The sequence below is a fragment of the Periplaneta americana genome, chromosome 3, assembly GCF_040183065.1.
Source record: "Periplaneta americana isolate PAMFEO1 chromosome 3, P.americana_PAMFEO1_priV1, whole genome shotgun sequence".
Taxonomy (NCBI): Eukaryota; Metazoa; Arthropoda; class Insecta; order Blattodea; family Blattidae; genus Periplaneta; species Periplaneta americana.
The window spans coordinates 60,996,522-61,068,610 of record NC_091119.1 but is presented as its reverse complement, the minus strand read 5'-3'; the positions used below and the strand labels follow the sequence as shown (position 1 = coordinate 61,068,610).

Below are 72,089 nucleotides of genomic sequence, written 5' to 3'. Positions count from 1 at the left end.
GGATTAATAAATAATAATAAAAATATATTAACATTTGCATTGCAAGAATTATTGGTAATAGACTATAACTGTTTTATAAATTCTAACTTTCAGATTTTTTGAGAGCAGACTAGAAGACAAAAGCTTCTCAACCGAATAATAACAGTCATTTCACATATTTATTCTACGTTTAATTTCTCCCCCCCCCCCCAAGTATCATTTAAGTATATTTGTCACTGTTGCTCCAAGATATTTGAATTTTTCCACCTTATCAAAGGATAAAATTCCAATTTTCATAATTCCATTTCGTACAATATTCTGGTCACGAGACATAATCATATACTTTGTCTTTACGGGATTTACTTCCAAACCTATCTCTTTACTTGCTTCAAGTAAAATTCCCGTGTTTTCCCTAATAGTTTGTGGATTTTTCCCAACGTAGTCAAGTCATACGCATAAACAAGGAACTATATATGAATGAGTTGGAGCTAAAAGGAACTAAGTCACTTTTCACAACTTTTCAGGAGAAGCAAAAAACATTCCACTAATAACACAAATGTATATATTTTTATGTTATAGAAGACCAAAGAACATCTGACTTAGTTCCTTCTTCCACCGTTCGATGTGCATCACATCCGTTGTTCAAATGGTTGCATAACCCAAAAACTGCATATTTTGATTTAGTTCCTTTTAGCTCCGACCGATTCATATATAACTTATGAACTTTTGTAAGATCTTTAAAAGAATTGTAAAAAAATAATAATTCGGTACCGTAGTTTCCTAATACCCGGTACTCGCAACATAAGTCGTTTTTCTGTTTGCACAGTGGTTCCTTTCTGAAAAGAATTTTAAGTTTGTTACTAGATGTGATTTTAGTCAGTTTGTAATATATTTTTGGTCTAGGGAAAATATACATCTCTTATGAATATACAACAATGGCTGACTTAACGGCTTATGTAACGAGTACCAGGTACTAGGAAACTTCCGTTCTTCTGTATGGTTGTGAAATCTGAACAGTCACTTTGATAGAGAAACAAGGATTAAGGGTGTTTGAGAATAAAGTGCTTAGGAAAATATTTGGGGCTAAGAGGGGTGAAGTTACAGGAGAATGGAGGAAGTTGCACAACACAGAACTGCATGCATTTTATTCTGTACCGGACACAATTAGGAACATTAAATCCAGACATTTGAGATGGCCAGGCATGTAGCACGTATGGGAGAATCCAGAAATGCATATGGAGTGTTAGGTGGGAGGCCGGAGGGAATAAGACCTTTGGGGAGGCCGAGACGTAGATGGGAGGAAAATATTAAAATGGATTTGAGGAAGTTGGGATATGATTGTGGAGACTGGATTAATCTTGCTCAGGATAGGGACTGATGGCGGGCTTATGTGAGGGCAGCAATGAACCTCCGGATTCCTTAAAAGCCATAAGTAAGTAAGTATAGTACAGAATTGAACTGTGTTGTGGTTGTGATAAAAGTGTTGAAAATTGGTTTATAGCGCCACATTGGCAGCGATAAAAGTGTGCAATATTCCTTCAGTTGCCGGTCAATACTCTACCTTGTCCAATAATAATAATAATAATAATAATAATAATAATAATAATAATAATAATAATAATAATAATAATAATAATAATAAGAAGCAAAATAAAAATGGTCTACAAGAATTCCAAGTTTGTACAATACGTTAAAAGTGATCTGCAGTGGAAAAATGTTCCTTAAAAGCCATTTGTAAGTAAGTTATTGTTACATTTTATTCAAATTCAAGTAACTGTTACTAATATCTTCATCTATCTCTAATTTAACAGAAATATAGGTATTGTAGAATGAACAACTGCTTCGGAATGTTTGTAATTTTTCATCCATGTTACGAACTCACAATATCAGAGATCTTACAGCGTTCCCGGGCATATTTCCGAATTCTATTTTCCAAATGGTATTATTTCCGAAATCAGACTATTCCGAATGATCTTGCTAGAAGTGTTGATTTGTGGTTTTTTTTTTTTACTCTCGATTAAAATTGCAAGTTTCTTGTTTACGTTAACTTAATTAGTTAGGATATAATTAATTATTATGATACTTAATCACTCATTTAAAGTCTGTGTGACTGCAACCTATGTATATTTTTGTGTGGCTTTACTTTATTTTTTTTTTTTATTCAATGCAGTGGCACTTGACTAGAGTCATTGGCCGTACAATGGCGATAAAAACTAAAAGGAAAGAAAACGAAATAAAGTGAACAATGTCCAAGGAAACTATGAAGGAGTGGATGTCAGCACTGCTGCATTCTGTCTCTGGCCTCCCAGTACCTATCCACAAAGCTGACAGATGAAAGTGCTGGACAAGTCTTAATGTGGTTTGAGTCCATGGTGTCAGAACATCCACAGAGCATGCAGTGGGGGCTGGATAATACACCCAGGCGGTGGAGGTGATTAGCCAGACAGTCATGACCGACTGCGGCGTGGAACGTCGCAACAGCTTTGCTTGTGGGCCATTCGGGGAGAGTGGAGTTTACTGCGTCCTTCCAGTGTTTAGCTTTAATTTGGTCCTCCAAACTCTTATGGAAACATTGTCTCACTCGACTGCTTATATTTGTAGATGCTCTATGGAATGGCAGCATGTTAGAATATGAAAGGGGGATAGTTGTTCCTTTCTTTGCTAGAAAGTCTGCTGCTTCATTCCCGGCAATACCGCAGTGAGAAGGTATCCATTGCAGATGTACAATTTTATTTAGTTTCTTGATGTCTTCTCTGCATTGTTGAATGTCATCATTAGCTGGTTGTAGTAAGTAGTTTCCAATTGCAGATATCGCTGCTTTTGAGTCACTGAGGAGGACAATGTTTGGAAATGGGAAGGACCTGCACAACAGTTATTTCACAGCAGTACATATGGCTCTTACTTCTTCATCAAAAGATGTATGGTTGTTGCCTAGAGTGAGATAGGTAGAGAACAGTCGGCAATGAATTCCTGCTCCAGTGGGCCCGTGTTTTTCTATTTGGGAGCCGTCAGTGTACACATGCAGCCATTTGTCTTGTGGGTAGCGGATATGTAATGTTTCTAAGGCAGAAAGACGGAGTACTTCACTACATTCGTCCTGTTTATTTTCTATTAGATCTAGTGCATAGTTAATATGATATAACGCAAGTGGGCTGGTTAGTAGTATCAATTGCTGGGGTTTCCAGGATAGATCCAGATTATGTCTTTCAGTGATTACTTTTTGCAGGAAACCCTCTTGGGTTTTTAATCTGCGGTTGGTGTGTGAGGAGCAAGGGGAGTATTCAATATCAGACAAACCAGTGAGTTTTTCATGAAGTTTTAACGCTGATTGTCTTATTTCTGATTTGATGTCCATGTTATTGGTATGAAGCAATAGTGAGTTTATTGGTGTTGATTTTATAGCACCAGTAATCAGTCTCATGGCTTGATTTTGGACACATTCTAGCTTACTGATTGTCTGATCAGATGCAGTTATAAGGGCACCACAACAATATAGCATGATTGGTTCCACATATGTCTTATAAGTACAGTTTAGCGTAGATGTAGCTTAGTAAGGATAATCTACCATGGGTTCTTGAAGCTATCTCGGAGCAATGATCTTTCCATGTGAGCTTATTATGAAGAGTGACACCCAGATACTTGAATGTATGGACATTGTCCAGTTGTATATTGTTGTAGATTATGGCCGGTGTTAACTGATTGTGACATAGGGAAAAAGTTTGACATTTTGTTTTCTCAGTGTTCACAGTCATAGCGTTATCTAGGCACCATTTGTGTAAGTCTTCAAGAACGTGATTAAGAGTATTCGCAATAGCACTCTTGGCTCGTGATTTCGGGGCAGCAGTCCACAGGACAAGATCTTCGGTATAAAGTAAGGCGTGAACATTTGTGTTCTTAGTCAGTAGTGAAATCAAGTCATTAATATATAAGTTGAAAAAGGAACAGCTTGTAACTGCGCCTTGTGGAAGTCCTGTTTGGAGTTGTTTAAATCTTGATGTAGTGTCACCGAAACGGACTTGGCAGTATCTTTGATCCAGGAAGTTTCTAATCCATTGTAACATTTTCCCTCTCACTCCACTTTTGGAAAGTTTTAGAAGTAAATTTGTTTTCCAGATTGAATCGTAAGCTTTCTTGAAGTCAACACACACCGCAGTTGTGATGAAACCTTTGTCCATATTATCTTTAATGTGTTGAGTGAAGATTACTACTTGTTGATCAGTTGAACGATGACAGCAGAAACCTGCTTGGGCAGGGTGTATGATGTGGTTGCTTTCAAGGAACCAGTTTAACCTATGGATGATCATTCTCTCCATAACTCGTAAACTTGCTTTACTTTGTTTATAGTGTAATTTTTGTTTTTATTTCTATTATTGTATTTGTTGTATTTCTGGTAATGTGGAAGAGAAGGCCTGTGTAACTCATATTTGCATAAAATTTCAGCTCCCTAGGTTTAGAACTTTATGAGATACAGGGCATCAAATTGATGAAAAAAAAAAAAAAAAAAAAAAAAGCATTTTTCCATACAAATCCTTTTCAATTAATTAGTATAACATTTTTGCTTACCATTTCATTGAATTGAGAGAAGTATCAATCAAAAGCTAATGAAAAACTTTACACATGATATATAACACAACTATGTTTGCAAGGTCATGTAATTTCATCTTTGACCTCGAATAACTCAAAATATGTCATTTCAAAAAATTCTAAAAAAAAAAAAATCTTAACCTAATCTATTAATTCCCCTAATATTAAATTGGGACAACAGACATGTTATGAAACATTGTAAGTTGTTTCACATAAATATCTTTATTTTTTTCATAATAAGCATATTATAATCACATTTCTTACACATGGCCTGTACATGTTTTTGCACAGATGCACAGTGGGCCAGAATTGACTCAAAATGGGACAAAATTATTTGATGTCTCTATTGTTTCTTTGAATGCATAAAATCAATAGTTATTCAATAGTTTTCACTTTTTCTTTAAGTTAAAAGTACTTTCACATCACACAGTTCTTTTTATTCAGTATCTGACTCCTCATCAATACATTTTTATCAGTGACATTTTCTTCATGAATTACACTTTCTTCTCCTTCTCCTTCTTCTTCTTCTTCTTCTTCTTCTTCTTCATCATCATCATCATCATCATCATCATCATCATCATCATCATCATCATCATCATCATCATCTTCTTCTTCTTCTTCTTCTTCTTCTTCTTCTTCTTCTTCTTCTTCACTAGAGTCTTTCAGTAGCTGTAATGCTTCCTTTCACAAGGGAGTTTTGTGCTTTCTGTATGACTTTCTGATGAGAGGATCGAAAGATATGAGAAGGTTGTTGACTAAATCTGTCATTGCGTTTTCCTTGGGGCTCTCTATATATCTTAATATCTTTATTATAGCCTCCTTAGATAACTGTCCAATTGGAAGCAGAGCTGAGTTAATAATCTGAGACCTTAATAATCTGAGACCCATGTACATTAGCTGGGAGGTAAAACCAGGGATACTTCTGAAAGAACAATTATGCATTTTTTAGCACATATTGATTGAAAGAATCAATTTTAATATCTCTTCCACTAGAAATTATTCGAAGGACAACTGCAAAACATATAATTAAGTTTTTATGTTTCCCAGTTATCGATGAGTTAATTTGGGATTTCAGAAGAATTTTCTAGCAGTATTCCCGTTGTTTGAGGTTCCAGTCAGGGGTTTAGGTTTGCCCACAAGAGGTCCCATCTCATTTCGAAACCGACTCTGAATTTCTTCCTTTCTCCTTTTCATAAGTTCCTGGTCTTTGCCACGGGCTTGCCATTTCTTAAAATCAATTCTGTATGCTACGTGCAAAAAACATTCAAAAAAGCAGATCCAGGCGTGGAGAGTACACAAGCCGAAGGCAAATGTACTGTAGTCAACAGGGCTCTGTTGAATGACATCAATACGATTCATTTCTTTCGGTGATCCTCCACAGTCCACAGACATAACACGCCTGAGCTGATTTAATCCCAACAATAGCATTACAAACTTTTTCGTCTATCATTGTCAGCATCAAGTCATGTTTCATTTGTAATGATTTAATATCTATCGTGACTGTCATGGGCACAAGAATTTCTATCTGCTCTCTTACATGAGCAACCTCTTCATTTATTAGTAGGGCTAGGATTTTGATGAAATTGCATCTTTTTTCTAGTAAGTCAGAAAGACAGCTGCTTTAGTATTTATATGTGATGTAATAAACTGAGTGTTTTAAGACATATTTGTTAGGGCTTTCTTTTTGCATTTTTTGCCTGTTTCAACTCATAAGAGCATTTTTTTGTTTCATTCGGTCATTTTTTAGGCATTTTCATTTCATTTTGGCCATAAATCCCCATTATTAATGTAAAATAATGTTTATTTCCTTTGATATTTTCTTTACATACTTTGTCCATTAAGTTAATGCCCATTTTTTGCATAATATTTTAATAGTTTTTCTACACAAATATTGCCATTTTAACATAGTATACCCCATGTAATGGATCAGTCCAACCACCCCTTCAATATAGACTCCTCTGTAATCTTCATCTTACATACACGTCCGTTGGTGTGACATTGAAATTTTTCTTTCATACCATGACATGATTGTGACTATAATAGTATTTAAATTCATAGACTCCTCTATACCTCCGGATGAGAGTGGCCTTGTGGTAGACTACAAGGAAACTAAAGTAAAGTAAATCCATGATGCTACAGCCCATGAAGGGCCAAGACTGATCAGCCGACTGCTGACCACACATCCACATGCTGAAGCAAAGGTGAATGATCATACATGGAAACTACATCAGGTAAAATAATTAATTAAAGTGTACTACTTAGAAAAAATTATGTAAAATTTAATTTAATTACTAGTCTAAGTATTAAGTAGTACAAAACCTCTTTCCCTACTAAGCCAATTATGTAAGATCAATTTTTAGGGCACTTTTAAGGGCATTTTTGAAAGATTTTTAGGTCATAAATGCATTGTTTTTAGGACATTTTCCTAGTCCTATTTATTAGTTCTGTTGATTCCTGCTGCAGTTTACCTAATGTGTATAGGCCTGCAGTATTTGGTTGAAGAGTGTCGAGGATTTTCCCAGTACACTCTTCTCACATTAGAGTCCCTTTCTTACTCTGCATACAGAAGTAGAGGCGCACAGGATGTTAAAAAGATGTCACTGTCACTATACTGTTCTCCTTCTCTAAATAACTGTTCGTATTGATGTCTTGTACTGCCATCACAACTCCACTTATTAAACAATACGAAATTTTATCTTTCAGAAGAAAGTGATGGAATTATTGTTGTAAGGCTCGGAATAATTCGTATGACTGTATCATCTAATAGACTCTGTAACTTCATTTCTGCACTTATTTCTGTCACAGTAATATCACATGGATAGCAATGCAGCTTTGCTTCTCGAACTTCATTGTACGTTGGATATAAATCTACATTTCTATGTTTTGCTTGTAGTCTCAATAAAGTGTACTAGTATGCCTACTTATATAATTTCGCATCCATTATCAGGGCTAAAACGTCATCACCACTATATTTTGCAACATTTTTGCAGGAATCACTATGTTCGTTAGAATTTTTACTGCCTGGGTTAGTGTACTTCGAGCATTTTCCATTGGTTTAGCTGCTTCTCTTTACCAGAAGCCTTCAGACTTAACTGTAGCAAGAGCAAGAGCAGCAGGATCAGTAGCTTTTCTGAGATGTTCAGTTTTCCTCCTCTTTGAGCATATTCCGAATCTCAGTGCTGAGCAATCTGATGGCATCACGGTGTTCCGAATTTCAATGATGACGTCACTGATGCTCCACCGGTGTGGCACCGGTCCCATCAGCTTGCAGAGGTGGCAGCAATATCCATTCAGTGAATCTGATTGGTTCTTATATAGGGCGGGAATCAGCAGAAAAATTACATCGTGCACTGTTATGTTATAGGCGGTGTGTTCTGCTTTGGTTCTGCTGTAATGTTTGTAATAAGCATTACGTAAAAAAATATGTTAACAGCTTATGAGCGAACATGTCAACGGACTAGTTATTACTACCGGTTCAATAAATAAATTGTTTATCCTCTCTTTTCTTTGAACGAGCTGATAGTACGGAAATTTCGCAAAATCTTGCTAGCGTAGCACAGACAACAACTTGCACAGCTGCCATGTTAGCCATTGAACCTTCAAGCAGTTTTGTCCTTATTTTACTGCAGCATGATGTCATAGATGTCCACCAGTCTGGTGAGATTTGGAATACGCTGTTAGTCTTCTTAGATGATTCAGAAAACAATTTTCTTGGATGACCAGAATGACTATACAACTAAGAACATCCAGCAACATGTTCAACATGAAATTAATTAAATGGAGGCAGCTTAAATTCTTGATCCAACGAATTGCCATATTTTTCTTCCTATTTATTTTTCATTCTGTAGCAATTTTTCTATCTTTTATTAAAATTACTGCAGAATAAACTAATTTTCTTCTTTAGATCTGAAGAAAAATCTTGTGGACAATTTTCACGTAATCGTAATTATGAAATAACAAACTCATGTACTGCTGTCTTATCATTATTATTTTGTAGCAGGGCTTCCATGATTTCACGGTGTAAAAACAGCGGTCATCTGGAATAGTAATGAATAATACTGTATGTATCTGAATTTTCGCACATTAAACAGAAAAGTGCAAGTAGTTGCAGCTGAATACGACTTTTCTGCAATGTATAGGGTCTATTTAAACCATCGACACAAAAGTTTTCGTAACATCGATTAACACGCACTTTGTAACCCTTTTTAAATATTGAAAACTAAAATATATTAGCTTAAATTGCATCTCTCCGAGTTATCACAAATATTTACACTCTATTTAAACCAATTCAAAATTACATATATTCCTAATAAAACTACTCTTGTTCCAACATTCTCAGCCATTGTTATTTCTTTATTCATGAATATGACCAGTAACACACACCACTGTCTCAAGTGCACGGCCTAGGACTGGCTGGTGCGCTATCGCCTGGTTACAATAGCTCTCTTTCAAGGATATAGCCACAGCTGTTAAAACATGTTATCAATGATGCATCATGAGTTTAATGCTCACCAACATCCTTACTATGAGTATACATTGTCAAAAGCATTGTAAAAAAAAAAGTTATTATTTTTTTTTTTTAAATTTTGTCACATTTTTGACTCAGTCTGGCCCACTGTGAGATGGTGAAATCACTAGGAAATCATATCTCCCAGTAACATATGTTCTTATTACCAACAACTACAGTAAACTGTAAACTTCAACTAGCCAGTAACATGCATTCTTATTATGACCACAAATTATAAAGGCCAGTCAAATTACTTTATTAATCACTTACAATCAATTAGACTAGACGTCATTTTGGAAGGTGGTCAGCTGCTACATGCACCGTAGCATTTCTGGTATGTGACGTCACAAACTTGTACAGTAGAACCAATCAGAATCAGTCTATAATAAGTACTTCCCGAGTTCGTTTGTTCACGCGTGAGTGTTCTAATACAATGAATAAGTAAAACTAACACTTACTGTGTATGTGTGTGTATAAGATAAGTAAATGGAAAAATCTACCTATCTTCGCGTGTATCCAGCTATTTGCTGACAACACGTGTTCCACTATGTTTCACTATGAATTTCTTCTTACAAATGATGGGTAAAATGTACGATGCTGGTTGTATATTGTAAATGGAAGAATTGACTGTAAAAAGACAAGTATTGCACAGGCAGGTGCGGGAAATAGTGTTTAAGGTGTATAAATAAATAAAAACGTTGACGAGCAGAATGCTGCCGGCCAACTTGATGCTGGCTCCAATGTTGCCAATGCGCAAGAAACGACTGCAGAAGCATGTGGTGTGGGATTGAGAACCGTGCAAAGAATATTGTTAGTGAAGGAAAGAGGGTTTGTTTGGTGTCATGGTTACTGTAGTCAACAACTAAGGTCATTATTGTCTTTTGAAAATTTAAATTCTCTCTTGTGCTATTTGTATTGCATGTGCGCGTGAAGTACAATGTGGCAATGTTGTATGCTGCCTTGCTCTCTATCTGTCTCTCTCGACGCAAACGCTAGCAGACTACCGCCTTCCGAATTGCCGTCGGCTCCTAGTGACTAATTTACCACCATTTGTTAAGTGTAGAGTACAAGTTGTGAAAGTTTGGAAGTACAGACAGTCTGTCTGATACACATACACGAAATTAATTTGTGAAAAAAATCCAGAATCTGATATTATAAGCCAGCTATAAGATAAATTTCAAAGTAGTGTCACAAATAGTGAAAAGAAAATATTCAAATACGGTACTGACGTTCTTTCAAAAAGTTTGAGTATTCGACAGATTGAAAAATAAATTGAAGTTTCTAATTATTTTGCAAGAAAAGCAAAACAATTACAAAATTAATGTGGTATATCAGCAACCTCTAATGCTAGACCTGAACGAAGTTTGAGCGGGAGCCTTTTGACCCATGTAATAGCATTCTAGAACAGTGATGACGTAAGCTGCTGTTTGCCTGGAAAGAGGGATTTTGTTTCTATGAAAGAAAATGGAACCAGGAATCATAAACAGAAGTTCTGATTTTAGAAAACCTCAAAGAAATTTATAGGCAATTTAAAGATAAATATCCCGAGGAAGTTTTCTGAATTGCGACCCAAGAACTGTGTTCTGGCTGGAGCAAGTGGTACCCATAGTGTGTGTATTTGCAGCATTCATCAGAATGTTAGATTAATGTTGGATGGTTGTAGGTTGAAAGAGAGAAATCATGAAGACTTTCCACTTAACACTTACAAGGACTGTTTTTGTAAAATAATTTGTAATCCTCCACAGCCAATGTGTTATCTATCATCTTGTGAAAACTGTCCTGGTACTTCAAATTTAATAGAATATATGACTAATCTGTTTGATGTAAATGGAATTGATGAAATAACGTACAAAATATGGATATCTGCAGACAGAACAAAATTCCAGACAGTTCCCTCTTCTACACAAGATATTTTGGAAATCTTTGAGGAAAAATTACAACAGCTCCTTCCCCATTCTGTCATAGTAATCCAGCAGTCTCTTAACAGAATTGAAAGAACATTTTTATGACAATGAATATAATTATCATTTGTGATTTTGCCAAGAATTATGCATTTGTTCTCTAGGATAAAGCAACTTACAAGGATTTCATTAGAACAGCCATTCCCAAACTTTTTCACCCATGGAGCCCTTTTTGAAGTAAAAGTTTCTCGTGGAGCCCCAAAAAATATTTAGTGTTTAGTCCTATTTGTATATGTTCTATGAAGTATATTACAAACAATACCTAGACGGAAGTATAAATAATAAGGTGTGTGTGTCTATATATATATATATATATATATATATATATAAAGGAAACAATAGTAAAAAAGAACTGGAGACAATATTATTTAAATTTACGAAATGATATAACTGGTTAAAACATTTTTAAAAATGTTATAATGTTACATCTATACTCGAAGTTAATGTGAAGAATGTTTCTTGCGGCAGAGTTTGTCATTGTCCAGTGCCACAGAAGTCAGTTTAAGACTCATATCGCCTTCTGCATCCAAACGAGCTTCATTTTGTTTTTGTAGTCATGTATCTCGAAAAGACCATTTCACAGAGGTACGTAGTACCAAAAGGCAGTAAGAGCAACTTAGCTTTTGAACTTAATATCGAAAGATCTTTCCCTGAGCCCAAAATTGGGAAATTGGTTTGCTTTTAAATGATGCCTGGGAATGTCTATCCCAAACCATATCTATAAGGACCTCATATTCTGTCGCAGTGAGGGCTGCTGGTTTTAACTTCACTGAGAATGGATCTACAATCCACTCATATTTCTTTCGAATTGATTCCTGAGTGTCCCTTGGAAAGTATAAATTCATATTTTGAAGCAAATTTTCAAGGTGTTCTTTTATTATTGCTAAGAATAAGTCATTCATTGTTATGTTATTTTCCTCTATAAGGAAACTTTGAAGTCAATAAGAAAACATGTGAAATCCTTATTCTCGAAGTTTTCCATGTAAACACTATCTTTTTCTTCAGTGCGGCAATTTTGTCATTAGCACCGAATATAGTCTTCTGTTTCCTTTGTATGGACGTGATGAATTCGTTCATTTTTGTAGAAATATCTGCCAAATAACATAATTTGCACAACCATTCCTGATCATTCAAATAATATGCTAGCAAACTGTTTTGGTCATCCAAAAGTGAACAAACTTCCGTTCGAAGTTCAAGTAAACGGGACAATGCTCTACCACACAACCATCACACTTCTGTGTGGAATAACAATGACTTGTGTATAGTTCCTATATCTTCACACAGGATTTTCAGTAGCCTACACTGCAAGATGGAAGAAGCTATTTTTGTCATTTTCATAACTGCTGCAGATGGAGCCCCTGAAGGAGCCCCAATGCACAACCCACAATCCACTTCTTTGTAGCTTATTACAGAAATCCTGAAATCCTTGCATTAGATCTTCTTTTGTTATAATTCAGAATGTCTTCGGCGTGATACAGTGACATCAAAAACTTCTTCCTTGTATTTTTAACTATGTCCTTATTGTACCTATGCCGCGTCACTCCTTAGCACAGCAAATACTGTCCACCTGCATGTTGGTAGAGTATGCAACAGTGCATCTGATGAAAGTATAGGATGAGCAAAGGTATGTCGCTGATATTGGAATAAAAATGCTGTCATTAAGAAATGAACAAAACACATTTTATTTTATGTTAGCAAAATCCACAAATACTTGAGTTTGGAGAAATAGAAAAAGCTATGTGCCTAAAACTGACATATGGATATGAAATAAAACTTTAACATAATTACATAAACAAACAAAATGATCCATGTTGAATCTTTCTTACACTACTTTTAATACTTCAATATAAATAATTGATTAAATGGCGATCTTAGTCTTCATCACACGAACACACACACACAACAGGCAGCAAAGTTGAGATAGCGCCGAGATCTAGTAGGCTCTGAGGATGGTGTCAAGTAGCACCGACACAGCTGTAAGCCGCACATGCTTACATAATTAACACGAGTAAGATTGCCATTTAATCAATTATTTATAAACAAAATGAATCTCTTGAGATAAATTTAAAAATTAAGAATTCCGCAAGAAATACCCATTTCTGCAGCCAATCTCTTTAAGGACTTACGAGCACTATTCTGCATTTTTTCTTTTACATTTGCAACTATATCTTGTGTTTGTTTTGTAGCCTTTCCAACGTACCTTTTGGATCATTCCATGCCAAATCATCCAGGTCATGACACTCACCTATCGAGTTTTTAGTGAGACTTTGTGCACTTGTTCCTTAGTTCATTTCATGATTTCTGGCCAACTTTTATTACTTTCTGTTTATTCTGTTAGCAGTAATTTTAGAAAGTATGATCGAATGCGTTTTTTGGATGCTGGTTGTCAAATTTAAAAAAATAACTGCTGCTTCTAGAGAAATAATAGTAGGCTTATGATTTTTTTGTGATTATTCTTTCATATCAATTGTTTAAGAAGGCACAAATCAAGTAATAAAAAAAATTGTAGGTGTTTTTTTAATTTATTGTGCAATTTTTTACTAAAATTCAATCTCAATTTTGAACACACGCCTCCCTGTGAAAATGCATGAAAAAATTACTGCATAATCTACAAACAGTATTATTTCAGCTGGGAAGAAACCCAAATTGGAGAAATGAATGGCACACCCCTTTCCTTTCATCCCTCCCCCCTCTCCTTCTGAATTGTGATTTCCTCTTATGTTGATATACAGAAGAGGAATAAACTTTTAGAGCAAATATTTAATTTTTATACATCCTTTATTTATTTATTTAGAAATAAAACATAAGAAAATTATCTCAGACTACTGGAATATCAAGTAATAATTAATTAAACATATACTTACAAAATACTCTTGCAGATAGGAGAAATTAACATATAAATAGCTGATTATGCCACGTATGTAAGTTGAATTAATAAAATTATGAGTTACAGTTGAATGTTTTTCATAATAATTTTTTTAAATTCGTTGTAATATTAAAATATCCATAATTGTGCTGTTGGGAACTGTTCTATACAGCGAAATACATCAACCTTACATTTTTAATGATTCATTCTTTTCTTATACAAGCAACATTTTTCTTCCACCAATTTACAAGACTCTTCACTTAAAGAATAAGTACGTCCTGTCACTGTAGTAACATCCACTTCACACAAAATGTGAGAAAACGAAACATCACAAATTCATTATCAGGACAATAGAAGGATGGAGATGGGCCATGGCGATGCATGAACCTAACTGTAGCATCTTTCTCTTCACTGTTGACTTTATTAACAATACCCACATACCAATGGGAATCATACATGCATGCAACATAGCAGTTGGGATGCACATAGCATTCTGGCATCACTGGTACAAGCAGAGAGAAATCATAGATTATACTGAATCAATATCAATCTGAATTGGTGACAAAATAGGACAAACTGATGCATGGATCATGCATTTTCAAAGCGTCCACAGAGAAATTTTCGAATCTGTACCATATGTTCTTTGGAATCGTAGAAACCTGTCATTCCTTTTAGGTTCTCCTGGCAAAATTCATACACTTGTAATGCTGTGGTTATCTGATCCTTATTAAGTCTTTGCAAACTTGTTTTTGTAACAAGTCTCTTTAAAGAGCCGCCAATTCCATGACAGGGAGATTTACCATGGCTGGTTGCAAAGAAAGACCAATTCCACTTCATGTTGAAGTCTTGATCATGGTAGCAGATATTTCTAAAATTCTTACAATTCTTGTATTGTACAGCACGTCCATCTGTGAAATATTACATATGATTTAGAGGAGCTTCAGGAAATTCTGACTTCAAAAAGTCTAGTACAATTTTCTGAGTCTGATATACTAGAGCCTCATCATGATCTAGATCGTCAGAAATAATGCACACACTTCTTGATTAATTTTGCAGTAGACAACTACAGTGTGAAGGGTGCAGCTATCATTGTTCCAATGAATCCCTGTGCTTCATCCTCAACAACAAAACTGTACTTTTCACTGAAGTCCATTAATATTAATACTGATCCTTCATCAAGTGTTTCTTTTCTCATTTTTAATTAATCAGACTGGGATTGAAAAATAAATGAATGAGGTATAAGCTTCTCAATTTTCTGAATTAGGAATTCACAAAGTTCTGATAGGGTACTTACTTGAACAATGAGATTTGTTCTATCAGTTGACACCCATTGACTATATTGAACTGTCTCATCAGGATTAAAATCTTCAATTTCCCTTTCCAGATGATTTTGAAGCAAAGAACTTGTGGGACATTTGTCATAAAGTCGGAGCATACAGGTTCTATTATTTGTGTTGCAGGTAATAACTTTGTACACCTTGATTACAGAACTTTTAAACTATATCACTTCGGAATATGTATTATATGTCTTTCTCGTGTTAAATTTTATCGTACCTGGTTAACATGTTTCGGACAATAACAGGCCGAAACATGTTAACCAGGTACGGTAAAATTTAACACGAGAAAGACATAAATAATACATATTCCGAAGTAATAACTTTGATTAAATCGTGATAAGTTTCTTTAATAGAATGGCATTTAGGAGCAATTTCATATTTTGATGAATAGTGCACACACACAGAATGTGTCCCTGATGTTCCTGCAAGTACACATTGTTTTGGCCGGAGAGTAGCAAATTTAGAAAAGCCTATCTTGTTTTGACGAAATTTAATGTTATAAAGAGAGTGAAGTTCTGGTAAGTTGCTTAAAACCAGACGTTTCTGTCCATACAAATTTTTGCTGATGTTAATTTTGTCTATTTGCCCAGGCATTATTCTTGAATTTTCATCATCTAAATAAAAACTGTGTACTTTGTCAATAGTTTCCTGCGGTAGAGTCTTTCCTTTTTTTGTTCGGGTATTGATAAAATGCCTTTTTCCATTACAAGGGCTTGTCTGACCATAGTGTCTCAAATAAAATATACCTCATATAGTCATTAAGCTTGGTATACTGGTAAGTGATTATGTTTATGTTTCCTTTAAAACTAAGATTTTTCACACTCGCCATGATTTCTCCAACCTATTTTTTCCATGTGACATAAACACAGGTTTATAATGATACTGTTAAAGTTTCAAGGTAATCCATGGGGAGGCAATATTAAAAAAAAATCATATACACATTCATCTAATTTGTTTGGAGGTATTAAAGTTAACGATTTCCTGAGCAGGGAATTAAAGGTATTTAATATGTAGCACATAGATTTAAAAATGTATACTTTCCTGCTTCATATACAAAAAAAAATATCAAAGTTTTATTGCAAAAACTATGGGAGATATGGCATTTTATGTCTGGTAGAAGGTCACTTAATACTGTAAAACTGAGCATGTGCATCTATGACTTCTTTGAATTCCAGCTCTGGAATTATTCAACCAAATTCATTTTAATTTTGGAAATGTTCATATATATATTTTTTTATTTTATTGGGTTATTTTACGATGCTGTATCAACATCTAGGTTATTTAGCGCCTGAATGAAGTGAAGGTGATAATGCCAGTGAAATGAGTCCGCGGTCCAGCACCGAAAGTTACCCAGCATTTACTCCTATTGGATTGAAGGAAAACCCCGGAAAAAACCTCAACCAGGTAACTTGCCTCGACCGGGATTCGAACCCGGGCCACCTGGTTTCGCGGCCAGATGCGCTGACCGTTACTCCACAGGTGTGGACATGTTCATATATATAGGTAATACTTCAATTTACAAATTTCAAGAAAATCGATGAGGATGGAGGTCATTTTTAAATTTGTGGATGATTTGACATGGAATGGCTCTTTTCCGTTCTGTGCATCCAGTTTCTCTAAATTTACTAACCAAAGATATCTGCGGAAGTTTTCAGTGATTAGCCTACATAATCAGGAAAACGAGAAACAAAGTGTTCTTCACAGTCTTCAATATTATACTTCCAGTTTCCATCTCCATCCTTGCTGCCTGTTCTGAAATATGCTTCAATAAGAAACGGTCTCTGTTGCACAAAAAAATCAACCATGTCTTCAAAACACACTATATCACTCTATGTTACATCGATAATAGACACGCAGCAACTTTTCCAACGTCATTTAATGAAGTTTCTGGAATCCAATTTCAACAGAATGCCTAAACATATTTATTACTTTTCTGATGGTTCTGCAGCACAGTATAAAAACCGGAAGAATTTTGTAGACCTATGTTATCACCACACAAATTTGAATGTATCAGCAGAGTGGCATGGTGAAGGTCCATGTGATGGTATAGCAGGCACTGTGAAAAGACTGGCTCCCCATGCAAGTTTGCAGTGTTCATACAACTCACAGATCATGGCACCAAGACAATTATTTGAGTGGTGTTAAAAAACATTAGATTGTGTCACTTCCATTATACCAGTAATATGGAATATGAGGAAGAGGATTCTCTGCTTCAGAAGTGCTTTCAAAATATTCGCACAATTGCTGGTACATTGAAAATCTTTTCCCATTATTGTGAAGTGAAAGAGGAATCATGGACTACAAAGCAATATGTAGGTAGCAGTTCTCAGTGATATAACAGGAATTTTTGCTTGCATACCGTATATGATGGTCACTGGTGGTTAGGATGTGTTACAAATGTGAATGAAGAACGTTAAAAGAAGCTTTCTATATCAATATGGACTTTCACATTCATTTACATATCCTGAGAAACCTGACATTTTCTATCTGGAAAAGACAGCTATCCTTACAGAAGTTGAAATTAGAACCCCAACAGGACGAACAAATCTTGCAAGCCAATATTGAGGTAAATTGAGGAGCGTTTTTGCTAAACTCGATAGATGCACAAAACTACTTTTCTCAGAAAACGAGTTTCATTGTATACACAGTTTATGTTGTGGGAAGGAGATATTTCTAATCATCCTCTACGCACGGTATGAACCAAGTTATGCAAAATCTTGACTGCATAGGGTGATAGGGTACAGAAGCTAAACATCATATGATTGTGTTATATAACTCATTTTCGCAAAATTTTGCACCTATCGAGTTTAGCAAAAATGCTCCTCAATTAACATCTATGGTTATTTACTTTATCATTATTGCTCGATTAAACTTGTTAATTTGAAACCTATACTTGTAAATTGTATGTTGTATATATATATATTTAATCTTCCTTAACTTGGTGAGGTTGCCAAAGAGAAAGAATGTTAAACAGTAACATTAAGATGACATTAAAAATGTCTTACAAGAAATTTACAGTAGATATTTCACATAATGAAAATTTGCAGTAAAATAAAAAATACAGATAAAAAATAGAATGAGAAAATTCAATTTGAATTGAAATACAAGTGTCGCCATATAATCTGTAGAGAACCCTTCAAGACTATCATAGAAATTTCCTTAATACTGTTGATGTTGGGACTCCAAATTTCTGACAGAATGACACGAATTATTTTGTTATGGTCCCTCTAGCGCCCACAATTAATCCGATGAATTCTATATCCCTGAGTTTATATGATGTTTTATAATAAGGGATAGTTGGTTCATAAATTGTTCTTTCTCTAGATTAACCTCCTTGGGTTGATTCTGATGCATGTCGAATCTGATGGTAGGATCTAGAATATAACCTTTTGTCTCTCCAGGTTTAAATGTTATAATATCAATACGCTGATGACTTCCGGTATCTGCTATTCCATGGACTTCTTCATAGGTAGTGTAGCCATTGGACTTATTACAAAAAAGAGTAATTAGAATAATAGTAGGTGCCAAATCTAGGGAATCGTGTAGGACTATTTTAAAAAAAACTACAAATAATGCCCATGGCTTGTCAGTATATCTTTTCATTAATAATCTTCCTCGTACGTAATCGTGAAAACTTTGTAACTAATTCAACAGTTCATAGCATAAATACACGTCAAAAAATGACTTTCATACTCCATTGGCAAGTCTATCATGCTATCAAAAAGTAGCGCGTTATATGACAGTAAAAATTTTTAATAGCCTCCCTATCGATATAAAAAATGAAACTCAAAACATAAAATTATTTAGGGCCAAATTAAAGAAGTACCTAATTTCTCACGCCTTTTATTCTGTAGGTGAATTCATGACATTCAATAACACTTCATGAAATTGATACTAAAACTTTGTGTTGTACTAGTAGACTATATTGTAAATCTCGTCTGTATATATTTCATCTAGACTGTGACTATAAATTAAGATTTTATAATAGTATTAAGTTTTTTGACTTGTTCCATAGCTGTAAGCATGTATGAATACCATGGAATGTTAATAAATACACTACAATACAATACAATACAAAGGCATGTTGCGATTATAGATCTGATCTTGTGACGTCTGCTGTTACGAAGAGTTTCGCCAAATGGGCATGAACCCAAGACATGGTACACTGCTTTATGATGTATATTTCACTATATAGAATATTATTTCAAGATCGCATGTTAGTGGCCCAGTTTGATATTCTGGGTAATTATGAAGTTACTATTGCTCATTTCTGTGTAATTTTTCAGAATTTTTTTGAGATTACATATTTCGACTTATTCAAGGTCAAAGATCAAATTGCATGACCTCTAAAACTAAATAATTACAAACATAGATGTGTTATATATCATTTGAAAGGTTTTTTTCATTAGCTTTTGATTGAGACTTCTCTCAAATCCATACTGTAAGTTAATTACTATTTGAGTTATACCAATAAATAGAAAGTCATATCATGCATTCCACAAGTGACGGACGTGACATCTGGTAGAATATAAGTTTAAATAAATAGTGTTTTATTTATTATAATCTTTTATTTCTATTCGGCGTTCACTTTTCAAGCATGAGGAAAATAAAACGTGACGGCAGTTGTAAACATTTACTTTCATTTTTATCTGTAATTTACAAATGTAATGATGTGACAGATGTGACAATGGCTGACCTCAGGTATGAGCAGTACCGGTAAAAGAGTAGCTAATTATTTCTGCGAATTTTGGATACTTATCAAAATATCTATAATTTATACATAGAGTTCAAGCACAGAAGATTATACTCACCTTGGTTTCATGCTGAATTATTTATAAATGTAAGTTTAAAAAATTTTAAGAGCTGTGTGATGGATGTGACAGTCCAAAGAGTAGGCCTTGTTAACATCATAATTGAGTTTAACACACTTGAGAAAAATGTCACTAAGTAAAAACAGTATTCTAACATAATATTCAAACTTCACTGAATTAAAAATGTTGTTAAAGTAGTCAATATACAGATAAATTAGAAATACATAAAAAAAATAATTAAAAATACGAAGTCTTATTTAAAAGTCATTACACTTGAAAACTCTTCCCTCTGTTCACTACAACAAGATGAGAAGTGATTTTGAGCACTTCAGATTTGTTGCATATGCTGTCCACGGACTGAGGCCATTTGGACATCAGTATCAACCATCACTGAAACTTTAAATTCATTTGGAGAATGACCCTTACCACTTCACCAGGATACTTTCTTCCTTCAAGTCGCAACAATCCACTAGCTGTGTCTAACATTATCAACAGTTCCACACAGCTTTCCATCCAACTATATCCGGGTTCGTTTGATATGGCACTTCCCAAATCATGAGACTCATTTGAAGAATGAACATCTTGGTATCTTAAATGTTTTGGCTTGATATCTTTTTTATATCATCATTTCTGATGCATCAAAATACAAACAAGAGGTACCATCTTTTATAAGTCTGTCCAAATATTAGCCTTTGCGGATGATATTGACATAATAGCGAGGTCAGAAAGAGATCTAATAAAAACCTTCAGAAATCTAAGAGATGCAGCTGGAAATATGGGATTAAAAATTAATGGAAACAAAACAAAATACATGGTAGTCGATAACAAAAATAATAAAACTTCTAAGTACATTGAGATTGATGATGCCAAATTTGAGACAGTCCAGAGCTTTGTATATATTGGATCACTAGTTAATAGTAACAATGATGTCTCAGAGGAAATAAGTAGAAGAATACAAAGCGCCAATAGGTGTTATTATGGGCTGCAAAAACAAGTTAAATCAAGATTGCTATCTCGTGGCACAAAATGTAGACTATATAAGACCATAATAAAACCAGTGTTGACCTATGCATCAGAGACATGGCCTCTTAGTGAAAGGGATAAATTTAGATTGGCCGCATTCGAAAGGAAGATATTGCGAAGGATTTTTGGACCTGTAAGGGATGGTGAAACTTGGAGAATAAGATATAACAACGAATTATACCAGCTTTATGAGTCTCCCAATATAATAACATCCATTAAGATTGCTCGTCTGAGATGGGCAGGGCATGTTAAGAGAATGGATGAATGTGAAATACCTAGGAAGGTGATGGAATATGGGATTGCTGGAGGAAGAAGAGTTGGAAGGCCAAAGCTACGATGGATGGACTGTGTTATGGATGACATTAAGAGGCTTGGAGTGAAGAACTGGTGGACGGTGGCTAAAGATCGAGACCGATGGAGAAGAATTCTTAGGGAAGCTGAGGCCCGATCCAGGCTGTAGCGCTATGGTTGATGATGATTTCTGATGCATCTGTTTTTCCTTTCAACAAATTATGTGTGTTGTATGGTCACAAATAGTGGCTAGATTGTATCTTTGGTACATTTGAAATGGTGGACCACCGCTCAGAGAATATTGTTGATTTTCCAATATTGATTCTTTATTGATAAAATAACTGAGATTCGTTTAATTTCTTTCTTTGCACGGTCAAATTAGAATGATACTGACACAAACATACATTGTGAAACATGCAGCACATATTTTGGACGAAGTTGATTAAAATAAGACTTTTCTTAGTTACGTTTCCCTGTTACATGATTCTTTATGGACTTAATGACTTAAAACTTCTTGTTTGCTTGCTTGCTGATTGAACACTGATGTTTCTCAGATAAAAGTCATAGATTATTAATTGTTTTATTTCTTCAGTGATCTGGGCTTGCTGTATGTAGTGTCACGTCCATCACAAATAAGCATGTCACATCTGTCACATTGTTTTTCGTAAAATACGAAAAGCACCATTACATAGCCTTTGTCAGTGATGCAATGAATCTGAAGTATTATTTTACTATGTTCAAAATAATGCATATAAACAAAATTTTTAGATTTTTAGTGATGGACGTGACAGCTGAGACAGCCAAACAAGAATCTAATTTAAAGTATCTAAGAAATACATACGTGTTTTCAGATTTTTAGAAATCTTATGAAGACACTGTCTTTCAATAATTAAGGGCTCCAGTAAGGTGATTCCTTAGTAATCATGAAATAATCATGGGTAACCCAGCAATCAAAAATTTACTTGGTGCATACAAAGAGATGATGACGAAAAATAGCAAAAATACAAATCTGAAAAATATATTTTTTGCTCTTTATGAAATGTTAATACTGTATTAAGGCACTGAAGTTGTTTATAGCAGTAATTTTCCAGTTTCAAAATTTTACCCACAGACTCATTTACTCATGGAATGCATGATATGTTAGAAAATCTATTACTTTTAAAATTATTTGAAGTCATGCATTCCTTAAAGTATATAACATATAGAACTAACAAGATCTGCAAAATTGCCAAATTTCATGAAGATCAGAGGATGTAAGGTTGTGGGCTGAGTGATTTGGCATGGAATGACTCTTGTGGAATACCCTACCCAGTGACATCAAAGACCGTCGGAATTTGTGTTCAAAAACAAACTCATTAAGCATTTTCTTACTGCTTAGAGTGCAATGCAGTAAACTGAGTATACTAACTCGTTGCAAATGTTTAGAAATTGTTACTGTTTGTTCCACTTTACATTTGCACAGTTCCTACTTACTTCTAGATATTTAATCATTTTTCTTAATCTATACTAATAATAAATCTGTAGCCGAAATTTTTCTGGTAATTTTTGATTTTCCAAAAATAATTGGCCCTAACATGTATAATTAACCACCCTGAAACCGAAAATCGCTTTTTTGACATTTTTGTTTGTATGTCTGTCTGTCTGGATGTTTGTTACCTTTTCACGCGATAATGGCTGAAACGATTTATATGAAAATTGGAATATAAATTAAGTTCGCTCTAACTTAGATTTTAGGCTAAATGACATTCAAAATACGTTAGTTAAAAGGGGGGGTTATAAGGGGGCCTGAATTAAATAAATCGAAATATCTCGCTTAGTATTGATTTTTGTGAAATATGTTGCATAACAAAAGTTTCTTTAAAAATTATTTCCGATAAGTTTTAGTCTTTGAAAAATTTTAATAGGACTGATATTTAATGAGATAAATGAGTTTTAAAATTAAAATGCAATGTCATCTAAGACGGTGTAATGAAATGAAAACAAATGACTACGTCTATAAGGGGCCTTGGACAACAACAATCGAAAGCTATGAAACATAGTCTACAGAGAATGTTTCTGTGTTTGTATGAAGTAATATCGAAAGCTTAATTAACCGATTTGTATAATTAATTATTATTTCACCATTGGAAAGTGTAGTTTCTCTAGATGGACATAATGCTATAATGTTATTACAGTAACTTCTGAGTGCTCTCTGGACCAAAATGACCGCATTTTAATTATTTAAATACAATTTAAATTAAGTAACATATTAAACGATTTATCCTTCTATCAAACACAATGTTCCCTGGATCAAACGTTCTATTTTAATTATGTAATTACTTTATATTTATTTCTAACAGGTGCAGCGGAGCGCACGGGTACGGCTAGTCACTAATATATTAGGTAAACAATATAGTGTATTAGTACTTCCTGCTAGTATATATATTTCTCTCATTCTTGCATTTGTGCTTTCTGTATTTGTATCAGTAATTTTACCTCTATTTCTTATTTCCTTCTTCTCTCTGCATTTGTTTCTTGTATATGTCTATTTGTATTCTGGTAGTATGGTAGAGAAGGCCTGTTGCCTTAACTCCGACAGAGTAAGTAAGTAAGTAAGTAAGTAAACTATAAATGTTTAATAGAATCCACTTATTAGGAATAAGAGTAATTTAACTGCAGCAACCTACATCATGGGACATCCTACATTAATATATTTGTTCTGAAGTGACCCAAATTACGGCATTTACAGGTCTTAAAACGTCACCCTCGTCGATTAAAATTTTACCATTTATTATTGCATATTTCCGAAATTTTGTAGGAACAACAGAAGCCCATGCAGTGGGAAGACATCGACATGCAGCCCATGGAGTGGAACCCTGCAACTAACCCAGCCGAACATCTGGCTACATCAGTATACCAGCCAATGGATTGAGATACCTAACGGAATTAATGATGGTGGACTAAACGTTTCGCCAACAAGGTAAGACCTAGCGGCTCTCATCTTCTTTATTAGGTCAATTAATTCAATTAGCATAAACTATTAGTACTCCAGCAGTATTCCTGGTCCGCACTGCAGTAGCATGAAACTGAGGATTTAAGATTATTTACCTCTAGAAATACAGGGCTTTTGCTTTGAGAAATATTCATGTTAAATTATTGCATTTTTATAATGTCTTGAACGGGAAATTCTCCTTAACACTTGAAATTAGTTTGTACAGAGATTTTGATAGCTTGAATGTTCGAATGTGTGGAAATAATGTACACTTGGTCAAAATGAAAGTGGCCGGCGTCTGAGAGACAAAGTTCGAATCGGGTATTCCTGTGAGTCCTCAGAACAGCCAGGCTTTGTTCAAAAGATTGCGTATATTCTTCTAGTAGTTATAATGGGGAACAGAACTATTAATTACTAAAATCTTCCGAGAAAATAATTCATATACGAGATTTAAAACAGGCAGATCGTTCAGAGTGTTTAAACATATAGGGCCCTATGCATAGACATTCTTTGCGCGGGCTTTCAGTGGATGATCAGCGAACTAACGTTTTTCGTATTCATAAACCAGTGTTAGCGATATGATATGATATGAATCCTGTTTAGCAAACTCGTAGTGCGGGCTAGCGAAATGTCTATGAATAGCACCCATAAGGTCTTTGGTTTAAACAGTGAATTTTGTAACACGAACACTATATACTATATAACAGGTTCGCAAGTGGAGTATGACCATTGCCACTCTTACTGCAATAAAACTCTTAGCATAGTGGTAGAGCGTAAGGTGTCTTTGCGCTACGAGTTGGCGCAGGGAGTAGATAGGTGGGACGGGAGAACTTTACGCTACACTCTGACCTGAAAACTTCAGTTCACTTACTTGGCTACAAGGGAACGAAAATAAATAAATATTATGTTTTATTTAACGATGCTCGCAACTGCCGAGGTTATATCAGCGTCGCTGGTGTGCCGGAATTTTGTCCCACAGGAGTTCTTTTACACGCCAATAAATCTACTGACATAAGCGTGTCACATTTAAGCATACTTAAATACCATCGATCTGGCCCTGGATGGAATCCGCAACTTCGGGGACAGAAGGCCAGTGCTATACCAACTGTGCCAACCAGGCTGACCAAGGGAACGAAGTCAGACATAAAAGATTCTGCATCTTCAGTATTGCCGCTATGACAATCATTATCACATTTTTCAAAATTGTTGGAATATCATCTGTCCATGACAATCGTCTATTTATGTTCCAGCCGTGTATATTAACTCGAATCTCTCAACAAAGCCATTAGCCCCACTCCCCTACCCTGATGGACAACAATGAGTCTTCTGGATACATTTATGGTAATCAAAACTCCCGTAACATTTTTACCCTGCCAGCACTTGGGAAAAGTTAAATTGGTAGGCCTATTTATCTGCATCTCGTCCAAGTACAAAATCGGTTTTTCCACTTCCCTAAGCTTTCTTATTTTCTGTAGATATCTTTACATATTCTAATTTGCAGTGTTTTCCTCTTCAATTATTTTTTTTCTCGATGCACACTTCTTCCACCTGAAATCCTTTTCTTTAAGTATTCGTCTTAATGTTGTCTTTCATTTCAAATCAATTCTCTCTTGTAGCAGGGGTAATAGTTTGTTGCAGTTTGGTACTACTTTTTTTTTTTTTACTTGTTATTTAACGACACTGTAATAACTACTAGCTTCTTCAGTGTATGAAATGAAACCAAGGATTCGATTCGCCATAGATTACCTGACATTCGCCTTCCGCTTGAGAAAACCTCGGAAAAACCCAACCAGGTAGTCAGCTCAAGCGGGAATCGAACTCACGCCCGAGCGCAACTGCAGATCAGCAGGCAAACGCGCTACCTCATGAGCTACGCCGGTGGCTCTCTTTCTTTTTCAAATAAAAACTCTCAATTATATCTTTTTTGTCAATCTCTGGTCGAAGTCATCTACATTTGCGTTTCGGAAGTCTGGACGTTTCCGTTTTTTTCTCCCTCAAGTGTCGAGAACGCACTTTCTTCTGTGCAGTCTTTCATTTCATTCCTTATACGCTGTATCGTTCTTGTGGATAGATTACAGCACTTTTCTGCCTTTGCTGTAGATTTCGTAAGAGGAATCCAAAGACTCTGTTGTTCTTTTTCTTCATCACAGAATTATTTTACACTTGAAATAATATTTCTTTGTTCGCTACAGATTGTCGTCCACACCTGTGGAGTAACGGTCAACGCGTATGGCCACGAAATCAGGTGGCCCGGGTTCGAATCCCGGTCGGGACAAGTTACCTGGTTGAGGTTTTTCCGGGGGTTTTCCCTCAACCCAATACGAGCAAATTCTGGGTGACTTTCGGTGCTGGACCCCGGACTCATTTCACCGGCATTATCACCTTCATTTCATTCAGACGCTAAATAACCTAGATGTTGATACAGCGTCGTAAAATAACCCTATCAAATAAAAAAAAATAAAAATACAGATTGTCAATCCTTGCTTCCTCTTTGTCGACATAATTAAAATAAACGAAAAACTGCTATAAACCTAACCTAAAGTATACAATAACAAATTCTATTAACTATATTATTATCAATACTATTAACACTAAAAGCAAACGATAACTAAAGCAATACAAAGACTTGGGGTAATATTGAAAACAATCGTCCTGTTGAAACTAATAAAACACTACAATAAAAAGCCACTGTTATTTCACAAAGTCGCAAAGACTCTTGTAGTGTAGTAGATGTTTGTGAAACAGGAATATTGCAATGAACAGCGCAGTACGCATGCGCGACTGTTTTCCCTCCGCCCCAAAGTACTTTTGTCGACTGCTCCTGGCGTGACAGTTTCGAGTTCAGATCTTCGTGGAGCTACTAAACTTTTTTTATTTTGCTTCTTAAATTCATCAGTGAAAATATAACAGGTTTTCGTCATTTTTTATACTCGTCGGTTTCTTGGTAAAAGTGACCAAGTCACATTCCAAGGGTTCCAAGCATCATGAAAATTTAAGACATAATTTTATATTAAAAACTAATAATATAGCACACTTACCTTCAAAATAACTTATTACTAACATCTAAAGAAGTACAGTTATCTTTGGATGGATCATTAAACCTTTAAATGGCCCTTTTCCAACAATTTTGCATTTTGGACTTGGTCACTTTTACCAAGAAACCGACGTACTTTGAATACTTTTCACTTTATTAGTTTTTTCGTGTAAATAGAAATTTCTTATGCTAGATTAAAGTAACACTAAAGACGACAGTTAGGGGCTTTCATATTAAAATGCTGTGTTAATTATTTTATTAATCCCTGCTGCTTTGTACTCTATTACCTAAGGAACATTCAGTAAATATGTTGAGGGTTAAATAATTGGCAATAACTAATTTGCAAGTTACAGGGAATATTATTATTATTATTATTATTATTATTATTATTATTATTATTATTATTATTATTATTATTATTATTATTATTATTATACTAATCTAAATCCGTGATCAACAGGGCCTAAATGTAGTAATTGTGAACAAGAAGAAAAACCATAATTCTGATGACAAAATATATCCTGATTTCCTAGAATTATAACGAGAAATATTCACCAATTTTGTAATTATCTGTAAGTGAAATGAAGTAACATAAGACAAATCATTTGATTATATTACACTAAAACGAGTTTTAAGAAATAAAAGAAAGAACAAAACAAAAAATTCTCTACAAAGATTCGAAGCATGCTGTGGAGGTAGCCCAATTCAGCGCCTTGTATTATGGAGTTAACTAAAGCGTCGCATGAAGGTTTACGGTAGTGAACTGCGCGCTCACCAGAAAGGACTTAGAAAATTTTCACTGCTCAAGAGGCCGGCCACTTTCATTTTAACGACGATAAAACACTATGTTCTTCCGTATAAGCTTTTGTGTCTTTGGGTTTAGGCAACACCAACTGTTACAAACCGCGTACAAAAGTATCAACTACAAATCTACGAGTATGTATAGAAACGGAAAAAAAAAATTTGGAGCTCCATTATTGTATAAGATTCGCTTACAACACACTGCGCATGTGAAGTAAGCATGAGCCCCTATATATATGCTACTTGTGTAAAATCGTGCGAAACTGTTACTTACATACAGGTGGACTCCCATCAAGACTCGCTCCATGAAAGAATTTCAAGAGGAATAAGTACTGAGTAAGTATGAGAATGCGTAGGGTTTCTTTTTTTTATTATGAGTTTGTTGGGACAGGCTGTTCGCTCTTTGTAGCGTCTGTTCAGTCTGCTTAGCATTTTCATGCAACTTCAATGGATATCTTGGAAATGAAAAGTGCTGTAATTTTAAATAGTTTTTTCTGTTTTGCGCAACAAATATAGGAAGTCGAGAGTAAGATCATTCCAGTATTCATGTTACACAGGATAATGTACACAAATTTACAATATGAATAATTAATACTAATACCGGACAACAGGTTAAGAGAGAAGTTTTATATGATATTCTTATTGAATTTGGTATTCCCAAGAACTAGTTCGATTAATTAAAATGTGTATCAGTGAAATGTACAGCAGAGTCCGTATAGGTCAATTTCTGTCAGATGCGTTTCCAATTTACTGTGGGCTAAAGCAAGGAGATGGACTCTCACCTTTATTTTTTAACTTTACTCTAGAGAGTCTAGAACTCTAGAGTATGCCATTGGGAAAGTCCAGGATAACAGAGAGGGTTTAGAATTGAACGGGTTACATCAGCTGCTTGTCTATGAAGATGACGTGAATATATTAGGAGAAAATCCACAAACGATTAGGGAAAACACGGGAATTTTACCTGAAGCAAGTAAAGAGATAGGTTTGGAAGTAAATTCCGAAAAGACAAAGTATATGATTATGACTCGTGACCAGAAAATTGTACGAAATGGAAATATAAAAATTGGAGATCTATCCTTCGAAGAGGTGGAAAAATTCAAATATCTTGGAGCAGCAGTAACAAATATAAATGACACTCGGGAGGAAATTAAACGCAGTATAAATATGGAAAATGCCTGTTATTATTCGGTTGGGAAGCTTTCGTCATCTAGTCTGCTGTCAAAAAATCTTAAAGTTAGGATTTATAAAACAGTTATATTACCAGTTGTGCTATATGATTGTGAAACTTGGACTCTCACTTTGAGAGAGGAACAGAGATTAAGGGTGTTTGAGAATAAGTTTCTTAGGAAAATATTTGGGACTAAGAGGGATGAAGTTACAGGAGAATGAAAAAAGTTACACAACGCAGAACTGCACGCTTTGTATTCTTCACCTGACATAATTAGGAACATTAAATGCAGACGTTTGAGATGGGTAGTGCATGTAGCACGTATGGGCGAAGCCAGAAATGCATATAGAGTGTTAGGTGGGAGGTCGGAGGGAAAAAGACGTTTGGGGAGGCTGTGACGTAGATGGGAGGATAATATTAAAATGGATTTGAGGGAGATGGGTTATGATGAGACTGGATTAATCTTGCACAGGATAGGGACCGATGACGGGCTTACATGAGGGCGGCAATGAACCTGCGGGTTCCTTAAAAGCCAGTAAATAAGTAAGTAATACTGGACAACTCTGCAAAGCATAGCACATAGAAAGTGTCTGAGCGGCAGTTGTGTGTTGTCCTGACTATCATGAGACTTGCAATGTGTAGGCTTACCTGTCTTTAGTGTCAGTCCAAAGATAAGTGCACAACACATAAAAGAATCTTCAGACGCAATCTCTCGTTTACGTCAAATATGAGCTCTGCTAGACATAGTTTCATTCAGGGACACCAAGACTCAAGGGGCTTTCATAGAAAAATCGTAATTACTCCATGCCTACCTGTGTGCCCTCTACTCCGCATAAATGTAAAAAAATTGAAGTTAAAAACTTTTTTTTTTTTCAGAATTCTATCAACCCTATAATTATTACTTTAACAAATTATATTCATTTCACGAATTTTTCTTTATATTGTTTCACGGCTTCTATCACTGCATAAATTACTAATATAGAAGTATTAATGTGGTTAATCTTGATAGAAGTTTAAATTCATCTTGTTCCTGTTTCGCATATAGGTATTATGCAAACTGAAAATTACTTAATAGTATATGTGAATTTGCAAATGGTTTCGCTCTAATAAATCTTATTACTAATGTAGACAGAACATCATGTTTATTTTCCAGTAATAATGTTAATTTTACATATTCATTGACATAACTAACTTACTTACTTACTTTCTTACTTACAAATGGCTTTAAAGGAACCCGGAGGTTCATTGCTGCCCTCACATAAGCCCATCATTGGTTCCTAACCTGTGCAAGATTAATCCAGTCTCATCATATCCCATCTCCCTCAAATCCATTTTAATATTATCCTCCCATCTACGTCTCAGCCTCCCCAAAGGTCTTTTTCCCTCCGACCTCCCACCTAACACTCTATATGCATTTCTGGATTCGTCCATATGTGCTACATGCACTACCCATCTCAAACGTCTACATTTAATGTTCCTAATTATGTCAGGTGAAGAATACAAAGCGTGCAGTTCTGCGTTGTGTAACTTCATCCCTCTTAGTCCCAAATATTTTTCTAAGAAACTTATTCTCAAACACCCTTAATCTCTGTTCCTCTCTCAAAGTGAGAGTCCAAGTTTCACAATCATATAGCACAACCAGTAATATAACTGTTTTATAAATCCTAACTTTAAGATTTTTTGACAGCAGACTAGATGACAAAAGCTTCTCAACAGAATAATAACAGGCATTTCCCATATTTATTCAGCGTTTAATTTCCTCCCGAGTGTCATTTATATTTGTTACTGTTGCTCCAAGATATTTGAATTTTTCCACCTCTTCGAAGGATAGATCTCCAATTTTTACATTTTCATTTCGTACAATATTCTGGTCACGAGACATAATCATATACTTTGTCTTTTCGGGATTTATTTCCTAACATCTCTTTACTTGCATCAAGTAAAATTCCCGTGTTTTCCCTAATCGTTTGTGGATTTTCTCCTAACATATTCACGTCATCTGCATAGATAAGCAGCTGATGTAAACCGTTCAATTCCAAATCTTGTCTGTTATTCTGAACTTTCCTAATGGTATATTCTAGAGCGAAGTTGAAAAGTAAAGGTGATAGTGCATTTCCTTGCTTCAGCCTGCAGTGAATTGGAAAATCATAAGACAGAAAGTGGCCTATACAGACTCTGCTGTAAGTTTCACTGAGACACATTTTAATTAATGGAACTAGTTTCTTGGGAATACCAAATCCAATAAGAATGTTATATAAATTCCTCTCTTAACTGAGCCATATGCCTTTTTGAAATCTAGGTAATCCTATCATTTGTAATGTAAATTATATCGATATGGCAGTGCAGTTATTCACTGATACCATCAGTACAACCATTGACGATACCACACACTTTATTTCAAAGTCACTGGACTTTGAAGATGATACTGATTTCAAATTATTTTTACTAGTTAAATCCAGAGCACGAAAGAGGTGGCAGCACTTTGGGGACACTCAAGCAAAGAGTGCCTTTTATAGATATCAAAGAGCTATTCAAAGAAGACGTCAAATATATATTACCAATCATTTGAAGATAAAATTCATAATGCGAGTTCAAATAGTAAAGATTTCTGGTCTCTTACAAAACGTTTATTACACAAAAATTCCACCAACAAAAACATTCATATCCAAGACTTCAATGGAGAGATGATATAAAATTGACAGAAGAAAGTTGAAATTTTAGCTGAATCAATACAGGCGAGATTCCAGCCACATCTTGAACCATTGGATCCAGTTTTTACAAGAGAAACCATCTTAAAAGTTTAATAACATTCTTGCATTGCCTTCTTTTGAATCAATAACCTTTGTCCCTCCGAAAGAGGTACTTCTTACAATTAAAAATCGTCCAGCCAACAAAGCACCAGGACCTGATAAAATTACTCCATTAGCACTGAAAAAGTTGCCTAGAATAGCCGTCACACACCTAACAAAAATTTATAATGCATGTCTTGCACACTCCTACTGCCCCACCGCTTGGAAAGTTGCAAATATGGTCTTAATCCTAAAACCACGAAAACATTCAATTTTTGCAAATAGTTATCGACCAATAAGCTTATTGAACTTCTTAGGAAAAATCTTAGAAAGGCTCTTTCTCACTCGAATTCAACCAATAATAAATTCACCTGATCAGATCCATCATGAACAATTCGGGTTCAAATCTCATCACATTACCAAGGAGGCTCTCTTTCGGCTCACTTCCTTTATCCAGTCCAGCTTCATTCACAAAAAAAACACACTGTTGCTTCTTTTTTGGACATTGAATAAGCATTTGATACCGTTTGGCATGAAGATGTAATTTTGAAACTCTACACTTTCAAGACCTCTACAGCAGCGGTGACCAAAACTCGAACGGCAGTGATTACACGCACTAACATTGAGTTCTTCATCAACCCGCTATAAAAATCGCAAGCTTTGCTGTATCAGTAATGTCACTACTATCATGAAGAGCCAATAAAAATATATACAAATTTTCTTGCTGTTTTTCCTCAATGAACACAATCAGAAATTTCCTGAATTCTCTTCTGGATATTTAGTCGAGAAAGCGCAGTTTCTTCAAAATTAATTAACAACTTTCATTGGACAAATTATTTCAGCCACCTTGATTATTAATTTACTTAGTCTACTTACTTAAAAATGATTTTTGAGGAACCCAGAAGTTCATTGCTGCCCGTACATAAACCCACCATCGGTCCCTATCCTGCGCAAGATTAATCCAGCCTCTATCATCATATCCCACCTCCCTTAAATCCATTTTAATATTATCCTCCCAACTACGTCTCGGCCTCCACAAAGGTTTTTTTCCTTCTGGTCTCCCAACTAACACTCTATATGCATTTCTGGATTTGCCATACGTGCCATATGCCCTGCCCATCTCAAATGTCTAGATTTAATGTTCTTAATTATGTCAGGTGAAGAATACAATGCATGCAGTTCTGCGTTGTGTAACTTTCGCCATTCTCCTGTAACTTCATCCCTCTTAGCTCCAAATACCTTGATCATTACACTTTTAAAAAACTCTCCTCCGTTGGAAGGCTTAAGAGAACGAGCTATTTCGTTCGCCACTAGATAGCTGGCTTCCTTACATTTTATTTATGTCATCTTTCTGCTCATGACGATGATTTATGGCTGATTTCAGTTCTTGGAGTTTAATAGCTCGTTTCATTACTACACTAGCATGTAATATTCAATCAGTTTCTCTATATTATTATTATTATTATTATTATTATTATTATTATTATTAAATCAATAACTAGTTAATAACTGATAACAGTCATCAAAAGATTTAAAAAATTGAAATGGAGATATAGCGTAGTGTAGTAATTATTTTATCCTTCAAGGGAAGATGTAGGCCGATATAATATTCAGGCACGTATTTAAGAATTATGGTAAAATTTGCTGATAAATAATAATAATAATAATAATAATAATAATAATAATAACAACAACAACAATGCCTGTTATGCCTGTGTATTCGGCATAATGCCCTGTAATGTCCTTTCTATATACTACTACTAATAATTGAACCGTTGAGCAAAGCAACATATTACATTTTCTCCGACAGAACAGCGAATAAATTCCTCTTCCCATTCTGTATGAAGCCTTCTGCTCCTGCTAGAGACAGAGGGTTTGTAGAGCGACATGGTACCGATACTGCTTACCTTTAGTACGTGAATGAGACAGAGAGCAATGTACAGGAAATTCCCCTTACCAGTATGAATGTCTTTGATTACACGGTGTAATCACGATACCCGGTTTGGTCACGGCTGCTCTACAGTTTCTACACTTCATAATATTATCTACAAGATCGTACTTCCTGTGTTAAAGCACCAACACAACTTCGCTCTTTCATCCCATAACAGGAGTGTCTCAAGGTTCCTTCACAGCTCCGATTCTATATTCGTTATACATTCAAGATATTCCAAAGACCTCAAGAACATCAATTGGTTTATATGCTGATCGCACTGTCATTTATACAGGACACAAAGATATTAATACTGTCTATCAACGAATCCAGAGAAATTTACATGATCTCACTCAGTGGTCCTCTAAGTGGAAAATAAAAATAAACGGTGAAAAATCAGATTTTGTTGTCTTCACTAAACGCTTCCCCTGTGTTTTAACAAACCTCAGTATTCAGAACCAGACTATTCCATTCAATACGTCAACTAAACATCTTGGGGTCATATTAGACTATCGTCTCACCTTCAGACATCATATTCAAGCTGTGAGGGATAAGTATTTTCAACGGTTTATGGCGCTATATCCATTTTTCAAAACTGTTCGCCAATGAACATAAAATTACTGTGAAATTTGGGCACAAAGTCACATACGTTACCTGAAGAAACTAGATGGCATTCAACGATCAGTTTGTTGAACCATCACAGGAGCGGACTACCTTATCAGAAACACAACTTTATGAAGATTTGACCATCAGCTTAAACTTAAAGAGATCAGTCTTTCTCCATTCCTCAAGATCTCATATCAATCCATTGATAAAAGAACTCTTTCCTAGTACTTGATTTTTATTTTATTTATTTTGTCTAATGCCTGATTTATTTTGTTCAAGTTGGTAATCTCTGTCTCTGATGGAGTTCTTGTCTTAATTTCTCGCTTTTGTTATATATTTGTACCATTTGTTTTCTTCTTCTGTTATTCTCATTGTAAAGAGGCAAGAGCCTTTGTGACCTGGTACTTAAAATAAATGTTATGCTATCTCCTTAATAGAATCCACTCATTCAGAAATAATACTAATTTAATTGTATGTATTTATTTACACTGCAAGTGGGCAAGCACCCGGTGGGAGTGGTATACACAATATAAACAATACACATTAAAATTGCAATACACTGTACAATTATACAATACACAATACAATTATACGATACACAATACAATTATATACACAATACAATTTAACACAATAATTACAATTAACAATAAAATATAAAATACCTAATTTTACAATACAACCTACATATGTATAGGCCCTACATAAGTTTCAATAGTCTTTCACTTTACTCTCATCTCACTCACTGTAGTGGCACTATGACGCATTTCACTGACACTTTAGGACACATTTCACTGCCACTCTATAACACATTTCACTGACACTATAGAATACATTTCATTGATGCTATACATTATCACTGATTGGAACTATTCACTGCACTGTAAAACCATAACTTCACTGACTCACCTCGCTTCACTGATACAACAGTTCAAATAAGTCAAATAATTACACCCTTAATTATGCATACTTATAAACAGTAACTACAGTTAAGCTAAACATTTCTAGTCTGAGGCCCTCTTACAAGCTATTTTTAAATAATTTACAATTCAAACCATGGAAGTAACTCGTCAGGGTAAATAAATAGATGTCACCTTAAAAAATTAAATGTTAAATGTCACCTTAATTTTAATTTGTTAGCTTAATTTAATTGCGTCAATCTACATCTACATAGGGTAGCCCACTTTATTTTTGTTCTAAAGTGAACCAAATTACTGAATTTATTGCTCTTGAAACTTCTCCACTGTCGATTAAAATTTTACCATTTATTATTCCACATTTCCGAAATTTTGTAGGAACAACAGGAGCCCATGCATTTGGAAGGCATCACTGCCGAGAATGACATGCAGCCCATGGAGTGGGATGCTGTAACTAACCCAGTCGAACATCAGGTTACATCAGGATACCAGACTAAGAAATGGAATACTCAACGGAATTAATGGTGATGAAATAAACATTTCGCCAACAAGTTAAGACCTTGCGGCTTTCATCTTCTGTACTATACTCCGTTTCTGGAATCTGTGGAGTATAGGAACCGAGTGGAGGGAGCCAGTCCAATGACCGCTTTGAGGGAAAGCATTGATTGAAGACGAGCGCCTAAAATGCCACCCCTACCTATCACCTTCTGTCACGTGCATCTTATCCCCTAGCGGCTGTGAGCCAACACAGCCCGCAATACACTCCCGCATTGATAGGCTCCGCCCACTTGGTTGTCATAGGCTCCATCCAAATGCGTCGACTTACTCCACAGATACCAGAAACGGAGTGTAGTCTAGGAAAAATAATTGAAATAGCACGATCTATTACTCCAGCAGTATTCCTGGTCCACATTGCAGTAGCTGGAAACTGAGGGTTTAAGATTATTTATCTCTAGAAATATAAGGCTTTTGTTCTGAGAAATATTCATGTTAAATTATTGCATTTTCATAACATCTTGAACGGGCAATTCTCCTTAATTCTTGAAAGTAGTTTGTAGAGATTTTTTGATAACTTGCATTATCCAATATGTGGAAATATGTAAATTTTAATGACAATAAAACAGTACGTTCTTCCATACAGAGTTTTACATCTTTTGGGACTTAGGCAATACCAGCAGTTACAAACTGCGTACAAAGTATCAACCATAGATCTATGAGTATGTACAGATACGAAAAAAAAAATTGGAGATCCCTTATTGCAGGCCTATAAGTTTCGCAATGTGTAGGCCTACCTGTCTTTAGTGTCAATCCAAAGATAAGTGCACAGCACATAAAATAATCTTCACACACAATTTCTCGTCCACGTCAAATGTGAGCTCTGCTAGACAGATTTTTACTCAGGGAACCAAGATTCATGGGGCTTAAATAAATTATATTCAGTTCACGACTTTTACTTAACATTTGTTTCACAACTTCTCTTATCACTACATGAATTAATAATATTGAAGTGTTAGTTTGCTTAATCTTCATAGAAACTGAATTCATCTTGTCCTTGTTTCGCATCTAGGTATTGCGCAAACTGAAAATTAATTAATGGCATTTGTGAATTTAAAAATGATGTCGTTCTAGCAATCTTATTATTAATGCAGATAGAACATCATGTTATTTTTTAGTAATAATGTTAATTTTACATCACTAGTATTTCAGTCACATTACTTCAATCTTAAATCATCCTTGAAGACTAATTTCTTGGTGTTATGTTCGACAAGGATCTTAGTTGAAAAATTTAAAATTATGATTTATTTAACGACGTTCGCAACTGCCAAAGTTATATCAGCGTCGCCAGTGTGCCTGAATTTTTTCCCGCAGGAGTTCTTTTGCATGCCAATAAATCTACTAACATGAGCCTGCCGCATTTAAACACACTTAAATGCCATCGACCTGGACCGGGATCGAACCCAGAACCTCGAGCACAGAAGGCTTGCCCTAATATCGACTACGCTACTCAGGCCGACGGATCTTAGTTGATTTTTCACACTGATGATCTTTATAATGCTTTAGACTCAATAAGGCGGGGGGCAAAGGCTAATTGGGATTTCGCGGTCTCTGATCAAGTCAAAAACCCTGATGGAACTGATATTTAACCCTTGCGGTGAATTTCGGTGAAGTCCGGAGGGCCTAATTAGTCAAATCCACTCTCCTCACCTCCACGCTGGGGCCCCCTGGGATCTTTTAAGATGCGAAAGAGAGAGTGGTGTGCGGAAAGCAGTGGGAAGCTTCCGCATTTTCCTACATCCCACAAAAATATGATAAAAAATGGCATGATGAGTCTTTCCCTGGTAAAAAACTCCGGACGTAAACTATCCCCCCAATCGGATGTCCGGGTGGGGGATACTGGGGAAGGACATGTCATGACGAAATCCAACGGAGAGAAGAAAAGAAGATGGACAACAAGATCGACAAGAAGATCAACTGCAACGTGTTATGTCAAGACTCCAGTTCTACCAAGTAAGTTGGAAAACTTGAAGGAAGCAATGAAAAGAAACAGAGTGGATGTGATAGGAATATCAGAAGTGAGATGGGAAAATAGTGGTGAGTTGATGAGTGATGATAGGGCTCGGAAGTTGATGAAATATCATATTTTTTCATTGATATCACAGACAATGCAGGATACAATATAAACTGGTTTCATTTCAACACGAACCAATACAGCTTACTTTTATTTTGCGTTTATTTACATTTTTTGGTCTTCTATTGTTTACTGGTCTTTTTTTTTAGGAAATGTTCTACTTTTTGTTGCATTATTCCTCTTCTCTTCTTTTAAAGAAACATTTTTTTACTATGTAATCGCAGTCTACATTACAGAATCTACTGCAGATTGCGTCATGCAGGAATTTGCCTTATGGTTGCTTAATTCATAATGACAAGCTTGCCCCCATTCAACGCAACAGTACAGATACTGCAGCCGCAGTATTTCATGTTTGCACTTACCGTCTCTGTGATGCAGTGAATATCATTTTGATTACTTACACACAATTACACAGATAAATTGTCGTATATTTTAATGCCTTCAAAATTAATCAACAAGAAGTACACAAACATTGCATGACATTAATGATCGACCTGCTATCTTCTTTAAAGTATCTATGTCACACAGTTCACCAAACGAATTAATTTTGTCTATTTGCAACTACTTAATTTGTTGTTGCTCAAATCAGTGAACGTATTTCTGCTACCTATTAGCAGGGTTCATTCTTGTTGAATAATAAGATTATCTAATCATTCCGTCAAACCTGGAAATATCCTTGTTTCTTTAAATATCCATGTATTTCGAAGGTATTCTTGCACATTTCCTTCTGTCTCTAGAAACATGTAGGCCTACTAGGTAAAAATCGTTTACTTCAAAGTGTTTAATACAGACAACTGAATGCTTCTTGGCGTGAAGACATTTTGGGGTAGACGAATAGATTCTAGCCACATAACTTATCCTTTTCAATTGGAAATTTGGAAACAGTAACATAACACTCACTTATAGCACTTTGGTACACACGGGCACACAACATTTAGGAGCCATTTGTAAATAAAAGAATATCAATAAATTAATTTCATGTTTAATAAAAGTCCTTTATTTCAGTTCCCTGAATTAATTTTTGTTTGAGGTTATACCTATATTAGAAGTAGGCCTAACCGTTACTTAGTGTTTCATCTTTTCTGATTCCTTTACAGACTTTACTTTTATGATTCACTTAATGTTAATACTGTGGTGACGTACATGCTGTCTTGCTACTGTCCGTCCGAGTGGTTATGTGACGCGGCCTTCAAAATGGGGGAAATCACATGACCCTTACTTAACAGGGCCCTTTTCTTTAAATTATTTTAAACAAATGTATAATACTACATAAATTTACAATTCCGTAATGCAAATATTTGCAGAGAAGAGCCTCACAGCTTAGCAATTAGCTCTTGCAGAGGGGTCAGGAGAAACGAGGGGGGCAAACCGGGATGCACATAACCATTCGGCTGGACAGTAGCCTACCTATTTATGCTCTTCATAGTCATCAATCAGTGTATTATGAAGATTTCAAATCAGAATTACAATGCCTTTTAGGTCAACATAAATCAACTCCACGGGAGTGGCCAAAACCCATGATGGTACACGCTGCCACACCAACCTCGAGCAGCGACCACTTGTTTGAACCCAGCAGCCAGTACGCCGAGTGGGAGGAGAACATCATGGAGGAGTGCCGGAGGAACCTGGTGAAGCTAGAGTGCAATCTTTTTCACTTCATAAAGCCATACGAAGGTACAGTAATTGTTCAAATTCTAAGTTAGTGGCGCTTTCAGCCATGCACAAGCAGAATCCGTTGATACCCAGAGTAGCACTACCAGCTAGTCGGTCGCCATTGTTATTCTATATCAAAACGCTTGGGATAGTACCATTTAAAGTAAAACTCAATTTAGATCAGTGTCAGTTGCCCTTAAAATTTAAAATATTTGATTCTGATTTAGGCTACATTCATTCCCCATGCAAATGCATATGGGAAATAGCGTGAGCTGTAATAAAAATGGCTGAATTGTCGGCATTTCCAGCGCTAAGGATTGCGGTACTTTGGATATCGACGCACTCTGTGCACAAGTTCAGGAGACTTGAATTCTTATTGGTAGCGAATAGGGCAGTTATCCAGTGGTGTCATTCAGCCAGTTCACACCAGTCGCCAGATTCACTTGTTGAATTTGTCGCAATTCCTAGAACCTATTCTGAAATGTTTGAAGTTAAAACAAATTAAGTTCTTGGCAGAAAGGAAGAACATTAATTCAACATTTTACATGAAATTCTCTAGATTTTCAATACGACAGCAAACATAATCATATCATATTATTAAATCGTTGTTTCTTATCCAAGTGTGCAGCCAGTCAGAACAGGAATACAATATGGCCGGCCCAGCTTGAAAGGGAAACAACTCAAAATTAAAGTTTGGGAAATCTGCATTTTGAAGCGTTATGTTGCTGTGAAAAATCAAAGAATCGTTTAACATAATCCAAATTCAAATCATGTTTATAATATGCTCTAAGTTTCAAATTAGAGTTTGTATGTTTCACAGCAACATGAAGCTTTAAACTTCACTTTTCTCAAAAGTTTAAATGTTGAGTTGTTTCCCTTTTGAACTGGCCCGTCTATATCACGTTTGCGATCTGGAATTACTTTGGGAGTCGCCTACCGATCCCCTTTCCTTTCGAGAGCTAATACTACATACACAACATGAACCATAGTTTATTATTCAAAACATAAATAGACTTTCAACTACAAAATATACCGAACTATTAAGCACACTAATAAGATACTTTATTTTCCTCTTTTAATACTCCTACAATTTTTACTCCATTTTTAATGGAATAGATTTTTTTCATTAAAAGTATTGACAATTCAGAATGCTTCATGGTCGCTGAGTCGGCAGTAGTCGGTATCATTTAAGTTGCGCTTATGTTTGAATCTAAATCCCACACAGTAATCAGGGTAGTGCAATGAAACTGAAAGCGTTCCATCAAGTCTTCTAAAGGCTGGCTGTTCAAGAACCGACTCATGCGAGGTGTGAGGCCAGTTTCGTACAAATCCACACTACACGAGCAATAGTGAGTGGTTTGTAAAGCTAAGAGGTGCGCGGTCTGAAGTGAATTGGGACCCTGTAGTTGACGTTTTCACCTTGACTGTCTCAAATTAGGCAATGCTCTGGTGGATCCTCCATCTTGCTATGCAAGAAATGTTTATCATCAGGAAGACTGTTGATGGTCATGTTTCAACCGAGCTATCCCTGGTGAGAGAACAACAGGATCCAGTCTGCAGCAGATCGCCTACCAAGGAACTTCTATCTCCTGAGAGAATACGAAATCTGCCAGAGACACATGATAACGAATCTCTCGCAGTCCAACTAGAAACTGTAAGATTAAACACGCAAAATACTTTCGATACTCTCAATAAAGTACTTAGTTATATCAAGATTCTAGATCTAGAATCTCACACAAAAGATCTAAAATAGAGAATTCTTTAATTAAATATAAAATGTGTTTGCTAGTAGGTAACAAGGTTCTTCCAATGCCTTGACATGGCAGTGAGGGCCAAAAAACTCAAATTTCAAAAAGTAAAATTCCCACAAGTCTAATATCATGCATAAATGTATAAAATAAGCACAAAAATTTCACTAAAAATACCAGGGCTGAGAGGTTTATAATCTGTAACACAGTAAAAGAAAAAAAGTCGGTGCAGCTTTTGAAGGAGTTGGGAACTCTTGTTGGTGTTTGTGTAAAAGTTGAAGAAGAAACTGTTTCTATTCTTCATCTTCGTCAATGCCTCATTGTACTTAAGTTAACGTGATGTAACAATATGTTGTATAAGTATGTGTGCAGATACATCTTCAGATAGAATAGTATTTCCTTTAGCTGCTTATGTGGAGCATAGGGCAGCAACAAACAAGCGCCACTTTATCCTATTCCTGGCTGGGGGCATCTTGAAATATTTCAAATAATATATATCGGTGTGGACAGATATTCAAAGCTAGTTAGCTGGTGCTGTTCTGTGGACTTCTCACACTTTATAATATCTGCCGTTATTGTATTGAAGATAGTAATGTTGGGAGAAAGGAAAAAAGACTCTGCGCATGTCAGAATAGCACTCCACCCACGCTGCCGCACTTCCAGGAAACATAATTTGTTTTTGAGTAAGAAACGCGTGTGTCTACCTTGTACTTATAAACGCGTGTATTTCTTGCTTTTGTTGTTTTTATTAATTAATTTCTGTATATAGTATAATGCTATTTGTGCATATAATAGTGTAGTAGGTATGATAATTTATATGATATGACGTTTCTGTAGTGAGGCGATCCTCTGCCGCTGAGCGCATACATGAAGTGTCAGAAGTTTACTCACCTTCTTTGTGACGCGAGTCAAAATTTTAAATTATGAAAATAATTTTGTTATGCAAGAACATGTTGGATTGCAGTTTTTCATTATGTGTATTATTACGTCATTTAACATTTTCAAATTTTCGGTCATTAGGGGAGAGAATCGGTTGTTAAAAAATTAGAATGACACCACTGGATATATCTAGAGTTATGATGTGTTAACCTTACGACCAGAGATTTCAACGCTGACTATGAAGCTGCTGAACAAGCATGTCCATAAGCGAAAGTTTTAATATTGTAGTTTCAAATGATCATAATACACACTATTACAGTGCATCTTCACCGTGACGCCCGCGACTACCGACCGAGTGCCCGGTGAGGGCCGCGCTGCTGCCGCTTGCCAGTCGGTCGTCGCGACGTGATGGCGAACACGCACTGTATTAGGAATTCTGTACAATATAGGCCACTAGCCTATACAACCCACAAAGAGAGAAGAGGTGACTTTATTTAGAAATAGGACTATGTAGATAATTTAACGTGGAACAACCTCAAGTGGAGTATCCATATCATGAAATAATGTTATTTAATTATTCTGTTTGTTTACAATCCCCTAGTTAGTTTCTTCTCACTAGGGGGATTAATGGTTAGTGAGGTTTAAACAGGGCGCGTCAGCTACTATGGCTTTTTACGCCCTTATCTAAAATCATTCACTAAACACGAACACAATACAATAACCAGAATGCTTAAAAGAACTAAAAAGCGTTGTCACGGTTAAAACGAGGCAAACAAATGCAGTTTCAACAAGGTGAAGCATAAAAACCATAAAAGTGGGAAGTTCTCAGACCCTAAGTAGTATTTAAAAAGAAGCAACAAAACAATAAAACAAATTCCACCAGAAATAAATTGTCTGGAGCATTTATAAAATGCAAGGATGTAAAAGGTGCGAATGTCAAATTTGTTAAAATCGTATACTAAAAAATGCATCTCCGGATGTAAAGAGTCCGGAGGATAAGTAAAATGGGTCATTAAAAAACTACATCACCTTGTCAAGTCCTGTATTCGATAAACATCTCAGAACTGCACTTGTACAATTAAAATCATTTCCAAGAGTGCCACGTAGAGTCGGCCGAATTCCATACTGCCGACAGGCACGGTCGTATTTTCTACACTGTAATAAAAAATGTTCCACAGACAGTGGAACATGGCATAGATCACACTTCGGCTGAGGCTCGCCACGTAGGAGATAGCCATGCGTCAGATGACAGTGGCCAATCCTCATCCGGGTGAGTAAAACTTCTTCTTGTCGTGACGCTCGTGTGGACGAATCCCATACGCGAACAGTATTCTTTATTCTTCGTAATTTATTTCCCTCTTGTGTAGACCATTCGCCTTCCCATTGCCACCATAACGTATGTTTCAAATAATTTTTAATATCTTGCCACCTCTCACGCCAATACACCTCAGACCAGTAGCGGCCGGTGATCAAAATCCTCGGTGAGGCCAGATACAACTAGTTTAAGTGTCTCCGATAGGAAATGTTTGTTTATGATATTAATTATTATTGTTATTGCATTATTAATATCATTATTACTGTATTATTATTATTAGTCTATTCTTATTACTATCAATGAAAAATAATAATTTCACTCACCAAATAAGCTGTCATGCTCTGAGTTTCAGTAATTATTTCAGTGTGATGAAGCATCCCATATTATGTGTTGAAATTCCCCTTTCTTTCTTTTCTTTTTATTTTTTTCCTTTGACAGCAACAAACAAGGCCAAGAGAAGTTTATTTTGCATCACATTACCACATAACCATTTATGTTGCCCATACTAGGATGCAATAGAAACTCGCGTTTTAAGATTATGTGTCAGAAAAATTATCAGCAATGTCGTAGGTATCTCGGTAGTCTCTCTCTTTATTTGAAACTTCCTTTCTTTTAGTATTATTTCTTCTCGAAAAAGGACACTCTAACAATGAATTAACTGCACCAGCATTATTTCTCTCATTTGTTTCTGTTTATATTTTCCCAAAATACATAACAACATTGACCCAGATTCACTACTGTACTACGAAGTACAATAGTAGAACACCCTCGCTTATGTCATAAACTGAGACATAAGGGGAGAGAATTAAGTGGGTTTCTGCCTGCCAAAGAGCTGGAATTTTGTTATTTATGGCCTAGTTAGGAAGACAAGTCACCACTGCTATTCCCACAGCACTCTACCCTTGAGGCCGGCCCATGGATGGGACGAGTGAAACCTGACCAGGCCAGCCGAATTGTGCCTCAGCTACAACGTTTTAAGCGTAAACTCAAAGCCCGCGAAAGGACATGAAATGCATTAAGCCAGACCCGGCACGAACGATTCTGGCCTCAGGAACAAATTTTACTGCAAAACAGGTCTATATACATCACAAGCCAGACCCGGCACGAGCAATTCTGGCCTCAGGAACAAATTTTACTGCAAAACAGGTCTATATACATCACAAGCCAGACCCGGCACGAGCGATCCCGGCCTCAGGAACAAATTTTACTGCAAAACAGGTCTATATACATCACAAGCCAGACCCGGCACGAGCGATCCCGGCCTCAGGAACAAATTTTACTGCAAAACAGGTCTATATACATCAAAGTTTTCAAATACTTCTACAGCGATATATGCTTCATTCAAATAACTAATACATTATATAAAAACACAAAATTTGATTTCAGTTAAGCCAAGTGACTGAGACCCGGCCTCACTTGCCTCAGTCAATCAGCCGCCACTGCCTCAGACCCATTTATAGCACCGTCCCTTGCTGCAGCATCCGCTGCCTCGTTTCCAGGAATGCCAACATGACCCGGAGTCCACACTACTCCAATCTCATAGTCAGAGGTTAGAAGAGTGTGGAAAAGTTCCTGGGTTCTCAACACAAGCGGAACATCAGAATTCAGACGCTGCAGGGAGTCAATGGCGCTTAGAGAGACGGAGCAGATAAGGAATCTACCCCGGGGTTGCCTAATTAAAAACAATAAAACTCTATAAAAAGCATATAATTCTGCGGCAAAAACATTGGTGTACTGGCTCAATTTATATTTAAATATCTGTCCATTCGCAATGAAGGAACAACCAACACAATAATTTATTCGGGATCTGTCAGTAAAAACTAATGAATAATTTGGATACTGTGATAAAAGTTCACTAAACGGAGTCTGTAAAGAAAAGCTGGTGTAAATTTTTTAAAACATCGGCTCAGACTTAGGCCTACGTCAAACATGGGACGTCGCATAGTCCACGGTGGAGTGGTGGTGTACTCCAGTGTACGAACTGTAGGCAAGCGGATGTCGAGCTCGGACAGCAGTTCTCGAAACCGCACAGACGACGGGATTTACCACTTGTTGCAGTTCATAGCAGAATGCAGCAGTTAGGTTAATTTCAGCAACAGGATGTCGAAACTCGAAAGGACTGAAGAAGCTGTCATCAAACTTATTGATGTATATATGAACCAGGAAATGTTATGGCCATACTTTGCACAGTAATATTTCGAAGTCTATTTCTGAAATGTGACAAGTTGTGAAACTGTCCCGATTCAATTCGACGTAAATCATGAAGCAAGTCAGTCTCCATATCGATTGCGACTTTCGTAGATGGCGTTTGTCACCATTGTCTTTTGTTTTTTAACTTTCTTTTTGTTAAACTGCCTATAATAATAACAACGGCTACACTTGCTATAATTATATCTTCGTCTGCTATTACTGCGGATAATCGGCCTTCTCTCACACTCTTCATCACTTAAGTGAAGGAACGAGCAAGGGATAAATACTTAGCTCAGTTGCCAATTCTTGATGTCATTGCCATATTATTTCATTGAGGAGAAGATGGGAGTTTATGAGGATTTACCAATTCCAGGAAGAAAGTCCGTCATGTTTTGGAGCAAGGCACACCCTCACCATTATTACAATATAAAAAGCGTCACGTTCCACTACAGTGCCCCGAAATTTTCGCATGATTTACTTTTCGTGAATACTGAATGAAAAGAGTGACAAAATTTTCTCTGAAGAACTAGTAATTGCACAACTGAACAACACTGCACAACACAGCATGTCTTAGTAGTCTACTGTAGTGTAAGGTTTATTGTTACAATTGTAACTAACAAACAATACAATTACAAGAAATGGATAAGCAATAAAGAAAACCGAGTGACTTGGCTCGGACGGTAGTGTTTGAGACTCGTATTGGGAAGGTCCCGGGTTCAAACCCCGTGGTCAACCAATCTGATTGAGGTTTCTCATTGTTTCCTCAGTCACGAAGGCACATGCACGATTGGAAATTTACATACTATTATTAATGGCCTCCTTAATCACCAATATATAAACATTAAAACAAAATCTAAATCAGTTACATGAACATAAGCCATAAGGCAAAAAAAAAAAGAGACAGAACAAAAGTCCACGACTTAGTGACATACCCAAAGATCCTGTACACGTGATATGACCACAGATGTTAAAGTGTGTATAGATAAACTTCACAAAAAATGCCAACTGAGAATAAGTGAAACAGAGAAAAAGAGGTTATGGGATTTTTAAGTCAGGGAGGACAACATTTAATTTCAGTTAAAATTAATAATAGGACCTCAGAATGACACGAAATTAACAGAGAAGTAAAACAGGATTGCGGTCTCTCCCTCCGGTTTATAATGCAAGTGAATAAAATTCTTCAGAAATGGAGATTCATTCATTCATTCATTCATTTATTTTATTCCATAGATCTTACATGAGCAATGAAGCTTTAAGATGTGGAACAAGTCAACATTTTACAATATTACAATTACAATTTTTACAAATTTTTATAGTTTTACAATTTAGTAATTATCTACAATTTTTACAATTTTGTGCAATTTTTTACATTTTTTTTTTTTTTTTTTTTTACATTTTGGCGAGATGTAGTGAGATGAGATGAGGTCCGAGGATTCGCCAAAATATTACCCGGCATTTGCCTTTTGGTGGGGGAAACCTCGGAAAAACCCAACCAGGTAATCAGATCAAAGGGGGGTAATCAAATCAAAGGGGTTGATGCCAAGGACTCGCCATAGACCATCCTGCTTCAGTCCCACGGCTGGGGAAAACCTCGGAAGAAACCAAAGACCAAAGGGGGATCCAACCAAAGCCCGAACGCAGCTCCGGATCAGCAGCCCAGCGAGTCTGCCGACTGAGCTACATCGATGGCTCTACTAAAAATATACAATACATAGCCAATCAGATTATAAATTTACAAACGCAAACGATCATTAATAAGTTGAGCTATATGTATAATACAAAACAAGTTAATTAAATTTAAGGCATAAACAATTCAACCAGTTGTGATATACAGAAATTGATAATACATATCATGCAAACTACTTAAAATTACAAACACAAACAATTTATCAGTAGAGCTATATAGATTACTATTCAATTTAAAGCATATACAATTCATCGGCCAAAACTATACAAATATATACAATACAAAGTAGCATACTTTCATTAAGCTATACAAATTTGTGCAATTAATATCAAGTAAATTAATTCAATTTATAATCATAAACAATTCATCAGTTGAGCTATACATATTACCATTCAATTTACAGTAGGTCTATATACAATTCATCAGTAGAGCTACACAGACTAGTAATCATTTTAAGAACATATACAATTCATCAGCCAAACTATACAAACATATACAATCAAATTAGTTCAATTTACAAACTTATTTTCGTTAAGCTATACAATTCATATGAAATAGATTAATTCAATTTATAAGCTTAAACAATTCATCAGTTGACCTATACAGTATACTATTCAATTTACAGTACATACAATTCATCAGTTATGCTAAACAAAAAAATACAATACATAGTAAACAGATTAAGTCAATATAAAAACATATTTTAGTTGAGCTATATAAAATTGTACACGTCATTTAAGTAGAATAATTCAATTCACAAGCATAAACAATTCATCAATTGTGTAGAAGGTATGAGTATGTAGAAATTTGGTTAATTCTTTTCTGAACCTTTTCTCGTGGTTCTTCAAATCTTTAAGATAATTAGGCAGTGCGTTGAAGACTGTTATACATGAATAGCGAACTCCTTTTTTAAAACAGCTTAGACTAACAGAGGGTAGATGAAGATCTGATTTATGTCTTGTATTAAAATGATGAATGTCTTGATTAGTACTGAATTTATCTTGGTTCTTAATATACAGCATCATTAGGGAAAGAATGTATTCACAAGGTAAAGTCAAGATTTCTAAGCTTTGGAAAATATTTTTACATGAGGTCCTTTTATGCACACCGGCCATTATTCTTATAGCTTTCTTTTGTAAAACAAAAACGTGTTTAGCTTCAGACGAATTACCCCAGAATATTAATCCATATTTCATTACAGAGTGAAAATATGCAAAGTATGACATTTTAAGTAAGTTTATATCACCAATAGTAGATAAGGATCTTAATGCATAACAGGAAGAGCTCAATTTACGAGTACTACATTCTTTATGCGTTTTCCAATTCAAGTGATTATCCAATTCTAAACCAAGAAACTTTGTGCTTATAGATTCTTTGAGATGAGTTCCATTTAATCGAATACTGTAGGAAACCCGAGCACTATTGTGTGTACTAAATTTGACTGCACTGGTTTTATCAACATTAACAAATGCGACATGGTCAGTTGCAGAAAAACGAAATTAAAATATGTTCATTGATATTTGCAGATGACCTAGTTTTAATAGCATCTACAGAAAATTATTTACAATTCTCAGTACGTCATTTAAATATAATTGCAAAAAAAAAAATGAAATGGAAATAAATACAGAAAAAGGACAAAGCAATGGCCTTCTGGGAGAATACATTGTTCCTAGTAAAATATGTCTAGAAGGTAAAATTTTAGGAAGAGTTAATGTTTTTACATAATTATCTTGACTATATTTTGGGAATAAATACTGAGCAAACTTGTAAAGTAGGCCTACTCCAAAAGTATGAAAAAAATAAACAGGGTAATGAAACCTTGCCTCCTACAGAAAAGCACTAGAATACGCCTTTAACAAATTTTGTACTCTGTTATGGTATTGAAGCATGGACATAAGGCGGATGGATGAAAGTAGAATGACAGCTAACGAAATGAGATTTATGCGGGTACCACTGCCACCGGGTACTTACCCATTTGCAGTGTGCATACATACATACATACATACTACATATACATACATACATATACGTACATACATCATACATACATATACATACATACACATACATACAAATATATACATACATACATACATACATACATACATACACACACACATACACATACATATACATACATACATACATACATATACATACATACATATATACGTACATACATACATACAGATACATACATACATACATACAGATACATACATACATACATACATACATACATACATACATACATACATACATACATACATACATACAGCTTGAAGACAATAGATGGATGATTCACATAAAATGGGTGAAGGCTCACATAGGGATCTACGGAAATGAACTGGCAGACGAACTCGCTAAGGAGGCAGCAAAACAAGACAATCTACAAATTATATACACAAAGATACCGAGAAAGGAAATAATACACCGCATAAAAGTAGAGAGCACAGAAAAGTGGCAACTCCAATGGAACCAGACAACAAAAGGAGCAGAAACCAAGCAGTTCTTCCCAATCATCAATGACAGATTAAAAACAAACATCAGGCCCACACCCAACTTCACTGCAATAGTCACAGGACACGGCAAAACAAGATCGTATCTCCACCGCTTCAAGATAGTAGATTCTCCAATGTGCCCCTGCAATGGAGGGAACCAGACTGTGGACCACATCTTCTACGAATGCCAAGTGATAGTGAGTGAAAGAGAGAAACTAGTGAATAGTGTTCTAAAACGGGAAAACTGGCCAGTTTCGAAAAATAGATTAATAAATAACTATAGAAACAGTTTCATACAATTTGTAAATTCAATAGACTTTGAGAAACTAAATCATGTCTAGATAACGAAAGGACATGTTAGGCTAGACTAAGTATTTTATAATGATTTTTAGTTAAATGTTTAGATAGGCATGTAGTGTTACCCACGAGTAACGGAGCATGCCATTTATGTGTACTAAATTAAAAAAAATACATACATACATACATACATGCATACATACATACAAGAACAGCATGGTATACAAAATGGAACCATAAACACAACGACAAAGTAATGGAAGAACTCGTTCTGGAATCAGTACTCCATTTCATATAGAACTCTCAGAACTGGATGAGCCATTTGCGACGTATGAGATCCTACAGAATCCCAAAAGCTATACTTCACTACAACTCCAAGGGAAGAGATCTCTGGGGCGTCTCAAAAAGAGATGGGGAGATATTCCTCTTTATTTTGAGATCGTAATAGTTCACATGGCGTAATACTTGTATGGGTGATGATGATTAACTCAGGTAGGTAGAGGTGTTTGGGAATGATTCTTGTTGTTACCGTAGCACAATGGAACATAAGCATAGTGTATTTGTTTTGGTTTCTCCACACTCACACTGCATATGCAAGGAATTTTACGTCATCAAGTACGTACGGTTAAAATAAAAATATTACTTGCTGAGAAAAAATTCAGAATATTATTTTTACAAAATATGATAATTTTGGGACTTTTTTCCACAAAATACTGAAAATATGCTACATTGCATGCTCAATAGTCTATTATATACAGAATACCTGAAATATGCAAAAATATGTACAATTAATTCTGAATATTCGTCATTACATTCGTTTAAAACATGTAAAAAATGATTTTATATGACTTGAAAATGGACAGTAAAAATATGCAGTTGCATACGAATTCTCACGCTATTATTATGCCTGTGAATGCAATGACATGAAGTTCATTTTACTTCTTGCAGTTATGGCGGAAATGTTCCAGTTGTTATCAGAAGATTGGTCAGGTATTGTATACATACCTCCCAACAAAGGTCTCAGGGTAGCCCCTCTGACATCTCCCCTTACCACTTCCCATGCCAGAACCTATACTAGCACCTCTGAAAGCACTTCTGCCAATTCCCATTCCAGCTCCCCTACTATCTCAAATATCAGCTCCCATACAAACTTCTCTGCTAGCCCCTCTGCCATCTCCCTTTCAAGCTCCCATACCAGCTCAACTGCCAGCTTGTCTACCATCATCTCTGCTAGTTCCCATATGAGATCCCATGAGGACAGAAGAAGGAAGTGTTCTTGGTGGCCCCGTCCAAGATATATATTTCGTGGGCTTCGTCGTCTTTTTAGGCTAGCCCCTGTGACATCTCCCCTTACCATCTTCCATGCCAGAAACTATACCAGCACCTCTGCAAGCTCTTCTGCCAATTCCCTTTCCAGCTCCCCTACTACCTCAAATATCAGCTTCTCTGCTAGCCCCTCTGCCATCTCCCTTTCAAGCTCCCATACCAGCTCAACTGCCAGCTTGTCTACCATCATCTCTGCTAGTTCCCATATGAGATCCCATGAGGGCAGAAGAAGGAAGTGTTCTTGCTGGCCCCGTCCAAGATGTATATTTCGTGGGCTTCGTCGTCTTTTTAGGCTATCCCCTGTGACATCTCCCCTTACCACCTTCCATGCCAGAACCTATACCAGCACCTCTGCAAGCTCTTCTTCCAATTCCCTTTCCAGCTCCCCTACTACCTCAAATACCAGCTCCCATACAAACTTCTCTGCTAGCCCCTCTGCCATCTCCCTTTCAAGCTCCCATACCAGCTCAACTGTCAGCTTGTCTACCATCATCTCTGCTAGTTCCCATATGAGATCCCATGAGGACAGAAGAAGGAAGTGTTCTTGCTGGCCCCGTCCAAGATGTATATTTCGTGGGCTTCGTCGTCTTTCTAGGCTAGCCCCTGTGACATCTCCCTTTACCACCTTCCATGCCAGAACCTATACCAGCACCTCTGCAATCACTTCTGCCAATTCTCATTCCAGCCCCCCTAGTATCTCAAATACCAGCTCCCCTACTAGCTCCATTACAGCCCCCATGCCTCCCATACCAGCACCTATGCCAGCTCCAACGCCAGCAACATCTTTGGAGCACCTACCAGCGGAACAAGAAAATGAGGACAGAAGAACGAAGTATTCTTGCTGGCCCCGTTCCAGATATATATTTCGTGGGCTTCGTCGTCTTTTTAGGCGCAAGAAGGTATAAATTTTATGTATAAGAGTCATTTCCAGATAGATTGCTGTCGGACTGTTTCTATGTTTCCCTCATCACTTGTTCACAGCTAAGTAATTCTGTTACAGTAATAGTAGACTATATTATGTGCACGCCTAAATGTTACCAACCATTAAAACTTTCATTTTGTTTGGCGGCCTTTTGTTTATGTGCTAAAAATATGTCTCATTCTCACGCTCCGTCCCTTGGTTCCACTCAATGTTTATTATATATTTCATTGCTATTTCAGTAATCAACTTATCAGATATCTTCAATCATTTTTATCTCTGACTAATATCCAATAATTATCAACATAAATACAGGAAATAAAATAGTTTTATAGGGGAGAGTCTGGTAGTATCGGATATCGGGTAATATCGGACAGGGAGTTTCTTTCATCTACCACACGATGATAGTACCTGATTTACATGGTTACGTTTCTGTAATGTCACATAGAGAAACGTAACCATGTCATTCAGGTATTACCAATGGTGGTAGGTGAAAAAAACGCACTGTCCGATACTTCCTGGTGTGGTGTGGTGTGGTGTGGTGTGGTGTGGTGTGGTGTGGTGTGGTGTGGTGTGGTGTGGTGTGGTGTGGTGTGGTGTGGTGTGGTGTGGTGTGGTGTGGTGTGGTGTGGTGTGGTGTGGTGTGGTGTGGTGTGGTGTGGTGTGGTGTGGTGTGGTGTGGTGTGGTGTGGTGTGGTGTGGTGTGGTGTGGTGTGGTGTGGTGTGGTGTGGTGTGGTGTGGTGTGGTGTGGTGTGGTGTGGTGTGGTGTGGTGTGGTGTGGTGTGGTGTGGTGTGGTGTGGTGTGGTGTGGTGTGGTGTGGTGTGGTGTGGTGTGGTGTGGTGTGGTGTGGTGTGGTGTGGTGTGGTGTGGTGTGGTGTGGTGTGGTGTGGTGTGGTGTGGTGTGGTGTGGTGTGGTGTGGTGTGGTGTGGTGTGGTGTGGTGTGGTGTGGTGTGGTGTGGTGTGGTGTGGTGTGGTGTGGTGTGGTGTGGTGTGGTGTGGTGTGGTGTGGTGTGGTGTGGTGTGGTGTGGTGTGGTGTGGTGTGGTGTGGTGTGGTGTGGTGTGGTGTGGTGTGGTGTGGTGTGGTGTGGTGTGGTGTGGTGTGGTGTGGTGTGGTGTGGTGTGGTGTGGTGTGGTGTGGTGTGGTGTGGTGTGGTGTGGTGTGGTGTGGTGTGGTGTGGTGTGGTGTGGTGTGGTGTGGTGTGGTGTGGTGTGGTGTGGTGTGGTGTGGTGTGGTGTGGTGTGGTGTGGTGTGGTGTGGTGTGGTGTGGTGTGGTGTGGTGTGGTGTGGTGTGGTGTGGTGTGGTGTGGTGTGGTGTGGTGTGGTGTGGTGTGGTGTGGTGTGGTGTGGTGTGGTGTGGTGTGGTGTGGTGTGGTGTGGTGTGGTGTGGTGTGGTGTGGTGTGGTGTGGTGTGGTGTGGTGTGGTGTGGTGTGGTGTGGTGTGGTGTGGTGTGGTGTGGTGTGGTGTGGTGTGGTGTGGTGTGGTGTGGTGTGGTGTGGTGTGGTGTGGTGTGGTGTGGTGTGGTGTGGTGTGGTGTGGTGTGGTGTGGTGTGGTGTGGTGTGGTGTGGTGTGGTGTGGTGTGGTGTGGTGTGGTGTGGTGTGGTGTGGTGTGGTGTGGTGTGGTGTGGTGTGGTGTGGTGTGGTGTGGTGTGGTGTGGTGTGGTGTGGTGTGGTGTGGTGTGGTGTGGTGTGGTGTGGTGTGGTGTGGTGTGGTGTGGTGTGGTGTGGTGTGGTGTGGTGTGGTGTGGTGTGGTGTGGTGTGGTGTGGTGTGGTGTGGTGTGGTGTGGTGTGGTGTGGTGTGGTGTGGTGTGGTGTGGTGTGGTGTGGTGTGGTGTGGTGTGGTGTGGTGTGGTGTGGTGTGGTGTGGTGTGGTGTGGTGTGGTGTGGTGTGGTGTGGTGTGGTGTGGTGTGGTGTGGTGTGGTGTGGTGTGGTGTGGTGTGGTGTGGTGTGGTGTGGTGTGGTGTGGTGTGGTGTGGTGTGGTGTGGTGTGGTGTGGTGTGGTGTGGTGTGGTGTGGTGTGGTGTGGTGTGGTGTGGTGTGGTGTGGTGTGGTGTGGTGTGGTGTGGTGTGGTGTGGTGTGGTGTGGTGTGGTGTGGTGTGGTGTGGTGTGGTGTGGTGTGGTGTGGTGTGGTGTGGTGTGGTGTGGTGTGGTGTGGTGTGGTGTGGTGTGGTGTGGTGTGGTGTGGTGTGGTGTGGTGTGGTGTGGTGTGGTGTGGTGTGGTGTGGTGTGGTGTGGTGTGGTGTGGTGTGGTGTGGTGTGGTGTGGTGTGGTGTGGTGTGGTGTGGTGTGGTGTGGTGTGGTGTGGTGTGGTGTGGTGTGGTGTGGTGTGGTGTGGTGTGGTGTGGTGTGGTGTGGTGTGGTGTGGTGTGGTGTGGTGTGGTGTGGTGTGGTGTGGTGTGGTGTGGTGTGGTGTGGTGTGGTGTGGTGTGGTGTGGTGTGGTGTGGTGTGGTGTGGTGTGGTGTGGTGTGGTGTGGTGTGGTGTGGTGTGGTGTGGTGTGGTGTGGTGTGGTGTGGTGTGGTGTGGTGTGGTGTGGTGTGGTGTGGTGTGGTGTGGTGTGGTGTGGTGTGGTGTGGTGTGGTGTGGTGTGGTGTGGTGTGGTGTGGTGTGGTGTGGTGTGGTGTGGTGTGGTGTGGTGTGGTGTGGTGTGGTGTGGTGTGGTGTGGTGTGGTGTGGTGTGGTGTGGTGTGGTGTGGTGTGGTGTGGTGTGGTGTGGTGTGGTGTGGTGTGGTGTGGTGTGGTGTGGTGTGGTGTGGTGTGGTGTGGTGTGGTGTGGTGTGGTGTGGTGTGGTGTGGTGTGGTGTGGTGTGGTGTGGTGTGGTGTGGTGTGGTGTGGTGTGGTGTGGTGTGGTGTGGTGTGGTGTGGTGTGGTGTGGTGTGGTGTGGTGTGGTGTGGTGTGGTGTGGTGTGGTGTGGTGTGGTGTGGTGTGGTGTGGTGTGGTGTGGTGTGGTGTGGTGTGGTGTGGTGTGGTGTGGTGTGGTGTGGTGTGGTGTGGTGTGGTGTGGTGTGGTGTGGTGTGGTGTGGTGTGGTGTGGTGTGGTGTGGTGTGGTGTGGTGTGGTGTGGTGTGGTGTGGTGTGGTGTGGTGTGGTGTGGTGTGGTGTGGTGTGGTGTGGTGTGGTGTGGTGTGGTGTGGTGTGGTGTGGTGTGGTGTGGTGTGGTGTGGTGTGGTGTGGTGTGGTGTGGTGTGGTGTGGTGTGGTGTGGTGTGGTGTGGTGTGGTGTGGTGTGGTGTGGTGTGGTGTGGTGTGGTGTGGTGTGGTGTGGTGTGGTGTGGTGTGGTGTGGTGTGGTGTGGTGTGGTGTGGTGTGGTGTGGTGTGGTGTGGTGTGGTGTGGTGTGGTGTGGTGTGGTGTGGTGTGGTGTGGTGTGGTGTGGTGTGGTGTGGTGTGGTGTGGTGTGGTGTGGTGTGGTGTGGTGTGGTGTGGTGTGGTGTGGTGTGGTGTGGTGTGGTGTGGTGTGGTGTGGTGTGGTGTGGTGTGGTGTGGTGTGGTGTGGTGTGGTGTGGTGTGGTGTGGTGTGGTGTGGTGTGGTGTGGTGTGGTGTGGTGTGGTGTGGTGTGGTGTGGTGTGGTGTGGTGTGGTGTGGTGTGGTGTGGTGTGGTGTGGTGTGGTGTGGTGTGGTGTGGTGTGGTGTGGTGTGGTGTGGTGTGGTGTGGTGTGGTGTGGTGTGGTGTGGTGTGGTGTGGTGTGGTGTGGTGTGGTGTGGTGTGGTGTGGTGTGGTGTGGTGTGGTGTGGTGTGGTGTGGTGTGGTGTGGTGTGGTGTGGTGTGGTGTGGTGTGGTGTGGTGTGGTGTGGTGTGGTGTGGTGTGGTGTGGTGTGGTGTGGTGTGGTGTGGTGTGGTGTGGTGTGGTGTGGTGTGGTGTGGTGTGGTGTGGTGTGGTGTGGTGTGGTGTGGTGTGGTGTGGTGTGGTGTGGTGTGGTGTGGTGTGGTGTGGTGTGGTGTGGTGTGGTGTGGTGTGGTGTGGTGTGGTGTGGTGTGGTGTGGTGTGGTGTGGTGTGGTGTGGTGTGGTGTGGTGTGGTGTGGTGTGGTGTGGTGTGGTGTGGTGTGGTGTGGTGTGGTGTGGTGTGGTGTGGTGTGGTGTGGTGTGGTGTGGTGTGGTGTGGTGTGGTGTGGTGTGGTGTGGTGTGGTGTGGTGTGGTGTGGTGTGGTGTGGTGTGGTGTGGTGTGGTGTGGTGTGGTGTGGTGTGGTGTGGTGTGGTGTGGTGTGGTGTGGTGTGGTGTGGTGTGGTGTGGTGTGGTGTGGTGTGGTGTGGTGTGGTGTGGTGTGGTGTGGTGTGGTGTGGTGTGGTGTGGTGTGGTGTGGTGTGGTGTGGTGTGGTGTGGTGTGGTGTGGTGTGGTGTGGTGTGGTGTGGTGTGGTGTGGTGTGGTGTGGTGTGGTGTGGTGTGGTGTGGTGTGGTGTGGTGTGGTGTGGTGTGGTGTGGTGTGGTGTGGTGTGGTGTGGTGTGGTGTGGTGTGGTGTGGTGTGGTGTGGTGTGGTGTGGTGTGGTGTGGTGTGGTGTGGTGTGGTGTGGTGTGGTGTGGTGTGGTGTGGTGTGGTGTGGTGTGGTGTGGTGTGGTGTGGTGTGGTGTGGTGTGGTGTGGTGTGGTGTGGTGTGGTGTGGTGTGGTGTGGTGTGGTGTGGTGTGGTGTGGTGTGGTGTGGTGTGGTGTGGTGTGGTGTGGTGTGGTGTGGTGTGGTGTGGTGTGGTGTGGTGTGGTGTGGTGTGGTGTGGTGTGGTGTGGTGTGGTGTGGTGTGGTGTGGTGTGGTGTGGTGTGGTGTGGTGTGGTGTGGTGTGGTGTGGTGTGGTGTGGTGTGGTGTGGTGTGGTGTGGTGTGGTGTGGTGTGGTGTGGTGTGGTGTGGTGTGGTGTGGTGTGGTGTGGTGTGGTGTGGTGTGGTGTGGTGTGGTGTGGTGTGGTGTGGTGTGGTGTGGTGTGGTGTGGTGTGGTGTGGTGTGGTGTGGTGTGGTGTGGTGTGGTGTGGTGTGGTGTGGTGTGGTGTGGTGTGGTGTGGTGTGGTGTGGTGTGGTGTGGTGTGGTGTGGTGTGGTGTGGTGTGGTGTGGTGTGGTGTGGTGTGGTGTGGTGTGGTGTGGTGTGGTGTGGTGTGGTGTGGTGTGGTGTGGTGTGGTGTGGTGTGGTGTGGTGTGGTGTGGTGTGGTGTGGTGTGGTGTGGTGTGGTGTGGTGTGGTGTGGTGTGGTGTGGTGTGGTGTGGTGTGGTGTGGTGTGGTGTGGTGTGGTGTGGTGTGGTGTGGTGTGGTGTGGTGTGGTGTGGTGTGGTGTGGTGTGGTGTGGTGTGGTGTGGTGTGGTGTGGTGTGGTGTGGTGTGGTGTGGTGTGGTGTGGTGTGGTGTGGTGTGGTGTGGTGTGGTGTGGTGTGGTGTGGTGTGGTGTGGTGTGGTGTGGTGTGGTGTGGTGTGGTGTGGTGTGGTGTGGTGTGGTGTGGTGTGGTGTGGTGTGGTGTGGTGTGGTGTGGTGTGGTGTGGTGTGGTGTGGTGTGGTGTGGTGTGGTGTGGTGTGGTGTGGTGTGGTGTGGTGTGGTGTGGTGTGGTGTGGTGTGGTGTGGTGTGGTGTGGTGTGGTGTGGTGTGGTGTGGTGTGGTGTGGTGTGGTGTGGTGTGGTGTGGTGTGGTGTGGTGTGGTGTGGTGTGGTGTGGTGTGGTGTGGTGTGGTGTGGTGTGGTGTGGTGTGGTGTGGTGTGGTGTGGTGTGGTGTGGTGTGGTGTGGTGTGGTGTGGTGTGGTGTGGTGTGGTGTGGTGTGGTGTGGTGTGGTGTGGTGTGGTGTGGTGTGGTGTGGTGTGGTGTGGTGTGGTGTGGTGTGGTGTGGTGTGGTGTGGTGTGGTGTGGTGTGGTGTGGTGTGGTGTGGTGTGGTGTGGTGTGGTGTGGTGTGGTGTGGTGTGGTGTGGTGTGGTGTGGTGTGGTGTGGTGTGGTGTGGTGTGGTGTGGTGTGGTGTGGTGTGGTGTGGTGTGGTGTGGTGTGGTGTGGTGTGGTGTGGTGTGGTGTGGTGTGGTGTGGTGTGGTGTGGTGTGGTGTGGTGTGGTGTGGTGTGGTGTGGTGTGGTGTGGTGTGGTGTGGTGTGGTGTGGTGTGGTGTGGTGTGGTGTGGTGTGGTGTGGTGTGGTGTGGTGTGGTGTGGTGTGGTGTGGTGTGGTGTGGTGTGGTGTGGTGTGGTGTGGTGTGGTGTGGTGTGGTGTGGTGTGGTGTGGTGTGGTGTGGTGTGGTGTGGTGTGGTGTGGTGTGGTGTGGTGTGGTGTGGTGTGGTGTGGTGTGGTGTGGTGTGGTGTGGTGTGGTGTGGTGTGGTGTGGTGTGGTGTGGTGTGGTGTGGTGTGGTGTGGTGTGGTGTGGTGTGGTGTGGTGTGGTGTGGTGTGGTGTGGTGTGGTGTGGTGTGGTGTGGTGTGGTGTGGTGTGGTGTGGTGTGGTGTGGTGTGGTGTGGTGTGGTGTGGTGTGGTGTGGTGTGGTGTGGTGTGGTGTGGTGTGGTGTGGTGTGGTGTGGTGTGGTGTGGTGTGGTGTGGTGTGGTGTGGTGTGGTGTGGTGTGGTGTGGTGTGGTGTGGTGTGGTGTGGTGTGGTGTGGTGTGGTGTGGTGTGGTGTGGTGTGGTGTGGTGTGGTGTGGTGTGGTGTGGTGTGGTGTGGTGTGGTGTGGTGTGGTGTGGTGTGGTGTGGTGTGGTGTGGTGTGGTGTGGTGTGGTGTGGTGTGGTGTGGTGTGGTGTGGTGTGGTGTGGTGTGGTGTGGTGTGGTGTGGTGTGGTGTGGTGTGGTGTGGTGTGGTGTGGTGTGGTGTGGTGTGGTGTGGTGTGGTGTGGTGTGGTGTGGTGTGGTGTGGTGTGGTGTGGTGTGGTGTGGTGTGGTGTGGTGTGGTGTGGTGTGGTGTGGTGTGGTGTGGTGTGGTGTGGTGTGGTGTGGTGTGGTGTGGTGTGGTGTGGTGTGGTGTGGTGTGGTGTGGTGTGGTGTGGTGTGGTGTGGTGTGGTGTGGTGTGGTGTGGTGTGGTGTGGTGTGGTGTGGTGTGGTGTGGTGTGGTGTGGTGTGGTGTGGTGTGGTGTGGTGTGGTGTGGTGTGGTGTGGTGTGGTGTGGTGTGGTGTGGTGTGGTGTGGTGTGGTGTGGTGTGGTGTGGTGTGGTGTGGTGTGGTGTGGTGTGGTGTGGTGTGGTGTGGTGTGGTGTGGTGTGGTGTGGTGTGGTGTGGTGTGGTGTGGTGTGGTGTGGTGTGGTGTGGTGTGGTGTGGTGTGGTGTGGTGTGGTGTGGTGTGGTGTGGTGTGGTGTGGTGTGGTGTGGTGTGGTGTGGTGTGGTGTGGTGTGGTGTGGTGTGGTGTGGTGTGGTGTGGTGTGGTGTGGTGTGGTGTGGTGTGGTGTGGTGTGGTGTGGTGTGGTGTGGTGTGGTGTGGTGTGGTGTGGTGTGGTGTGGTGTGGTGTGGTGTGGTGTGGTGTGGTGTGGTGTGGTGTGGTGTGGTGTGGTGTGGTGTGGTGTGGTGTGGTGTGGTGTGGTGTGGTGTGGTGTGGTGTGGTGTGGTGTGGTGTGGTGTGGTGTGGTGTGGTGTGGTGTGGTGTGGTGTGGTGTGGTGTGGTGTGGTGTGGTGTGGTGTGGTGTGGTGTGGTGTGGTGTGGTGTGGTGTGGTGTGGTGTGGTGTGGTGTGGTGTGGTGTGGTGTGGTGTGGTGTGGTGTGGTGTGGTGTGGTGTGGTGTGGTGTGGTGTGGTGTGGTGTGGTGTGGTGTGGTGTGGTGTGGTGTGGTGTGGTGTGGTGTGGTGTGGTGTGGTGTGGTGTGGTGTGGTGTGGTGTGGTGTGGTGTGGTGTGGTGTGGTGTGGTGTGGTGTGGTGTGGTGTGGTGTGGTGTGGTGTGGTGTGGTGTGGTGTGGTGTGGTGTGGTGTGGTGTGGTGTGGTGTGGTGTGGTGTGGTGTGGTGTGGTGTGGTGTGGTGTGGTGTGGTGTGGTGTGGTGTGGTGTGGTGTGGTGTGGTGTGGTGTGGTGTGGTGTGGTGTGGTGTGGTGTGGTGTGGTGTGGTGTGGTGTGGTGTGGTGTGGTGTGGTGTGGTGTGGTGTGGTGTGGTGTGGTGTGGTGTGGTGTGGTGTGGTGTGGTGTGGTGTGGTGTGGTGTGGTGTGGTGTGGTGTGGTGTGGTGTGGTGTGGTGTGGTGTGGTGTGGTGTGGTGTGGTGTGGTGTGGTGTGGTGTGGTGTGGTGTGGTGTGGTGTGGTGTGGTGTGGTGTGGTGTGGTGTGGTGTGGTGTGGTGTGGTGTGGTGTGGTGTGGTGTGGTGTGGTGTGGTGTGGTGTGGTGTGGTGTGGTGTGGTGTGGTGTGGTGTGGTGTGGTGTGGTGTGGTGTGGTGTGGTGTGGTGTGGTGTGGTGTGGTGTGGTGTGGTGTGGTGTGGTGTGGTGTGGTGTGGTGTGGTGTGGTGTGGTGTGGTGTGGTGTGGTGTGGTGTGGTGTGGTGTGGTGTGGTGTGGTGTGGTGTGGTGTGGTGGAAAATGCGACCATACAGTTCTTAATTATCGCAAAATTGAGTGGAATCAAGGGACGGTGCGTGAGATTCAGACATAATTTTTTGCACATAAAGAAAAAATAAAGTAAAATAAATGCTCTCGAATACAAGATTGCTCACATTTTTTTTATCACAGTTATACCCGGAGTTATTAGACTGAAATCTGTAGGAACATAATGATATAAATTTTCTTTGAATATTTTCCAGTTTTGCCGAATCAGTACTTGTAATAGAGTTCCAAACTACAGATGCATAGTCGAGTTTCGATCTCACTAATGTATAGTATAGTATTAAAAGAGAGTCTGGTGTTGAAAAGGAATAAGTAATGGACCGAATTATTCCTAATATTCTTATTGCATGTTTATAGGTAAATATAATCATTGTGGTTGTAAAAATTTAATTATTGTCAATTAATACACCGAGGTCTCTAATACAATCTTTTATGTTAATTAATCCATTATTTAGATGTTAGTTACATTTTAGTGTAGAGGTTTTCCTTGAAAGTGATATTACGTAAGTTTTGGATTCATTAATTATCATCCCGTTATCAATTGGTAATTGAATTAATGTCATCCTGAAGAAATTGACAGTCAGCAGTACTTTTAATTTTTCGAAAAATTTTAAGATCGTCAGCGAATAACAGATAGTCAGAACTTATTCTTTTTCAAATGTCGTCAAAGAAAATTAAAAATAGAAGAGGTCCTAAAGTTGAGCCCTGGAGCACACCAAAAATAATATTAAATGTATCAGAGAGACTATTCGAAATTCGTACACTTGATTGTGTATCATGTAAATAATTTTCAACCCAGTTTACGTAGATTACCGATAGTCCTATATCATCTAATTTAGACAATAGAATAGAGTTATTATTATTGTTATTATAATTATTTCGATTTATTAATTGTAATAATATATTATGTAGTAATGTTTTGCCACTGCTACTGGGTGTTTACTCATCTGCAGTGTGAATAAATTTCTACATGCAAATCTGTGTGATAACTCTGAGTAACTGTTTCAGAACGGGGTAGCCAGTCTTCATGACGATTAACTAGCGTGTTGACCTGGGTAACGACGTTGAGAATCCAGCTTTAAGCCAGGGTAACGAATCCTCGTGGCATGTGTATGAGATCTGGAAGCGACTTTGACTTTTGTAAAGTCCGAAACTCCAGGGTCTATTCAATACACTTCTTCTGAAGTCCAAAGTTTCTGGGTTTAATACTTTCTTTACAGAGAAATTCATTTTGAAATTATTTTTTTTTATTTCATTTGTTCCACAAGTTTTAGTCATTTGGGCTGTATTAACCGGCCACAAAGAATCAGCGGCAGCTGATGAAACCCGTTCCATGACAGCTCATTTCACACGTAAGCTGCTATGGACTTAATGCAGCTTCTCGCTATACTCTCTCCTTGATAGGAACAGGCGTATTGATTTTCATTGAGACTTTTTTCTCTTATAGTTATTCGAAGTTCAGATATGCCACTCTTAATAATTGAACTGAATTACTGATATTTAACATTTTATCAAGGAAAATTAAAATATTATCACATTCTATTAAAGTACATTGTCCATAAGCCGATGCAAATATTTAATTATTTAGTCTAATATGTTAAATACGTTATATGTCACGCATCCACTTAATATTATATCGTAGAGGAAATCAGCATTATAATCCTTGCCCATCTGAAGATATAGGCATAAGCCTTGTATGTATTGTACTTGGATGTGTTTTATGTTGTGACTTGTTAGTGATCAATGCTTATTTTGCTATACAAACAATGTAATGGGATCTGTAATGACTGGAACGGATGTTTCGAAATATGTGCGGAATATATGTTAACTACAAGACTTTATTATGGCCAATTTTATTATTTTATCGACTGTAAGATAAGAGATTGAACATAATTATGTGTGTGTATTGCACTTTCACCTTGTACTCGTACATCAGGTCAAGAGTCTGCAACGCAGCATTGCCTACAAAACGATATGCCGCCATAGTGAAGTACTGATGTCGCAATCTTCTCCCAGTGCGTTGGATTGGACTTGAAGGACAAACACCTTTTCCTGTGGGACTATGTAAAGGATTTCTAGATTCAGGGGCACCGAAGGAAGTTACAAGTAATGCAGTGAACAGCGATGACGCAACCAATATTAGAAAACATCGGGCAGGAATTAGAATACCAGTTGGATATTTCAAGAACGGCCGACGACGGTGTCCTGTTGAGATTCATGAATGATTTTGTTAAGTTACAATAACTATGCAATATTATATGTAAGTCTCGTTTAGTTTGTACTCGATGTTAAATAGATACACACTAATGTAAGTTTGTTTGGCTTATGGACAAGCGTGCTTCGAACAGCAACTGTTTTAAAGTCATAATTGGTTTTAGGTTGTAATTAAAGCAAATTCGATTTCATAAATATCGTTACTGTTCTATCTACTTCTAAACTTCATTAAACCTTTTATATATGATCAGTTGGTGCGTCAGTATTTTTCTTCATTACGTGGCAGTAATAGTTACAACTTTACGAATATTTAATTATATGGATAAAAGCTAAAGGAAAATTTGTATTTGTATTACTTAATTATTTTCAAATTGAATATTTGAATATTTCATTTAAAGTTGATGAAATATTAAGTAAATGATACACCAATTATTTGTGGGAAGATGAAAGTACCTCGAGAATATCCCAATTCACCGTATTTCAACACTACAGTTAATAGGCCTATTTGGTCTTGCTGATATTTGGCGGAGCCTCTAGCCTGGAAATTCAAATAAAACTTATTTACTTAACTAAATCTGAATACTACTTATGTATATATATATATATATTTTATATATATATATATATATATATATATCAATACTATTCTCGTATTATTTATATTAATAAGTGCATTTTGTAACTTCCGATAATATTGATCGTGGCTGAAGTAGAGTGTACAGTTTAATTGGTAGGGAAATATAAGTAGTACTCGAAAAATTGATCCAGAATATGCTGATCACCTCAAATATTATAGTTATAGCATTAAAATAATAACAATTATTTTCAAAATAAGCATTAATTGTAGCCCACAGAGAGAGTTATAGCTTGAAGCTGGGGGACCGGATGCTATACAACCCAAGTGACATGTTCGTATTTTATCACTTTAAAGAAGTTTGGAGACTAATGTAGAGCAGATAAGTAAGTACATTTATGCTCGACCATGCCGAAATGTAGTAATTATACACCTGGTAGCAGACCTTTAATGCATGTCATTAAAGTACACCTACTCATTAAAGGTCAGGTCTTTCAGCCAATGACGACTCAGGTTACAACTGTTCAGCCAATGACAGGTCAGCTTTCTACCGTTATAAAACCGCAAGTATCGATTATTCTCGGATATGCAATCGAAAGAGAATTAGCGAAAAGTCACGGAGGCTGGAAATCCAATACTGTCGCAGAAGGTTATGTTCTGTTACTATAATAATTAGCGTTAATTGTAAAAAATATTCAAATAAATTCAATTTGTCATCTCGTTTTTCAATGTCTAATTTAATTTCAATGTTATCTCTGTAGGTTCTTATGGCCTAGCAAGGTCAATGTGGACATCTGTTCCTCGGAAAAAATCAATACTTTCGCGTCTGCGCACATCTCACAACATACGGGACATTGCTCAAAAATTAATATCAAGTTAGAAATATGGTCGAGCATAAAAAGTCCTATGAAACTCGCCTATAATGGTAATTAAGAAGCTCGTATGAAAATTATGAAACTCGCTTGCGCTCGTTTCATAAATATCCATACTCACTTCTTAATTACCTTCATTATAGGCTCGTTGCATAATGTACTATTAAATATTTAACGGATAATTACATAACTGATTTCTGGTACAATTTCCGTATTCATCTATGAAAGGCCTGCAGAACCCGTAAGTAGGGGAAATACGACGTCAGCCTCACTCCACTTCTATTGGGGATGACTGACTTCTACGTAGAGTTGTTGACATTCTTTGCAAGTGGGAAGGTCTCTCAGTGGCGGCACTGAAACTTTAAAAAAGGATTGTAATAAAGTCACTGTATTTATAATGCGTTATATCGTTTTAAGATTTTTACGATTATGCTAGGTTTCCTGTCAGTAGTTTCTTTGAGATTTCTTTGCACCTAGCCTGCTTTAGATTTCTAAAACTTCCCTCTTATTATCACCTACGGAATTATAACTTTGTAGCATTTAAGTAATGAACCTTGAAAGTTAATATATATGTCACTATTCATTTCAATACAAAATGAACACAACGAGTGACGTCCTTAATTTAAGAGTATATAAATAAATAATCAATATACTAGAGATAGGTTTGGAAGTAAATACCGAAAAGATAATGTATATGATGATGTCTCGTGACTAGAATATTGTACGAAACGGAAATATGAAAATTGGAAATTTATCCTTTGAAGAGGTGGAAAATTTGAAATATCTTGGAGCAACAGTAACAAATATAAACGATACTCGGGAAGAAATTAAACGCAGAATAAATATGGGAAATGACTGTTATTATTCGGCTGAGAAGCTTCTGTCATCCAGTCTACTTTCAAAAAAGCTGAAAGTTAGAATTTGTAAAATAGTTATATTACCGGTTGTTCTGTATTGTTGTGAAACTTGGACTCTCAATTTGAGAAAGGAACAGAGGTTAAGGATGTTTGAGAATAAAGTCTTTAGGAAAATGTTTGGGGCTAAGAGGGATGAAGTTACAGGAGAATGAAGGAAGTTACACAACGTAGAACTGCACGCATTGTAGTCTTCATCTGACATAATAGTCAGGAACATTAAATCCAGACGTTTGAGATGGTCAGGACATGTAGCACGTATGGGCGAATCCAGAAAGGCATATAGAGTGTTAGTTGGGAGGCCGGAGGAAAAAAGATCTTTGGGGAGGCTGAGATGTAGATGGGAGGATAATATAAATATGGATTTAAGGAAGGTGAGATAAATGTTAAATGTTATGTTTTATTTAACGACGCTCGCAACTGCAGAGGTTATATCAGCGTCGCCGGATGTGCCGGAATTTTGTCCCGCAGGAGTTCTTTTACATGCCAGTAAACCTACTGACATGAGCCTGTCGCATTTAAGCACACTTACATTCCATCGACCTGGCCCGGGATCGAACCCGCAACCTTGGGCATAGAAGGCCAGCGCTATACCAACTTGCCAACCAGATCGACAAGGTAGGATATGATGGTAATGACTGAATTACTCTGCTCAGGATAGGGAACGATGGTGGCTTATGTGAGGGCGGCAGTGAATCTCTGGATTCCTTACAGGCCATAAGGAAGTAAACAATAATATACAGTTCGCAATAATGAACTTAGTCGAAAGTTAGTCTATTCCATAATTCTTAATATGGACTTTGTTTAAATGTCGCTTAATATTGAAATGACCAGTAGAAATAAATTAGATGGGACACAGTAAACAAACAATTCTTTGCAAATCAAGATTTCAGGTATAACTCCCTGTAAAATTGATTCGAATAATTTCGAGGGAAAAATTGTTCCGGAGCCGGGTATCGAAACCGGGACCTTTGGTTTAAAGTACCAACGCTCTACCACTGAGCTACTTGGGAACTCTAACCGAAACCGATCCAATTTTTCGCTCTATAAACACAGACCTCAAAGTGGGCTGACAACCGTCAAGCAGCCAATTTCGAATGCACACTAACTCCATGTGACTTAAAATGTGGTTTTCTGTTAACGAACAGTGACGTGTATTATGCAAATCAAGATTTCAGGTATAAATCCCTGTAAAGTTGATTTGAATAATTTCGAGGGAAAAATTGTTCCGGAGCCGGGTATCGAACCCGGGACCTTTGGTTTAACGTACCAACGCTCTACCACTGAGCTACTCGGGAACTCTAACCGACACCGATCCAATTTTTCCCTCTATGGGTATATCCACAGACCTCAAAGTGGGCTGACAACCGTCAAGCAGCCAACTTCGAGTGCACACTAACTCCGTGTGACTTAAATTGTGGTTTTCTGTTAACGAACAGTGACGTGTATTATGCAAATCAAGATTTCAGGTATAAATCCCTGTAAAGTTGATTTGAATAATTTCGAGGGAAAAATTGTTCCGGAGCCGGGTATCGAACCCGGGAGCTTTAGTTTGACGTACCAACGCTCTACCACTGAGCTACTCGGGAACTCTAATCGACACCGATCCAATTTTTCCCTCTATATCCACAGACCTCAAAGTGGGCTGACAGCCGTCAAGCAGCCAACTTCGAGTGCACACTAACTCCGTGTGACTTAAATTGTGGTTTTCTGTTAACGAACAGTGACGTGTATTATGCAAATCAAGATTTCAGGTATAACTCCCTGTAAAGTTGATTTGAATAATTTCGAGGGAAAAATTGTTCCGGAGCCGTGTATCGAACCCGGGACCTTTGGTTTAACGTACCAACGCTCTACCACTGAGCTACTCGGGAACTCTAACCGACACCGATCCAATTTTTCCCTCTATATCCACAGACCTCAAAGTGGGCTGACAACCGTCAAGCAGCCAACTTCGAGTGCACACTAACTCCGTGTGACTTAAATTGTGGTTTTCTGTTAACGAACAGTGACGTGTATTATGCAAATCAAGATTTCAGGTATACCTCCCTGTAAAGTTGATTGAATAATTTCGAGGGAAAAATTGTTCCGGAGCCGGGTATCGAACCCGGGACCTTTGGTTTAACGTACCAACGCTCTACCACTGAGCTACTCGGGAACTCTAACCGACACTGATCCAATCAACTTTACAGGGAGTTATACCTGAAAACTTGATTTGCATAATACACGTCACTGTTCGTTAACAGAAAACCACAATTTAAGTCACACGGAGTTAGTGTGCACTCGAAGATGGCTGCTTGACGGTTGTCAGCCCACTTTGAGGTCTGTGGATATAGAGGGAAAAATTGGACCGGTGTCTGTTAGAGTTCCCGAGTAGCTCAGTGGTAGAGCGTTGGTACGTTAAACCAAAGGTCCCGGGTTCGATACCCTGCTCCGAAACAATTTTTCCCTCGAAATTATTCAAATCAACTTTACAGGGAGTTATACCTGAAATCTTGATTTGCATAATACACGTCACTGTTCGTTAACAGAAAACCACAATTTAAGTCACACGGAGTTAGTGTGCACTCGAAATTGGCTGCTTGACGGTTGTCAGCCCACTTTGAGGTCTGTGGATATAGAGGGAAAAATTGGATCGGTGTCGGTTAGAGTTCCCGAGTAGCTCAGTGGTAGAGCGTTGGTACGTTAAACCAAAGGTCCCGGGTTCGATACACGGCTCCGGAACAATTTTTCCCTCGAAATTATTCAAATCAACTTTACAGGGAGTTATACCTGAAATCTTGATTTGCATAATACACGTCACTGTTCGTTAACAGAAAACCACAATTTAAGTCACACGGAGTTAGTGTGCACTCGAAGTTGGCTGCTTGACGGTTGTCAGCCCACTTTGAGGTCTGTGGATATAGAGGGAAAAATTGGATCGGTGTCGGTTAGAGTTCCCGAGTAGCTCAGTGGTAGAGCGTTGGTACGTTAAACTAAAGGTCCCGGGTTCGATACCGGCTCCGGAACAATTTTTGCCTCGAAATTATTCAAATCAACTTTACAGGGAGTTATACCTGAAATCTTGATTTGCATAATACACGTCACTGTTCGTTAACAGAAAACCACAATTTAAGTCACACGGAGTTAGTGTGCACCTGAAGTTGGCTGCTTGACGGCTGTCATCCCACTTTGAGGTCTGTGGATATAGAGGGAAAAATTGGATCGGTGTCGGTTAGAGTTCCCGAGTAGCTCAGTGGTAGAGCGTTGGTACGTTAAACCAAAGGTCCTGGGTTCGATACCCGGCTCCGGAACAATTTTTTGCCTCGAAATTATTCAAATCAACTTTACAGGGAGTTATACCTGAAATCTTGATTTGCATAATACACGTCACTGTTCGTTAACAGAAAACCACAATTTAAGTCACACGGAGTTAGTGTGCACACGAAGTTGGCTGCTTGACGGTTATCAGCCCACTTTGAGGTCTGTGGGTATAGAGGGAAAAATTGGATCGGTGTCGGTTAGAGTTCCCGAGTAGCTCAGTGGTAGAGCGTTGGTACGTTAAACCAAAGGTTCCGGGTTCGATACCCGGCTCCGGAACAATTTTTCCCTCGAAATTATTCAAACAATTCTTTCTCTTCTTCTACAACAAAATAATCATATTCCCATTTCCTTTGCAAGGAATATTTCTTCACGCGTTTAGATTTTGCCATGTTTCAGTTCTTTTCAAACTGCAGTACGCGTTTGTGTACCTGCCGCCTCTAGGATGAATGTTGATATAGGCGAGTGCAACTGGAACGCCATGACCACACTGGAAGAAAAGGTGGGATGGGTTAGAAGGGGGTAAGAAGGCTGTCGCTCTGAGGAGCTAGAATTCTGGACGTCTGATCTATGACTATGAGGAATTTCCCTTAAAGATGAAGGGGCACTCCATGCATTTCACACCTGTTCACCGCTGTACTTCAAATAATGAAGTGAATACGAAAAGTAGAAATGATTATATCGTCGGTTTCTTGGTAAAAGTGACCAAGTCACATTCCAAGGCTTCCAAGCATTATGAAAATTTAAGACATAATTTGATATTAAAAACTAATAATATAGCACATTTACCTTCAAAATAACTTATTACTAACATCTAAAAAAGGACAGTTATCTTTGGATGGATCATTAATCCTTTAAATGGCCCTTTCCCTACAATTTTGCATTTTGGACTTGGTCACTTTTACCAAGAAACCGACGATATGTAAGATTTAATTTCTCTCAGTCAAACATTTTCCGTTGATACTCAACGACGGAAACATTTGTAAAATTATTCTTCACATTAAAAAATAACAGAGAGAAAAGTGCGACCACTCTTGAAGTTGAACGCCATTGTGTTTAGTTTGAAATAAAAGTATAAGTTACTTAGATACAGTATATTCTATTAAAATAATGTATTTCCCAAGAAATTCACTCGTAGGTGTGACCAAAGTCGAACCGACAGGAGAAATCGTCGTTTCGGACAGACAGATTCCATGCTGAACACATTTTTTGATAATAGGGATGCTTATACAGGGACATCACATTATTTTTACCAACATTTTTAACAGTAACCTGGCTATACTCGGAAACACTGTTACCCCCTTCCATTACAGGAGTTTGGTGTTACTAGTGCAATATGTAAACAAATAATTTTACTAGCTATAGGAGGAGAGAAAAATAGTGTATCCATTTATGTTACAGGGAAATACGACATCACGATTTTCAGTTTGTTTATTATTTTTGCGGTATTTTATCAAAATACAGTAGAGTAGATCTAGTTTTTTTTTCACAAACTCAACTCTTCAGGCGGTTGTATTCATTATATAATAGCTACTTTATTCAGTATATTACCGTACTTTCGGTAACTCTAATCTTCATTTCTGCTCAGTCCACACACAGGTAAAGTTATTCAGTCATGCTACACACCGTACCTGTGCGAAATAAGCAGGGCCGGGTATTTATAGAGATCGCAATAATCACGACATAATAGACATACAATAGATTTTACTGATCTTTACGAATCAAGTGATTCTGATTAATAATATGCGGATAAAACAATCATAACAAATCGCGAAATAGAGTTCTAACAGCGAAATATGAACACATTCGCGAATTATTATTATTGCGTCGTTTTATAGCGAATTTCACATTCTGAGTTCTTTTTTCGGACATTTTTTTTCATTTGAATTTGTTATACATTACATGGTATTCCAGGTATTCTGATTACATTGGTGAACTCAAAAGAGGAAGAATTCAACATTTCACTAATAATTTGAAAGTGTTAATTTGAGGGCTGCAGTTTCCCCCCCCCCCGTTTTAATGAACAAATATTGTCTATTGGCCATACCGCACCTTTACCAGAATCCAACGAACCTTTAATGTTAAATATTTGGAAAGTAATATTCATACTGATTTAATACTCCAATTTCCTAATAATTGTATTTTTCAAAATTTCCATTAATATCCGCCAAGAGTACAAATCAATCTCCGCCGACACCAATATTAAAAAACACAAATGATAAAATTAATCTCCATAAATACCTGCCCCTGGAAATGAGCTTCAATAATATAGACTCTTTCTTCTATAGAAAACGCAACCATATTTCTGAAACACACTACATTCTTTACCCTGCTAGCAGACTTCGAATGTAACAGCGGCCATAAGTTTGTGTGGCTGACATTAGCAAGGACATTAGTGAAAGGTGTGAGAGTCAAGTACATTTAAAAACCCAGGTACAATAAAAATGCAAGTAAAAATAAAGTGATGTCCCAGTATAAGTTGTAACATATTTCAGCTAAACAGTCGAAACCTTTTTACTTCGTCAAAATACTGCATCTAACGAGACCGTAAAGTTCACAACAGACAGAACGAACGGCATCCGCGTTGAATTCCTATTCGGACAATTCAGGCTTGACTCGCGAGAATAATCCTGCTGAAATATACGTAATGTGACAGCGTAATTAATTTATCAACTAAAGAAAACAGTCAAAAACGAGATGTTCATTCGGAGAGAAGACATTAATGATGGCAACACAGTATGAGGAAAAGCCAAAACGAAATTAAAACGTGCAATATGTCAGCTTTAATACCACAAATCTCTCAATACCTGACCAAAATCGAGTCACGGTCGCATATATTCAGATCTCAGCCGAACAAATTTTGAAGTTTATTCATTTTCAGGAAATAAATGCCAAGTGAGTACATATTCAGGAGTTCAACCTGTTCTGAAACGTAGGCTATGCTCTCTGAAGTGCTTCACAAGCATCTCTTTCCAGAAAACTTTCTCTTCCCAAATGATATTTCAATATTAGCCTATACTTTCA

General features: G+C 38.7%; 1 long non-coding RNA gene across 1 annotated transcript; it reads right to left on the bottom strand.

Moving 5' to 3' along the window:
* Window positions 1-47,182: 47,182 nt before the first annotated feature.
* Window positions 47,183-66,937, bottom strand: LOC138696076 (uncharacterized). The gene is made up of 2 exons (XR_011331227.1): window positions 65,038-66,937; window positions 47,183-47,683 (listed from the first exon to the last, which is right to left on the bottom strand). It is a non-coding gene; the product is annotated as an uncharacterized lncRNA (long non-coding RNA).
* Window positions 66,938-72,089: the final 5,152 nt, after the last annotated feature.